Raw genomic sequence first — 72,089 nt, forward strand, 5'->3', positions numbered from 1 at the left:
TCTTATGAAAATAGTCTCTGACATAGCAGAGTGGATGCAAGTAAGAGCTCTGAACTTTCTACTTTTTTCTTCTCTATGATTCTTAATATGTACCAGTGATGGATCATCAGGCAATTGAGGAGGGTCCTGGCTTTTCTCCATTGCATCCCAAAGATCAAAAGCTTTGAGATAAGCTTGCATCTTTACAGACCATAATTAATAATTCTCACCTGTGAAAGGAGGAGGTGCTGGAAATGAAGCTGAAGACATCCTGAAATTTTCTAGATTATCTCTCTTACTCTCACTAATTTTCTTCTCTCTTTTTTTAGGTATTTTCTCTCTCACCTCACAAGTCCCTCAAAAATGTGAAAAGGCTCTGATACCATTTGTAGGAAAAATAAAATCAAAGTGGAAAATGAAAAATCTTATTCATTACTAAAATAGAGCTCCTTTTATAGGAGAGTTACTTTTTACTGTTCAAGCCCATACCATTAACTATTACATTACTTTTCCTAAATTTCTTCCTAAATACATGGAGCATCACATATTTTTTACCAAACTAGATTTGGCTCTCTGATTGGAGATTACAAAATACATAATATCAAAATATTAAACTGTCTGCTTCTATAAACAAGATGAAATTGATGGGAAAAGACATTTCATATCAGAAAGTAGCTGTGAAAGTTTTAATTAGTTTTCCAGAAAAGTTTGAATCTAAAATTTCCTCTCTTGAAGACTCCAAAGATCTCAGTACTATTTCCTTAGCTGAGGTAATTGGAGCTTTTAAAGCTCAAGAACATAGGAGAAATATTAGAAGTGAAGGAAGTGTTGAGGCTACCTTTCAAGCAAAGATGAAGCTCAAGCTATCTACTTCCAAAGATGGTAAGAAGTTTACAGATGATCAATCAGAAAAAAAAAAAAAAAAAAAAAAAAAAAAAAAAAAAAACCTGAATTTAGAAGGCAAATAAGGAGGAAAAGCAATTTCCCACCTTGTGGAATTGTAAGAGAACAAGTCATCATGAGAATGATATTGGTACAAGGGAAAGACTCTACCTCCTTTGCAATGTAGATTTTGCAAAAGGATTGGTCATATTGAAAAAAATTGCAGACAAAAGCAGTTGGGGCAGTAAGCTCAACTTGGGCAACAAACTCAACTAGTCAATTTCATTAAAATAGAAGTTAAGGAGGAGCAATTATTCATGGCTATGATGATGGGTGGATAAAGCATCTTGGTTTCTTGATAGTGCTTGCACTCAACACATGACCAGCAATGCAGAATTTTTTAGCAATCTAGAGCCTGTTAGTGGATCAGTCAAGATGGGTAATGGAAAGAAAATTTCTATCACAGGAAAAGGTACTGTGGCCATTCATACTTCTTCAGGTGCAAAGTTCATTTTACATGTTTTGTTAGTACCTAATTTAGATCAAAATTTGTTGAGTGTGGGTTAAATGATGCAAAAAGGCTATTCTTTGACATTCAAAAATAATCATTGTGTAATTGTGGATCCAAGTGGTAATGAGCTAGCTGATGTGTCTATGGAAAATAGAAGTTTCCTTTTGAATTGGAATTCAATTTTCTTACGTGCTTGTAGGACTAGTAGAAAAATTGATGAATCTTTTTTATGGCATAAGAGACTTGGTCACTATAATTTAACATCAGTCAAATTTGCTTAAAGGAAGGGACTTGTTAGAGATTTGCTTGTTATTGAAGTTCTATCTAATGTATGTGAGAGTTGTCAGTTAGGAAAGCAACATAGATTGCCATTTCCCATTTCTAGTGCTTGAAGAGCCAATGAAAAATTAGAGTTGGTCCATTCAGATATTTGTAGGCCAATGAGCACTCCTTCACTCAATAATAAGTATTTTATCCTTTTTATTGATGATTTCACAAGAATGACTTGGGTTTATTTTCTCAAGCAAAAGTCAGAAGTTTTTTTTCTGTTTTTAAAAAATTTAAAGCACTTGTTAAAGCTCAAAGTGGCTACAAATTAAAGACTTTAAGAACAGATAATGGAAAGGAATACATATTTGGTGATTTCAATCAGTTTTGTGAAGACTTCGGAATTCAACACCAATTAATAGTTAGTTATTCTCCACAACAGAACGGGATGTTAGAAAGGAAGAACATGTCAGTACTTGAGATGGCCAAGTGCATGATCTTTGAGAAGAAATTGCCGAAGTATTTTTGGGCAGAGGCTGTGAATACTACTGTTTACTTGCAAAATAGACTTCCTATAAGGGTTGTGCATGGTATAACTCCTCTAGAAGCTTGGGGTGGATTTAAGCCTTTAGTCAAACCTCTGAAAATCTTTGGTTCCATTTGTTATGCTCATATACTAGATGTAAAAAGGGACAAACTTGATGAAAAGGGTGAAAAGTGTATTTTGATTGGCTATAGCTATCAATCTAAGGGTTATAGAGTTTTCAACATCAAAACAAGGAAGGTTTTTGTCAACAGAGATGTAAGGGTCGATGAAGATACTTATTAGGATTGGAATGATTCTCAGGTTCAAAAGAGGTCTGTAAAAACTATTAAAGATAAAAGTTTAAACTCAGATTTGGCACCCAAATCTGAAAGTGATGATGAGTATGCTATTAGAGGTACTAGACCAATTTCTAAAATTTATCATAGATGCAGCAGAACAATTGTTGTGCCTTCCACGTTTGAAGATGTTTGTGATGTTGAAAAATGGAAGTTAGCAGTGAAGGAAGAAATAGCAATGATTAAGAAGAACAAAACCTAGAAATTAGTTGATAAACTAGAAAATAAGCAAGTCATTGGGGTTAAATGGGTGTATAGGCTAAAATTAAATTCCAATGGTTCAGTCAACAAATATAAAGTAAGACTAGTAGTGAAGGGATACTCTCAGCAGCCATGAGTTGAATTCGAGACTTTTGCACTGGTAGTAAGAATGGACAACATTCAAATTTTGATTAGTCTAGTGGCTCAATTGAAGTGGAAAATCTGCCATTTAGATGTTAAATCAGCATTTTTAAATGGCTATCTTGAGGAGGAGATTTATGTTGCTCAACCTGAAGGCCTCATTGTCCAAGGAAGCGAAGATAAAGTATATAAACTAGAAAAGCACTATATGGTTTAAAACAGGTGCCTAGGGCCTGGTACAGCAGGATAGACTCCTATTTGTGCAACAAAAATTTCAGGAGCAGTGTAATGCCCCAGACTTCTATGCTCTGAATAGTGTCATATTCCGTCAATGAATAGTACTATTCAAAGCTAGTCTGAAGACTAAAATAAGATGAAAATAAAATGAAATAGGCAGAATAAAAAAAGTGAGACAAGCAATATAAAAATCAAAGGAACCATCGGGTTATAAATTTAATCGGTATTACTGAAAAAGATTGACTATAACCCGATGAGGGGCATTTTGGTCATTTGGCATCTAAAGCTGACTTTTGACCTAAAAGTCTATTAAAATGAGTGGTAATGAAATTTTGAAAATCTATTGAAAACGTGAAGTTATATGGAAATTAAATAAAAGGACATAGATGGAATTAGTGTAAAAGATAAAAATCATCATTTTTATAATTAATAATTAAATCATTTTATGGATATATATTAGTATGAGAAGACAAATTACATTAATTGAAAAGCTCATCTTCCTCCTTGAATTCCCTCTTGGCCGAACCTCCATGGAAGTATTCTTCCATGTTCTTTCAATCTTCCAAGCTTGATTTTCCCTTGCATCTCACCATAAAACCCCTGAGTCCCTTCATTAAAAATTAATTCTACACCTTGGAGAAGTGATTGGCTACCAAGAAAGTGAAGGAAAATTGAAGTTTAGAAAGTCAAAGAATTGGTCCATCAAGGTTAGTGCAAGATTCTCACTTCCTCTCTTCTTTAATTGTTATAAGTATATTGAACTGAGTTTGTATAACATGAAATTGAAAGAAAATGATAAGTAATTGAGAGATCAAATTTTTGGCAGCCATGAGGAGAGTTGGGATTTGATGATTTTTTATTGAATTAAATTATCTATTAGAGTTGTTGATGAGCATATGTGATAGATAAGTTGAATTGGTATGAGTTTGGTATGTGTTTGCATGAAAGATGATTATAGAAGTTAGGGTTTTGACCCAAATTGGAGATTTTGTGTTGTGGCTTGAAATTGATGTTGTTGAGGTTGATTGTTGATTATTTGAAGTGCCATGAATGTAGTTGAAGTTTGAGAGTTGGGTGGAATTGAGAAATTGGGAGTGTTATTTTCATGCAAGAATTCTGGACCTTGAGTCCAGTGTACTTTCATGGCCATAAGTAGAGTTACGTTGCTCCAATTGGTGTGATGCCAATTAGACATGAAACCTAGGACAATTTTCCACACTTTTCATGCAGAGACCCTACTCAGAAATTGAACCTAACTTAGCCTAAAATTTGCTTGAATCCGAGTGACCATATGCTAGACCTGAAAAAAATAACTAAATGAACAGTAAATGTTCAAATGGCCATAACTTACTCTAAGAAGGTCAGATTGACCTCATTCTTGAACCATTGGAAATGTTAGACATAGGACCACATTTTTCATGAAGGACATAAAGTCCAATTTTGCCTCTAACCCAACCAAATTGCTAGAAAAATTTAAGTCAACAATTTTGACTAGAACCAAAAATTGACCTGAAATTCTGGACTTGGACCTACCGGACCAGTTTTGGCAAAAATGTCATAACTTAGCTGAAAAAACTGAAAATTCAGTGAAACCAAAGCCAAAATCTCTATAAAACTTAAAACTACAATTTGGGTGTTACCAAAACTCAGAACCTAATGGAACTTGGCCAAATTGTTAGAACAAGTCATCCACCCAAATCCTGAAATTGAACTAAATAGTCACTTGACCCCAGAACGGTATTTATAACATATCTCCCACTAGGAAACTCTAATTGGGATGACCCAAACTATTCTGAAAACCTAAGAAACAGAACTCCAATTTTAATTTAGGAACTTTTCTCAAATTTTGAGTGTAAGGACCCTAAAATAGGAATCAAAGACACTGACCTGAACCTGAAATCCTAAAGGTATAAGATTCGTGAGTCCAGGTCAGTTAACTAGCCATAATTCGCCCTACATAATTTGAAAAATTGTGATTCTTGAACATGAGGGACCCTAAGGCATAGGGTAACAACTCATATGAAGGATATTAGGCCTAAAAATGACTGTAGCATGCCCAAATGGCTAGATAAAATTTAATTCCAGAATCTGCCTGGTACTGGAACTAGAAAAGGTCAATGAACCAATTTTGGTAATTTGACCATAACTTGAGTTCTAAAACTCCAAATGACATGATTCAAAAAGGACAACAAAGATAAGACATAGAGGAACAACTTCCATGAAGGAAGTGTGGCCAAACAGTAGCTACATCTTGACCAATTTGCTAAGTGAAATTAAGACACTAATTCCAAACCTAAAGAAAGGTTCATAAAATAACTTGTTATATGGTAAGGAATTAACCTAAATGATTTGCTAAATATAAAAGTGACATGAATATACATGTAAAACCTATATTTCCCTTACAAATGTAATCAATTGTACCAATGAATGGTACTAATGAATAGTAACCTTGAATAGTGCATAAATAACATAATGATACTAAATTGCCCAATATATACCTAGACTTATGTATATAGTTTAGATCGATTGGTATATTAATTAGGGACTACAGATAGCAGTACTGCCTACATGAGCGATCATTGAAAGGCAAAATATGTTTAATATGATTGCTCTATAGGCTTTATGCCTGCCCGTTGGCCAATGTGCCTATTATGATTTTTGGCCTTGTGTCTGCCCACTAGCTTAGTGCTTGACATGACAAATGTATACATGATAGACGTATACATGATAGACATACAGATTTCTAACTAATATACTCTCATGTATCCAATCTTTATAGTTTGTTATAGGTTACTTGGGTACTGATATAAATTTAATAAGACTGAATATGAGATAAATAAGCAGAAAAGATCCTGACAATTATAATTGCTCCCAAAGTTCATTAAATGTGTAAATGACTCAAAATTTATGAAATTATACAAAGAATCATTATCTTTAATTATTTAGTCATTTTTATTTTAAATTATGTACCACTAAGCAATTCGCTTAGCGCGTTGGTTTTACCACGCGTAGGTACTGGAGAGCACCAGCAGCAACATTAGTGCTCACATAGAGGTTGATCAGATCTGCTAGCACGAGAGTCACCTCAGCAGTTTTTTTTTTTTTTTTTGGTCAGCCCATGTATATTTAGTTTTGTACTTTTGCTCATTGTACATAAATAGAATGTAATTAAATTTTGAGATTGTAAATAAATTGTAAATTATTGTATATGAATTTTATATGAATAAATGAAATATATTTTCTTGAAAATTTTATGTGCAATGATGTGATGAGAATTATGATGATATGATATGACTTAAGGAAATATGAAATGGATATAGATTGTTTTCACAGGTGAATAGTTAAACCTGCCATACGCTCATAAAACAAAGGAGACTCTGTCCGGGTCTCCATAAAAAATAAAATGAGATAAAAAAAATTCTACACATGGAATAATATAAATAAATTGACATTAAATTAATAAGTACATGACAAGACAAGATAGGGTACTCCGGCACATAATATGGCACACCTTGCTCAGCTGCACTGTAGACGGGTAAGGGGCGTCACAAGGAGTAAGAATGATGCTACTCTATATGTGAAGAGATTCTCTAATGATGATGTGCTTGTTGTGTCACTCTATGTAGATGATTTACTGGTGATAGGAAACAATATGGAAGAGTTGATGAATTTCAAGAATGAAATGCAGAAGCAATTTGAGATGACTAATCTTGGTGATATGAAATATTTCCTAGGACTTGAAGTTCATCAGTCCATGGATGGAATTTTCATTTGTCAACAGAAGTATGCTCAGGAAATATTGAAGAAATTCAAGATGCAAGATAGCAAACCAATTCCAACTCCACTAGTTTTAAATGCCAAGCTTTCTAAGCAAGATAGTGATGAAATGGCAGATGTAAGAAGCTATAGAAATTTGATTGGAAGTCTCTTATATCTGACTACCATAAGACCAGATTTAATATATTTAGCTAGTCTTCTTTTTAGATTTATGCAACAGCCATCACAAACTCATTTTGCAGCAGCAAAAAGAGTGTTGAGGTATTTAAAAGGCACAACTCAACTTGGAATCTGGTTTAGATCGATAAAGAATGGAAGCTTGAATGGATTTGTGGATAGTGATTGGGCTGGAAGTATTGATAACATGAAGAGCACAACTATTTGTTGTTTTTCATAGGGGTCAGGCATGGTTTCAAGGGTTTCAAGAAAACAAAAGATTGTAGCTCAATCTACTACAGAAGCTGAGTATGTAGCAGCAGCCGCAACAGCAAACCAAGCTATTTGGTTGAGAAAGATTCTTAAAGACCTTGTAATAGAGCAATATGAAGCCATAGAGATCAGATGTGACAACAAATCTACAATTTCCATTACTGAAAATCCAGTTCAGCATGGAAAGACAAAGCATATCAATGTTAAGTTTCATTCAATTAGAGAAGCTAAGAAGAACAAAGAAGTTAAACTTGTTTATTGCAGCTCAGAAGTTCAGATTGTTATATACTGACCAAAGCTCTTCCCAAGGCAAGATTTCATAAGCTTAGAAGTATGCTTGGAGTATCTAGCAAAAATTTCAAGGAGGGTTCAAGTTAATGGTACTTTTTGCTAGGAACTCTGTAGCAACAGACATTTTAATATTTTGATATTATATATTTTGTAATCTCCAATCAGAGAGCTAATTTGGTTAGGTAAAAAATATGTGATACTCCATGTATTTGGAAAGAAATTTGGGAAAAGTAACGTAATAGTTGATGGTATAGGCTTGAACAGTAAAAAGTACGTAACCCCCCTATAAAAGGAGCTCTATTTCACTAATAAATAAAATTTTTCATTTTCCACTCTGATTTTATTTTTGCTCCAAAGTCAAAGGTTTGGCATGGATTTCAAAACCATTGGCTTCCGGTTCTAGCTACTTGTTTGGTTTTGATCCTTCTATCTAAATCTTGTTATTTTTCAATAATAGTGAAAAAACACATTCTTCGCTTGGATTTACAATATAGAAATGTAAAGTTTCAAGTCTGTGCATCTTCGCCCATCCGTAGAATTTAGAAATGGAACAGATGTGACACGGCAAATACCTGATTCAGCCAAAGCAGTTCAACTTATTCGAAACAGAGGGGAAAAGAAAATGGACTTCAATGGTTGTTGGGTTTTGATGGAAAAGAAGGGGAGTAAGAAAATGGCTACAAGGCACTAGATGGGAGGAAGAAGGAGCTGTCTTTAAGATTAAGGAGTAATAAGAAAAAGAGATGGTTTAATCGTAATTATTAGATTTGCCAAGCAGATTTTATTTTACCACTTCACTTGCTCTTATGCGAGTGATTTCACCTTCTCTGTTAATAGTGCATTTTTGTGTTTAATTGTAATTTTCTTTTTTAAGTTCAAGTGTTTAATTGGTCACAAAATTACTACAGCTGTGCAATAGACAAAAAAATCCAACAAAAGTACTCGTGCTCCTGGGTTCGCTAAGGAGTCTCTGGGCCAAGAAATTGGAAGTCCAGTTTAGGAAATCCTACAAGCACTCGAGAGCTACAACCCACAAGTGGTTGCTCAATCAAGCAGCATCTCAGAAAGAGGAAAAACTCGAGCCATGAAGAAACAGATATTGGATGAAACATACCTTTGTCAAAATATCATTTTTCAGAAGATTTTCTTGTTTTCTTGCCAAATCTTTGAACACCTGCTCAATGAAAAAGCAACCCTAAAATTTATTTCAAACACATCAAACATATTAGTTAGATTAATTTAATGACTAAATACAACTAGTAAAAAATTTTCCTGTTCAACAGCTCCAAGCATTATGTTACAGGTCATGGAGGGGAGTATTTTTTGCATTAATTAATATCCCACAAAGCACTAGCAGTAATTTGCAATCTATTTGCCCAAAAAATTATAATCTGGAAAATGAAATATAATCCTGACCGCTAAAAACATTAAATTCACTCGTTGGAAGCTTTGCAGTTGGAATAAGGAGCTTACACTTTGGATGGAGCAAAGAAAGAAAATAAAGTAGTTACTTCAATATAATCAAGGCCTTAAAAGAAAATTCAAGATTTGAGTCCAAACAAAATACTGATTGAATAAATACTATAAGATACAAGGTTACATGATACATGATTGTTTGCACAACCCCAATCTCAGTCCCTTGTGAAACAAGAAACTGAATTCATGATTGTCTATTAGTTACAAACCTTGAAGAATAATGACATGGAAAAACTTCTAATAATCAAATCACTGTCAAAATCCATTGAACAACAATCTGAGGAAATCACACAAAAACCTGTCAACTGGAGGAAAGAAAAAAAAAATCCAGAGCCAAAAAGAATAAGAATTGGAAGCTTGAATGAGATAATTATTGGCCATCCTAGCACCAGACATAAATAAGAAAAATGCTCAAAAAAGCTTGGAAGTTGCACCCCTGCCCACCATTTCTACATCCCATTTCTTCATTTTTCTTAAACCACATGAAGTGCAAACAACAAATCTGATGAATGTTTTGAAGAGGTGCACATAGCTACAAGCTTCATCGAATTACGGCAATACCAATGCTTTTCATGATAAAAAATCGTGACGAAATCCTGGTCTATGCCCAAACGACTTGTGGCCAATCACATAGGACAAAGCACAAAACAATTGTCATGGCTGAAGCAAATACCCAGCACAGAAGACCCAAATACCATGCAAGAATTCCAGCAAGTGAAACTGGAATTCTATTATACTTGATATTTTGACAGCTTTTCCTTTACTGGAGGCTCCAGAGCAGACATATACTCGTCCCATGTTCCATTTCTAAGCATCTGCAACAATAATACAGACTAGTAAACAAACTCATTGATAAATGATCCAGTTTTTCAATAATACTGTTAGCCACAGATTCTCATATGAAAGTAATATTTACATAAAAGAGGAATCCCAAGGGCTACAGAGCTGAATGATAGAAAACAAAAACTAGACAGACAACACAGCTTACTGAAGTACACCCCAGAAGACACCAACAAATTCAAAAAAGTACTCATTGAGTCTGTGTGTAATAAATTTTACAATATGAAAATTATCACATTACAATAACATGTTCAGGATTTGAGGAGCCACTTGACCCAACCTACCAAAATACCTAGCTTGGACAATATTATTTTCTTCCAACCCAACCCAATTCGATGAATACTCGAGCATATTTGTGAATTTACTTCTCCGAAGGCCTAACCTGACCTAATCCACCCATTCATAAAATGAGGAAAGTATTAAAAAATACCCTAAGGTTTCTCATTTTGACAATTCAGCACGTGGTACAATTTTTGACAAAATGGTACGTTGAGCTATATTTCGTTAAAACTTCAAGGAAAAATGTTGTAATGCTGTTAATTTTGCTGATATGGCAATGGGAATAAAATATCTTAGGTCACACAGAATATGAAAATTTAAAAACAATTTTTAATGAAAAGAAAAAATTGTTTTATGATTGTACACTGCCATATCAGCATAACTTCCTGCATTAGAGAAGTTGCTCTTAACGTGCTAACAAAGTAAAGCTCAAGGTCCATTTTGTCAAAATTCAACCACTGGCCCCTAAGTGTTGATGAGCGAAACCTGAGGATACTATTTTGTACTTTTCCCAATAATAAAATACATACGATTTCATAAATTTTATTTTTATGGGACAGGCTTAGTCAAAAGAAGCACTCAAACTATACCAAGATTGAGCCTATGCAATATAATGTTAGTAGTATGCCCTAGAGCATATCATTTAGTATGTATCTTGTATATATTTTATTAATAAAAGGCAATTTTACTTTTCCGTTTACATAATATATTTATGTGTAATAGAAAAGGTCTATCGATATTTTGTTAGAAATTCTATTCTTAAGTTGTTAAGAATATGAGTGACAGTATTTCTAGCACAAAATATCATAAATTTGTTCACAATCGAGGATACTTCACAATAAGGACATGACTTATCCAGAAAGATTGTAATCATGTTTGTTCCCAAAGTAATTATATGAGATATTAATAAGATGGAATGGTGAGTCTCATGCCATATAACAAACATGATAGGCACTTATATATGATAAGTAGGCCGAACCAGTGATGCATATGACAAGCACATGGAGTTTACTCTTGTTAATGCATTGTCATATATCATATCAGAGCATATAATCTTTAAACCTGAGATAACACAATTATCTTGTATATAGGTGGTTTGAGTTTGATATTGCTTTCATACTTGTACTGTGTATGGATATATGGGCATGTGTTGGCTCCTACTAGTTATATATGGAGGTAGGTGTTGATCAAGATGGAATCTGTTACCCTAAGTAAATAGGGATAAAGTCCTATGTTCATTTAATTGTTCTTTATGTTTCAAGTTACTGGCCAAGACAGACAGATTTAGTCAGAAAAGAGTTTCTGACAAGAAACTCTAATTAATCAAGAACTGGAATTAAAAGAGAATATAATATTCATAGCAAATGGGGTTTGACATAAACCATGAATCCAGCTCGAATTGGGATTTTGTAACAGAGAAATTCTAGTGCATAGTAACATATGATTATAGGTTCATTTAACGTATTCCTTATTACTGATTGAGTGGCCATGGCATGCTATGCTAGGTGTTAACCATGGTTTATGAGGTGCCTAAAATGATTTAGAGAAATCATTTATGGTAAAAAAGAGTTCTGATTATATTAAAAGTTAATATCATATCTCATTGCCAATTAGTGATGAGCCTGGTGAGTCACACACATACACAAGTTAATCACCAAGTTAAACGTAATTTAATTGATTAATTAAAGATTTTGATTGATTAATTAAATAGGTTTGATTTGCAATAAGATTGCAAAGTCGCTAACATGGCTTGAAACCAAATATAGGTTATTGGATGTATAGTACAAGTTAAATTTATATTTAAAGTGTTTAAATATGAATTTAATTCTGATAAATTAATTAATGGAGATTAATTAATTTATATTTGATATAAATTGATTGGAAGAGAAGAAATGATGATTTTGGGTTGAGAACTCAAAATTAAAACATAAAGGTGATTTGGTCATTTCACAATGTGATATGTGGCACCATAAGATGGTGACACATGACACCATATAAGCTTGTCATTTGTCTTCCTGTCATATAAGATGATAAAAATCAAGATTAAGTCTAGCTTTAACACTTGGCTTAATGTGATTAAGTCAATTAAAATTTAGATGCAATGTGGTGATGACATGTGGCAAGAGTTTTAAGTGATGCCCTAATTATAAAAGGGAAAAGAAAGAAAAATAAACACTCACTCTTATTTTTCTCTAAAGGTGCCGCCACATATCTCTTCTCTCCTCTTCTTCTTTCCCATCAATTCAAAGAGAAATCAATTGTTTTCTTTGAATTAAAATTGCTAGAAATTATTTCTAGTGTCCTATACACACATACAACCTTTCTAAAGGCAAAAACCCAATTTATAATTGGTTGGCAAGGCTTGAGAAGCAAGATTGGAGGCTACCCATTGGTGATCTTGGTGTGGACAAGCTAGAGGGACAATATTTGGGGTCCTAGGTGCTTCCTAAAGGTGCCAATTACATCAATAGTGCATCAAAAGATTAGTGCACATATTCTTCTTTTAAACTAGGGTTCAATTGAATTAATTTGTTAATTCAAAAATCTTAAATGGCAAATGTAGATCCTAATAAATATTAAAAGTGTTTTCATATACAATTGAGCATTGAAACTAATTAGGCACATAATGGATGTGAAATGATGCATGAAACCCTAGAAGAAAATTTTTTAAATTCAATGCTTTTATCTAACAATTTACATGCTTCCGCTCCTTCATATAAACCCAACACAACAAGGCCTTCCTTAGCCCAATCAATAATCTAGTGTATGAGCATGCATTGAAAGAATAGTATAAATAAAAATTTTTGCAACTAGCCTTAGAAGTAGCAATTCAATTTTGTGTTATCATCCCACTCCACTCTTTCCCCTTCAAATTGGGAAAAGGGAGGATTGAAAAACTTCACAGTTGTTCTTCCCTAGTTGATGCACTTAATGACATGGAAATTCAACAACTATTTTGATTTAAATCTTAATTTTATTAACTTTGTATAATATTATTCGAGAATTTCATTCAATAGGAAGTTATTTATTCCACGAATTTATTTATTTCCTATTTAGCAATATTAGAATTTTTCCCATATAGAATAATAGAAGTCATAATCCTCTTGGAAGAATGGAAAACTAGTCTCTATACATGCCTAAGCTACTTAGTTATTTTCTATGCATTTTTTATGTTTCTGATGGCATGTTTGACTAATACCTAGTGTGATCTCTCTTTGCACTTGTGGATTTGATCCTACTCTTTCTATACATTCTTAGTCATTGTTATGGAAAGTCGATCACTATATTATTTCTCTGTATATTCTGTATTCTGTATTCCTATTTAGGATTTCTTCATAATTAGTAGAACACAATTATAGAAATCAATTGTATATATATACCCATGTACAGATTAATTGAAATTAAGGAGAATCATCTCTTTCTACATGGTATCAGAGCAGGTCATCTATCTAGGGTGACTATTTGTTCTCACCACCTAGCTCAGGAGAGACATTGGCCGCCGACCGGCCGTTTCGACTCCGTTCAACATCGCCGACGTCGCCTCAATCCCCTCGTTCCACCACTGTCTGCTGTTGCCAGATCCAGTACACCATTAAAGGACTTCTGAGGTTTGGCTCTCAGATCCTATTTCGGTATTTACTTGATTTGTGATTTTAGGTTATTTTACTGCTGTAAACACTTTGAATTAGCGTTTCGGTTAGTTTTCTTTGTCTCAACAAATGACAGACAATAAGAATGTTATTTCTGATGTGATTCCGGTGATGACTAAGATCACAGAACACAAACTTAATGGTTCGAATTACCTGGAGTGGAGTAAGACTGTTAAGGTCTATTTGCATAGCATTGATAAGGATGATCACCTTACTAAAGATCCACCTACTGATGATACACGACAAACTTAGCTAAGGGAGGATGCTCGGTTGTTTTCGCAGCTTCGTAACTCGATTCACAGTGAGGTAATTAGTTTAATTAATCACTGTGAATTTGTTACGGAATTGATTAATTAATTAGATTTTCTGTATTCTGGTAAAGGGAATATCTCCCGTATTTATGATGTTTGTAAGGCATTCTACCGTGCTAAAAAAGATGATAAGTCTCTCACGGCTTATTTTATGGATTTTAAACGGGTATATGAGGAACTTAATGTATTGTTGCCTTTTAGTCCTAATGTGAAAGTTCAGCAAGCCCAACGGGAGCAATTGGCTGTTATAAGTTTTCTTGCAGGCCTTCCTTCAGAGTATGAGACTGCTAAATCTCATATTCTCTCTAGTTCTGAGATTTCCTCTTTGCATGAAACATTCACACAGGTCCTTCGTACAGAGAGTACCCAATCTTCACAAACACAAGAGTGCTCTTATTAGCCGTAATCCAAATGGACAACAGGGTAATAGAAGAGGAAGTAGAGGAGGAATTACAGGCAACAGAAGTAATCATCGTAATGGAGAGGCTAGTTCTAATCATGACTCAAGAGGAGTCATTTATTATTATTACCATGAGCCTGACCATACAAAATATAATTGTCCGCAACTTCAGAAGAAAAATCAGCGATCACAGATAACAAATATGGCAGCAGAGGATTCTACAGTATCTTCCTCTGAGAAAACTGTTTTGGTATCTGCAGAGGATTTTACATAGTTTTCCCAGTATCAGGCATCTCTAAAGCCTACCAGTTCCCCTGTCACTGCGATCGCTGAGTCAGGTAAATCCACTACATACCTTGTGTCTTCCTCATCCAAATGGGTTATTAATTCTGGTGCAACAGATCACATGACAGGTAATTCTAGTCTTTTATCTGCTTTTCAGTCTAATCTCACTTCCTCTACTATTACTTTAGCTGATGGTTCTACTTCTTGTGTCATGAGTTCTGGAACTGCGAACCCGACTTCGTCAATTTCTTTGTCATCTGTTTTGCGTCTACCAAAATTCTCTTTTAATCTACTTTCTATTAGTAAATTTACTCGTACCTTAAATTGTTCTGTTTCCTTTTTTCCTGACCAGTGTTTATTTCAGGTTCTTACGACGAAACAGATTATTGGTAGAGGACGTGAGTTGAGTGATCTCTACATTCTGGAAAATCATGTACCGCGGTCGCTTGTTTGCTCCAGTACCTTAACACCTCTTGAAGCTCATTGTAGATTGGGCCATCCTTCTTTGTCTACCATGAAGAAGCTGTGTCATCAGTTTCAGTCTTTATCAATACTAGAATGTGAGTCGTGTCAGTTTGCAAAACATCATCATTTTCCTTCTGTGTCTAGAGTCGATAAACGGGCTTCATCCCCGTTTGAGTTGGTTCATTCTGATGTTAGGGGTCCTTGTTCTGTTACTTCTAAAACTGGATTTTGTTATTTTGTTACTTTTGTTGATGATTACTCTCGTGTTACCTGGTTATATTTAATGAAGAATCGTTCTGAGTTGTTTTCTATCTTTTGTGCCTTTTGTAATGAAATCAAAACTCAATTTAATATTTCTGTGCGTATATTAAAAAGTGACAATGCCAAAAAATACTTTTCAGCACAATTTCAGTCTTATATGACACAAAATGGCATTTTTCATCAGTCTTCCTGTGTGGATATCCCATCCCAAAATGGCGTGGCCGAAAGAAAAAATCGGCATCTTCTTGAGGTAACTCGTGCTCTTCTTTTTCATATGAAAGTTCCTAAACACTTTTGGGCAGATGCAGTTTCTACGGCATTTTTTTTTATCAATCGTATGCCATCTTCTATCCTTAATGGGGATATTTCTTATACTGTTTTGTTTCCTACAAAATCTTTGTTCTCTGTTGAAACCCGTATTTTTTGTTGTACCTGTTTTGTGCGTGATGTTAGTTCACAGGTTACTAAATTGGATCCAAAGTCTCTCAAATGTGTCTTCCTTGAGTACTCCCGGCTCCAAAAAGGGTACCGCTGTTTCTCTCCTACTCTTAATCGTTATCTTGTTTTTACAGATGTCACAATTTTTTTAGTCCACTTCATTTTTTCCTCAATCATCTGTGTATAAGAGTCAAGGGTAGGAGGATGATCTCTTAATATATACTATCCAACCAATGTCTTGTCCTTTCCCACAGCTTGTTCCTTCTGTCTCTAGACCTACTCGACCTCCCGTTGTTCCTGTTTATTCCGGGAGATTGGAGATTCCTAACTCAGATCCTCCACCAGCTATTTCGTTGGGAGATCATGTACCTCTCACTGATCATGATTCTGATCTAGACTTACCCATTGCTCTCCGTAAAGGTAAACGTTCATGTACTTACCCTATCTCTTCTTTTGTTTCTTATAATCAATTGTCTTCTTGTTCTCGGTGTTTTGTTACTTCTTTAGACTCTGTTCCTATCCCTAATACTGTTGGTGAGGCACTATCTCATCCTGGCTGGTGTACTGCTATGAAAGAGGAAATGGAGACTTTAGATGCTAATGGTACATGGGAACTGTTGCCTTTGCCCACTGGTAAGAAAGCTATTGGTTGCAAATGGGTATTTACAGTAAAGGTAAATCCTGATGGTTCTGTGGCTAAGTTAAAAGCACGATTTGTAGCAAAAAGATATGCTCAGGCATTGGGGTTGATTACTCTGACATTTTTTCTCATGTAGCTAAACTCACTTCTGTTCGCTTGTTTATCTCTTTAGCAGCTACATATGATTGGCCCCTGCACCAATTGGATATCAAGAATGCTTTCCTTCATGGTGATCTTCAGGAGGAGGTGTATATGAAGCAACCACCTGGGTTTGTTGCTCAGGGGGAGTTGGGTAAAGTTTATAGGCTTCGGAAGTCTCTTTATGGCTTGAAACAAAGTCCTAGGGCCTGGTTTGGGAGATTCAGTGAAGCAGTACAGGAATTTGGTATGCAAAAGAGTAAGTGTGATCACTCAGTATTTTATAGGCAATCTGAGGCTGGTCTAATTCTCCTAGTAGTCTATGTGGATGACATTGTCATTATTAGGAGTGACTCTGCAGGTATTTCATCTCTTAAAACCTTCCTCCAAATCCAGTTTCAGACCAAAGACTTGGGATTGTTGAAGTATTTATTGGGTATTGAAATTATGAGAAGTAAGAAGGGTATTTTCTTGTCTCAAAGAAAATGTCATCGATCTATTGATAGAGACAGAAAAATTAGGTGCTAAGCCTTGTAGTGCACCAATGACTCCAAATTTACAACTGTTAGCAGGGTATAGTGAGTTGTTTGATGATCCAGAGAGATACAGGAGATTGATAGGAAAATTGAACTACCTTACAGTCACTCGTCCTGACATTGCTTATGCTGTTAGTGTGGTAAGTCAGTTTATGTCTTCCCCAACTATTGCTCATTGGAAAGCCTTGGGACAAATCTTGTGTTATCTAAAGGGCGCTCCAGAAAGAGATTTGTTATATGATAATCATGGGCATTTGAATGTTGAATGTTTTTCAGATGCCGACTGGGCTGGATCTAAGGTTAACAGCAGGTCAACTACTGGATATTGCGTTTTTGTTGGAGGAAATTTGGTGTCTTGGAGAAGCGAGAAGCAAGAAGCAGAGTGTAGTTTCTCGATCTAGTGCTGAATCCGAATACAGAGCCATGACACAATCAGTATGTGAGGTAATGTGGATACTTCAATCACTAGATGAGACAGGTTTTAAGACCTCCCTGCCTGCAAAATTGTGGTGTGATAATCAAGCTGCTCTCCATATTGCTTCTAATCCGGCGTTTCATGAGCGGACCAAACATATTGAGATTGATTGTCACTTTGTCCGTGAAAAAATTCAATAACAAATCATCTCAACAGGACATATCAAAACTGGAGAGCAGTTAGGAGATATTTTCACAAAAGCTCTGAATGGAGCTAGGATTGACTATATTTGTAACAAGTTGGGCAAGTTGGGCATGATTAACATCTATGCTCCAACTTGAGGGGGAGTGTTATGGAAAGTCAATCACTATATTATTTCTCTGTATATTCTGTATTCTGTATTTCTATTTAGGATTTCTTATTTAGGATTTCTTCTTAATTAGTAGAACACAATTATAGAATCAATTGTATATATATACCCATGTACATATTAATTGAAATTAAGGAGAATCATCTCTTTCTACAGTCATTAAAGAAGCAAGGCACACCAAGGAAAAAAGGGCTCCTGGAGCCTAGGCGCAAGGTGATGTGACTGCTGAATGACAAGCAGTGCACAAAAATTAAAATTAAGATCAAATATTCATGAGATCAATATGTTAGCTTTATTTAACCTAATTGACTAAAGTCAACAATTTTCAAAGTATCGATTCAAAGTTAATTAAAATACACAAAATAAATACAGACTTCGCCACCTAGGCTTGTGCCTAGAAGAAGGCACACACTGAGGCTCCTAAGGAAAGCACCTGAGAGGCACCGCCTGCCTTTCACAATTAGAGGCGCTATGTTGGGAATGTGGAGTGGAACAGAAGGACTTGGTTGACATATTCCAGAATAAAAGGCCAGGATTCAATTGTCCAGCAGAGCAATATTCTGTTAGAGGGTTACTCGGGAGAGCATGTGGAAGAGGCAGCTGAGGGCAAAGTATATAAGGGATGGTAAAGGAGTGAGTGGGGGCATGAAAAGAAGTTTTTTGTAATCCAGCTAGCTGTTAGCATGGGACAGAGGGTGTTTTCTGCTGGGGAGAGTTATTTCATTCTGAAATTCTCCGTAACTGATACTTGATTTCTGAGAAATAAAGCCGGGCTATTATCTTCATCTTTTCATCTTTCTTTTCTGTATTACATTTGACTTTCTCTGCTCGTGTGTTTGTGGATTCCTAACTCTATCAATTGGTCCAACCTGCCGGATTTGAACCAGCAACCCGTGGCATGCCTTTAATTATTTATGTTGACATTTCTTCCTCTTTTCTTTTTTTTTTTTAATTTTATCAAATATTCAAATATATGACTAAACTATTCAATTATAGAACTGCAAATTCCTCTCAAAATCCCTAATAATCAAATCCTAACCCACTACAATGTTCACAGGCAAATTAGTTGAATTCATCCTAAATCACTATTCATCCATTTTGTGGACTAAAATGCACTAGCAAGCTCTGAGAGCCATTATTTGCAGAAAACATGATCCAAAAGGAATATTTAGTAGAAATTTCTAAAACTAATTAATACATAATTTTATTTTTAATAGAAAAACTAAGTTAAACCATGAAAATTCACCAAGGTATTAATTTCTAAAATTTGACTTGACTTGCATAAAAATGTAGTTACAATGCTTTCAGGAAAATACATCAAAGTACAAGTATGAAATCAAAGTACTGCTGACCTGTTTATAACCATGCAACACCTGACAAACTTCATTGTGCAGCTCTTTGCTCCTTATTTCCTATGGGCATGTATTATGTCAAATATCATACTTTTAATTAAAAAAAAAATATATGAACTATTTTTGAAGGAAAGCAATTTTATGCTTACATGCCAACTTGCTATAGCTTTGCACATGAAAACTAGTGAACTTAGAGCTCCTGAAGGATTTGCTCGAGCCTGAGAACATATGAGAGCACTCAAAGGTTCAATTGTTGTTCAACCTGAAGAAGAACAATGAAAGCAGATTCATACCATTGCACATAGACCTCGGAAAGCATCCTCCTTTTCAATATCATCACGAATTCTGCATAGATCAATCCAAATAATTTTTGTGATTACACCATAGACCATCAAATCAATAAAATATTCTCACATTGACATAGATGAACCAATACTTACGTAGACAAAGCAATGCACCATGATTGCATGAAATGCTCCATGTGTGGTGATACAAGTTCAGGACAAACCCATGCAAGCCTCCCAAGAGTGATTGCACTATTTTCAATGAGGGATTTGTTCAGCTCCTGCTCATCAGCCAGATATGCAATTATAAATATCATAAAGCCTCTAGTACATGCACAATCGCACACTCATGAGTGTGCTAAAACACAAATAATTATAGTAGTGACAAAGACGACTACCTCTGAATGTTGAAGGATTGGAACTAAGCATGAAATGACAGTCATAACAACAGGAGAAATTTCTTGATGAACCTGAAATTAATTGTAATTATATCCAATCAATAAAATTAAATCTGGAAGAAATTCATGCACTGATATCTTTATCAGTAAAAACTAAAAAAAACATTAAAAGAAGAAGAAGAAGAAGAAGAAATAGAAAGCTGAACAACATATACCTTAACTGCTAATTCTCCAATAGCCCAACAAGCATTATTTGCTACTGACACAGTTTCCTTAAGCTTGGTAGTGTTCTGTGTGGAGAGAACAAGATCATAATGTATAACCAACAAAACACAATGCTCAAAATCATTAAAGAAGTTTCACTGACCAGTTGTTTGGCTGCAACATCAAGAAATTCAGGCAGTCGAGGGTGCAAATGAACAGCACACACCTGACCAAAATCACAATAAGATAAAATGGAAAAGGTACCTGTGAGCACAATTAAGTTTCCATCTACCACTAGATGTAGTCCAGTACGAACTAGCTGTTTTTTTCCCAAGGAGTCACAAGATTCACATCCCATAGGCAGAGCTAGGCCTTTGACTTTGGGGGGACCAAACTAAAACTATTTCATAGTTATAAATAATGGTAGATTTTGAAAAAAAAAATTAAAATAAGATGAATTCATTAATTTTTAATACATTAATTCTTAATTTAAATGAAATGAAAAATGCTTTTAGTTTTCTATTTTGCTTTATTCATATGTAAATTATTTTTTATTTATAAAAATATTTTCAGTATTAATTAATCATAAAATTAAAAATAATCTAAAATCAAAATCACACAAGTAATTATAATTTATTAAATATTTACTTGACAATCAATATTTTTAATTTAAATTACTAATTTATTAAAATTATTGATTATAATAATTATCAATGTAATTTATTTTATGAAATTTACTATGTCAAAATTAATATAAATAAGAAATTAATAATAAATATATAAATTAATCAAGTAAAAGAGATAGAGCTACGAAAATCATGCATTTCCCCTTTGTACAAGCTGAAATATTGTAGTACAGATAAAGTTAGTATTTTGATATCTCAATCCTCACTTTCTCAATTTAATTTTTATAAATTATTATTACTATGAAATTTGTTACAAATGCATTAAAAGGAGATTTTGTTGGAATCTCAATCCTTACATTAAAGAGATTATTATTTCTTTCTTCTTATGTATATCTTGTTTTCTATTTGTATTAGTTTTCATTAAATTAAGTTTCCTAATAAAGTTAGGAATCTTATATATAGATAGGCATATGTACAAAGTCATTGATACACATGAAACATATAAAAATTTCTCTCAAATATATTAGTTTGATCATGATATCAGAACTTTTGATTCGTTAGGATAGGCTTTAGTACTATTGATCCGTACTTTACATGTATTGTTCATGTGCACTATTCATTGGTACTGTTCACACACTGCTTATGGGTACCGTTCACGAGTACTATTTATCGGCATTGTTCACAGCACGTGGACCTCTGTGTTGCGCTTCTACTCAGCTGTTGTCCTTAATCTAATCACAAGCGAATATATCTAAAACAGTGGATTACTTTGAAAGAACAAGTGATATTGGCATTTTTTCTAATAAAGAAGTTCAATCACTAAGGCATTTATTATCTCGGCTTGAATCTCAATCTTCTACGATTGGCTTTTCTAATTTTATCAAATCAGGTAATGTTTTTATTGCCAATAGTGACAAATCATGTTAAGTTATAGATTCTGAAACAAACAAATATATGATGGACTCTTCAAATAAAAATAATCCATATAGCGGATGGTACCTTAACAACAATTTATGAACGGTTCTTAACAACAATTTCTAGTACAAATTTTGTTACATGCATTCCCAATATAAATCTCACTTCAGTTCTTAATATTCCTAACTTTCCTATTAATCTTTTATCTGTTAGTTTCATTATCCAAGCTCTTAATTGCAAAATTGAATTTTTTCCGACTCATTGCATATTTTAGGATTTGAAAATAGGGAAAATGATTGACAGTGGTAGATTGCAAAATGGTCTGTATTTTTTAGATGACGGTTGTAGTTCCTCAAATCTCAAAGCAAACCAAACTTTGTTAGGATAGTTTTTGAGTGCTAATGAGGAGATTATCCAGTGACATAGAAGATTAGAACATCCATCTTTTCCTGCTTTAAAAATGTTATATCCTAATTTATTTAGAAGTTACAACTCAAAATTACTAATTTGTGATGCTTGTGAATTTGCTAAACACACAAGACATTGTTATCCTTCAATAGATAATAGAAGTTTAGTCCCTTTTATGACTATTTATTTTGATGTATAGGAATCTACCCAAACTACTTCTTTGTCTAGATATAGATGATTTGTCACTTTTATTAATTGTTACACTATGCTGGCATGGGTTTATTTGATGAGAGCAAAAAGTAAAGTGTTTTCTTACTTTCAATAGTTTCACAAAATGATTTACACATAGTTTGATGCATGGTGTTTTTGGTGCTCATTTAGATTCAAATGGTATAGCACATCAAACTAGTTGTGTCAAGACTAGTGAACAAAATGAGTTTTTGAACAAAAATATAGACATTTATTAGAGGTGGCTCGATCTCTGATGTTTACATGAATCACCTTATTGGGGGAATGCAGTTATTGCTGCAACATATCTTATCAATAGAATGCATCTAAGGACATTTTAATAGCCCTTTAGAGGTTTTACAAGGCCATAATTCTTATACTATTTCTCAAAAAATTTTTAAAAATTTTTGCATGTTTGTTTTGTCCACAAAATAAATATTGGGAAGTTAGAATCTAAAGCTCTTAAATGTGTTTTTGTGGGTTGTTCTAGTACTCAAAAAGGTTATAAAAGTTATCATCCTCCTATTAAAAAATATTTTTTCAGTATGGATATTACCCTTGGAGAATCTGAGCCTTGTTTCTCAGTCAAGTTATCTCTCCAAGAGAAGCATAAGGAGGAAAAGGAAGAGGTTTTTTTCTAATCAGATTATCAGACTTGGGTCACACCTTGGTAATAAGCCATTTAACCAGGACCAACCACCTCATGGAGAGACTATTAGGCTTAGGTCACACCTTAGTAATGAGTCATCTAATCTGAACCAACTACCTCCTCAAACCTCAGGAAGATTGAATAGATTGGATTTCAGAACCTACATGCACCGGAATAAGACATATATAGCCATTGAGCTTGATACACCTAATCAACCAGCATCCCTGGAATCAATTCTTGAAGAATGTGGTGAGTCTCCTTTACTTTCTGATAATCCTAGTTCTATTTCTGAGTTGAATTCAACCATTGATGATCTTAATGTTCCTATTGCTCATAGAAAAGGAGTTAGGACTTGTACTAAGCATCCTATTTCTAATTTTATTTCCTATGACTTCTTGTCTCCTTATAGAGCCTTTGTCTTATCTGTTTCTTCTGTTTCTATACCACAAGGTTAGAAGGAAGCATGTCTTGATCCAAAATGAAAGATTGATATGGTTGATGAGATGAAAGCTTTGGCCAAGAATGGGACAAAGGATCTTATTAGTTTCCTTGATGGAAAAAAATCAGTTGTCCTATGTAGCAATTCTTGATTGGAATTTACATCAATTTGATATCAAGAATGCTTTTTTGCATGGAGACCTAGAGGAAAAAATGTATATCAAAATACCTTCAAGATTTGATGATGAAAAAATCAAAGGGAAGGTTTGCAAATTAAAAAAGGCTTTGTATAGCTTAAAGCAGTCTCCTAGAGCATGATTTGACAGATTCAGCAAGGTTGTGATCTTTTTTTACTTCTGTCAATAATGTTGATCACACTTTATTTATAAAACATTATAAAGGTAAGATCATGTTACTTATTGTTTATGTGAATGATATAGTAGTGACAGGAGATGATGTTAGAGAAATTGCAAATCCGAAGCAATGTCTAGCATAGGAGTTTGAGATTAAGGACTTAGGAAATTTGAGTTACTTTCTTGGAGCAGAGGTTGCCAGATCAAATAAAGGGATCTTTATTTCTTAGAGGAAGTACATATTGGATCTTTTGGAAGAAACAGGTATGTTGAGCTGTAAACCAGCAAAGCCTCCCATTAAGGCAAATTATAGATTGCAAGCTGGAATTGGAGAGTCAATGGATTTGGGGAGATATCAGAGATTAGTTAGTAGATTGATCCATCTTTCACACACTATACCAGATATAGCCTTTTCAGTAAGTCTGGTGAGTCAATATATGCATGATCCTTATGAATCTCATTTAGAAGTTGTTTTTCGCATTCTAAGATATCTTAAATTTGCCCCTGGGAGAGGACTTCTTTTCTCAAAGCATGGACATCTTCAAATAAAGGACTTTACAAATGCAGATTAGGTTGAATCTTTTGTTGATAGAAGGTCAACAACAGGTTATTGTACTTTTATTGGTAGTAACCTAGTCACCTAGAGAAATAAAAAATAAAGTGTGACTGCTAAATCCAGTGCACAGACTGAATATAGAGCCATGACTCAAGGTGTCTGTGAATCGTTATGGTTATGAAAATTAATGGAAGAACTGAAACTATCAGAAACAAATAGTTTATACTTGTTTTGTGATAATACTGCTCCAGTACAGCATGATCGAATCAAACGTATAGAAATTGACCAACACTTCATAAAGGAGAAAACTGTAGATGGTTCGTTGAGCGTCTCTCATGTGACTTCTAAAGATACAATTAACCGATGAGTTCACCAAGAGACTCAGTAACAAAATGTTTTATCTTCTAATTTGTAAGTTGAGCATGTGTAATATAGATAAATCAACTTGAGAGGGATTGTTGGAATCTCAATCCCTACATTAAAGGGATTATTATTTCTTTTTCCTTATGTATATCTTGTTTCCTATTTGTATTAGTTTCCATTAAATTAGCTTTCGTAAAGCTAGGAATCTTGTTTATAAATAGGCATACATACAAAGTCATTGATACACATAAAAAATATAGAAATTTCTTTCAAGTACATTAGTTTCATCATATTTCAATTAAATATGGAAGTTACTTTTGTTTTGAAATAATTTATGGAAATTACTTATTATTCTATTTTCTTGTACTTAGGAAGAAAACTATACAAATTTTAAATTGGGAGAAAGGAAAGTTAAATTTAATGATTGATTAAGGTTTTGTTTGAGAAGTGGCCAATTTACATTCTTAGACATCATAATTTTTTTTTTATTAACAAAGCCCCATAAAAAAAATTTGAAAAAGAAAAACTTGGGGGTAGCCATGGCCCCTCTAGCCAACCTTGAGCTCCGCCATTGATTCCATAAACAAATGATACCAAAGGGAGTTGACGGAATTTAAATAAGGTCAGCTAGAGATAATAATTACTACTTACTCTTGCAAGGTCTCCAAGGAGTGCAAAGGCACTTTGTCGAACATCAGAGGCATCATCCATGCAACATTGCAGAAGCAGGTCCCTCAAACTACTTTGTGAAACCTTCAAGCAAAATTAAAGAAGCTCATTTGGCAAGCATATCATATAAGCACCTACTTGCAAAGCCTAGGACATCCACACCATGCAGGGATAACTCCAATCTATGATCAGGTAATAACTACATGAAATCCATTCCAAAAGGAACAACAATCCAAACAAATAAGCAACTCATTAAACTAAAATTTCATTACCAGAGTCCAAAGCAAAAATTGGAATCAAATACGTATCCGTTAAACATAAGAATTTTTTGCATCAGTTAAAGGAATTACACAACAGATGAAACCCAAACAAGTACTTTGCAAAATTCTTTCAGCAAGCAGCAATGTTCAGCAAAAATCCACTTCATAGTTCTTAGAAGAATAAAATAAGTAATTTAAGAACAGAACGGAAGTATGAGAAAAAGGAGTACCAAACTCTGTATCCCACTACCAAGACCCTCAGCAAGCCCAGAGAGGAGATCCAGAGAGCAGACAATAAACTCTTTATCGTATGGTACTCCAATTGAAATGGGATCAACCTGCAATTAAGTTCCAATTGATGTCTTAAATAGTAAGATTTTGCCATTAGCACAAACAAATGGTTTTAAAAAGCAACAAAGGCAATGCAATATAGCCAGTCAGAAGTTCAGACTTCAGACATATCAACAGTTACACTATGCTGGATTATTAACTCTGTTGAGAATGACACCAAGCAACCATTGAAGCAAGCAAACTTTTCATTGTCTTTGCTACACATTTGAAGGAAGGCATAATTCAGCAATGTAAACTATGCGTTCAACATTCATGTAAAAAATCGGCTTGTAGTAAACGTGAATGAATACTGCTTAGGCATCTCAATAATGAGATACTATAGCACACATTATTTTGTCACTACCAAAATGGTCAGTAGGGACATAACATAACAATATGACATGGCATATAATTGAAAATATAAAAATGGTTAGCAGTGCATATGGTGTTATATACACAAAGTGCAAATTCCAATGGAAAAGCAGGCATAAAGAAAAAAAAATTAAATTTATAAGCAGGAAAAAGAAAAGTAATATTAGCCTTAAATGGATCATTCCTGCTGAACTATGAACACGGTATCAAATTCAATCAAACCTTGGCCACAAGTTGGCTCTGGATGATATTTATACACCTCTGAAACACAGGCTCAGCAAATTGAGAGAACCCTGGACCCAGTGCCTGAAACAAATTAAGAAATTATTCTCCATGTAGCAACTGCTAATTGTAATTCATTCGTACTTGCATCCACAAACAGAAAAACCAAAATGCATGCAGTGATAGCTGTATAAAACAAGGAAAAATAGAGAATAACTTTTAAGCACAGTATTGTGTCAAATTGAATTCAGTAGCTTATAGAATCAACCACAGAATCCAAGAATTTGTACTAACTACATTTAAGATTAGACCTACAATTTTTTTAATTTGGAAGCCATGATTACTTTAGTGTTATAAGTTATTTTAGAGGCTCCACTTATAATGTTATCTCAAGTCATAACTTGAGTGACCATAAAGGAATTTAAAATGAGAGATTTGCAATTGTCTTTTTAGTTTCAATTACTTGAACAAGGCTTAAAACATCTTTTTTATCTCAGTTGATTAGTGAATGGAGATTAAAGTGTATAGAGCTTTAGATGATAACTCTCCTCCTTTCCAAGTCCAAATCATTATTTATACAGTTTGAACTAAAAAAAATAAAGATCAAATCCTTAGATTTTGGATTCACTATCCAAATGCAAATAAAAAGCAGTTCCATGAGCATCATATTTGAGATTAATGGTGATATTGAAACTGAATTTGAAACATTATTGGAACTCTCGTTGCGTGTCTTCAATGGCTATTAATTGAGAGGGAAAGAAAAAAAAAAGGAAATCAGAATTGGATTTGCAAAGTATATAGAACATCATCAAGAGATTTTTTTTTTTTTTTCTCATAAAAGAAAATAATACATTCGAAAATCTTAAAGTTTCCAGGTCTAAGGAAGAACAATTATAACACAGTGGCAAGGAGAGAACAAAAGGAAGAGTATGATCAGAACAAAAAGGAATATGCCTAGCATTGGCTAAATGGTGCCCAGCTGCAGAACGCTGAACAGTGTTGGCAACACAGAGCTTTAAAATTAGATAGAGCCTTCTCTCTCTTAAAGTACACATACTCCATAATCATTACAATACATGCTGGAAGCTTATTAAAGTATTGGAGGAAAAAGGGAGGGGGAAATCATATTTTGTTGTTTCTGAAATTGATCTCTTTTATCATGATGTACCAACCAGCCTGTTAAAAAAACAGACAAAGAATAGAGTGTTTATATTAGTGGGAAGATTATCAATTGACACAAAAACCCATTATTATTTAAGCTGTTATCCATACACTCCAAAATATCACTAGAAGATACACTTACTTTACGTCACATTGACATTAGATCATAGTTGTCAAATCGAGATTAGAATCAGGAATCGAAATCTTCATTTTGTGAATCAAGAGTCGAATTGAATCGTAAGATTCAATAAAAATTCTCAAAACTAATTAAAAATGATATATGTTATAAAAAAATAAGTAAAAAAAAAGGTATCACTATAACATATTTTGATAAATATAGAATTATTATTTAGCTAATTAGAAGTATGCTTTATAATAAAACAATATATTCTTATTATGTTATATAGTCTTATGTTATAAATTATGAACTCTTGAATTGTAGACAATGATTATCATTATGCATGTGTTGAAACTCTCATTTAAATTTGATCAAATAATTAAATAGTAAAAAAGGATAGCGGGTTAAAGTAAACTGTTAGAATATATTAATATAAAATGTTGTGATTTGATAACCATAATTATAGGAGTAAAAAAAATTAAAAAAAAAAAAAAGAAAAAGAAAGAAAAGGGAGAGGGAAAAGAATGGTTGGTGGAAGAAAAATAGCTAGGGGAATGTTTTATGTGCACTTCTCACAATAAAAAAGAATTGAAATCTTAAATTTTGAAGCTATAGGGTCTAACAACCCTTTAGAAAAGAATCAACCGAATCGGTCAATTCGTATTGATTCACCCAATTCACTATTGAATCGTAAGATTCAAGTACATTTGCAATTCACCCCATAGATTCGAATTGCTGGGATGGAGAATCAAATCGAATCGTACGAATCGAATCGAGAATCGTAAGATTCTAGCAACAATGCATAAGATGACAAAACCAAGATGATCTACGCCAAATAAAACACTAATTAATACCTGTGCTATGGATGTAAAGCACTCAAGCAATGGAAAAAGATCTTTATCTGAATTTGAAAGCTGCTGCCACTTTCCGATCAATGGTGGCATCAGATTTTCAAGATAAGTTGGCTGCAAATCATTAACAAACCCGTTGACAAGAGAAGAGAAGAGAGAGCAAGGGAACAGAAAGGAAGAGAGCAATGCAAGATATTGAGACCTGATCCAGTTCTGCTCCAACAGCATCTGCAAGAGTTCCAATAGCATCATATACAATTCTGAGATTCCGTCTCTAGATCAAATAATAAAGATATAAGCAATTGATACAACATAAAATTTGCAGAAAGAGGTCAGAATGTGCAAAAGCACACATAGTAATTTATGAAATTAACAATGAAATCAGCAGATATGACATCTAATAATTTAGGATTGTAAGAAGCTTATTAATGTTAAAGGCAGGAAGGAACCTGATATTTTCCAAAAGCACACATGAGGTGCTGTAGAATAATCTCTAAGCGTGGTGCCAACTCTTCAGCAGCCTCCTGCAAAGATAACAGAACCATTAAATTATATAAACATTTGAAACCAGGAAAAATTAAAACAACTAAAATTCATTTCTTGGAAAGACCTCTTCCAGTGTTGCAAAAGCCGAACAAGCAGCCTCTTGGACCCGCTTGTTAGTATCTAATATTCTCCGTAAAAGACCCATAAGAACCTTGTCAAACAGTTCATATCCTTTTTTGTGGCCACTTTCCTAAGATAAAAAGAGAGATGTCAACTACAAAGTCCACAAAGAGAGTGAAACTGAAAGAATGCAGTACCAGATTATTATTGAAGAAGAATAAGTCAGCCTAAGAAAGAGACTAATGTATTTATTATACACACACACACTCACGGTGCATCAAACAGAGGCTAATACACTTGTTGCAGAGAAGCAGCTAATTGGAGAGGGGAGGAAGAAAAAAAAAAAAAACCTTGACCATACCTGAACAATGTATTTGCTGAATCTAGAAAGCGTCCAGCAAGAAATACTCCGTATGAGGGGAAACTTATCATCCAACAAGGGAATAAGAAATTCCACGATCTGCACATATACATAAATATAGAAATTGCATGTAGTCTAATTTAAATTCAAAATCAGCAAGGTAAGAAAAATAAACTATCATTTTATTCCTCACAAGCTTGAAGTACAAACTACAAATGTGAAATTACTTTTATTATATTGCACATACGAGGAAATAAAACACCCTGAAACATACATAGTGGCATGCTATACCCCCACTCCAAGAACCCAGCCCCCCCAAAAAAAAAAAAAAAAAAAAATCAAATGATAAGTTGGCTCCATGAAAAAGGACAAGGGACAAAAAGAAGTCAGAGAAATTTAAGGATCCACTTTCACAACTAAAAATACAACAAAAATAATGTGAAGGCCTTCCTTATAGATAAATTTTTAAAGGGGAGAAATAAGACAAAAAAAATGTGGCTCAAGTATATGCAGAAAGAAAGAAGAAACGAAAAGAACATTCAGGGAAAGAAAACTTAAATTCAAGCTGATTACTAACTCCAAAAGGCACCAAAAGAAAGACATCAATGATGAACAGGTGAATTTAAAATTCCAGACCTTCTGATCAAAGTGCAATGCCATCAAAGCTCCATTATTTATCTTATTCCATATTAAACCTTTTTCTTTTCACCAATGAAGTGGACAAATTTATCCCCACAGAAAAAGGAAAATAGAAAAAGAAAGATATTGTGACCATTTGTTTAAGTCATGCCACAAATTATTACGACTAAATGGAACAACCGTTCAAATGAAAAACACATAAAACCTTAACTTGCGCAACTTTATATAAAATAAAACGTTACAACTAAATACTCACATTCAAAATGAAGAGCAGACAGAAGTTTACCTTTGAACTTATCCATTGAAGATTTCTAAATAAGGCATAAGATCATCTGCTTTTTTGCTTTAAATTCAGCTAATAAAAAATTGGAAAAGATATAAATGGTTTACCTGAGAGAGATGAGGATAAAGACCATTAATACAACCCTCAGCTACAGCACCAAGAGCCAAGACAGCTGCTTCCCTGTCTTTCCAGCCTTCATCACCAGTGGCAGACAACTTGCCCTGCAGAAATTTGAGAATGGGAAAATTAGGCGATTGAAACAGAAGCATATAGCTTGCAAGGAAAACTTTCATAACCATATTAATAGTGAGGCAAATAAGAAACCTTTATTGGGCCCAAGAATTCTAGTCAACCCCTACAAGGTTCAATAGGACAAAGCCTGCTGCATTCTTAGCAGAACATTATTACTCACCAACATGGTTAAACCATCAGCACTAGAACTATGATAGAAAAACTTTCCAATCACCATAATAAGTTGTTTTAGACACACAACCAAACAGAAAATACATGCAATAACTGAAGAGGAGAATGATGGAGATTATGCCACCAGTAGCCATTCCCATTAGGAGTACCCTTATGTAACCATTAGTTACTATCCTTTGTCTTTTCCCATCATGTCCTTCACCAAACACAGCTTGAAGTTTGACTTTAATACCAAAGACTCTTATTCATTTTTCAAGACTTCTTCCAAACTCACATGCAGTCAGGCCCATAGTTATTATCCTTTATTTCCTTTTCCTTTCTTTTTTTTTTTTTGTCTCTTGATCTTGCAATTATAAATAAGATTTTGTGGTAAAAAATTTAAGATCATCAAACTCCAACTGTAATCAAATTTTTGACAATGTTGCATAGAGGAGCAACAAAACCTGGCATGTACTCCAGTTTCAAAGACTCAACTAAACCTTAAACACAATCTTATTGGAATGAGCTATACATTCTCCAATTTCAAATAAATAAATAAATAAATAAATATATATATATATATATATATATATATATATATATATATATATATATATATATATATATATATAAAACTTTGGCATATTTCTTGATCAAAGTTAGAAGGCGTAACACTGTAAATATACAGATCACATTCATTGTTCCCTTTAGATGCACAAACCCTAACAGTTAAATGCACAGCTACTTTTGGACAATAATCAGGGAAAGACAGGTAAAAAAAGGGGGGAGATGAAATAAGTAAATGGGACTCTGGGGATTTCCCAACTAACTAATGCACAAAGAACATTTAAAAGAAAAGGCAAAATTAGGTTAATTTATTATTAGAGAAAGGTAGGAGTGGTGCCAATTGAGGATAAGTTGAGAGAAGGAAGATTGAGGTGGTTTGGTCATGTGAAGCGTAGACATACGAAGGCTCCAGTTAGACAAGAAGAGCACATTAGGTTAGAGAGGATAGAAAGAAAAGAAGGGATAGACCTAAATTGACTTGGAGAAGAGTAGTACATGATCTAGAAGTATTACACATTTCTGAGGATTTAACCCAAAATCGTTTAGAATGGAGAAAAAGAATCCATTTAGCCAACCCCAAATTCTTGGGATAAAGGCTTAGTTGAGTTGAGTTGAGTTGTATTTAACACCAAATACTTAATCACCTGAACAACAGGCAGCAGAGTTGGAAGAATCTCATCTCCAAACACATTTGATAGAACATCAAGAGCAGCTGCACTGCATTTCCTTAAATTCCATACATTAACTATGTCATCATCCTGTAATTATCCCAAAATAATAATTCAGAGAAAGTTCAATAAATTGACCAAATCTTTACTTCTATAGCACAGCAATATTTAGTCATGTCTACTGAATCATAAAACTTCCCAAGGATAATAAACATACAGAAACTTACATCATCATCCAAGCTATCTGATCCATGAATTCGTGATGCATGAAAACGTGGTTTCAGATCCTGTAATGCAAAAATTTATAAGAAAAGAACTCAGCAGATCAAGAATGAAATGATAGTTGGATGAAACAACTAGAATCTGAAGCACCCAGGAGTTGAAAAAGAATAAAAAAAAAAAAAAAAAGATTGAACCTGATCACGATCTGGAAGAGACTCATCCTCCTGCAACAATTAATTTATGAATTAAACAAATGCCCATTTAGAATCATACAAAAACCAGAAATATTAACCTCAGCATCAACAAGTGACTCGTCATCATCAGCATAAACCATGTTTGACAACAAAACCTGCAAAAGTGGGAACTGATGCTTAAAAAAAAAAAAATCCACAAGACGTTGAAAAGATAAATGAACAATGGAAAAAATCAAATTAAGAAAGTCAAAAGGGGGAAATTGTACTGGAATTAGACGGGGCAAGAATTCTCTCAAGTTCTCAGGTGGTAACTGAGCATCACAGTATGCAGACCTGCCAATTACAACTAGGATAAATTTTGAAAACCGTCCCTGAACTTATATAGTTATAACATTACAGTCTCTCAACTTAAAAATGTAACATAAAACCCCATCAACTTTCAAATTTTACACAATAAAATCCCTCTAACCTCCAATTTCCAGTTTTTCAGTTAGACACTAACCTGAACAATTCTAATATGGAGATTAGTTAATATTTCTCTTTTCTTTCTCAAGCCATGTGTAAATTGGATCATTCTCCTCTCTATAAACAGAATAATTTTTCACGTACAGAGAAAATAATTTTACACTTTGCACAAGAGAGGAGAGAGAAATATTGACTGAGTGCCATGCGATAGCTGTTCACGTCAATTTTTAACTAGAAAATCAGTAATTGAAAGTAAGAGGGATTTTACTGTGCAAAATTTAAAAGTTTAAGGCGTTTTATGTTACATTTTAAAATCAAAGGACTGTAGTGTTACAACCGTATAAGTTTAAGGATAGTTGTTGAAATTTATCCATTACAACTAACATTAAGAGGGAAGAAGAACAGAAACGATAAATAGAAGAAAACATAAAGCTGCAAACAGAGACCAAAAAAAATAAATTTATCATTCTGCAACTTAAAAATTTAATGAAATATATATAAATGTCTTCTATTTATTTCATGGAAAGCATGAAGCACACAATTATTGTGTTCACGACCTCAACACAGACAATCGTCAATATAAACCAAAAACCTAACTATACTAATCCTGCTTCTTTCTCTGTTAAAATTATTGTCTTAAGTTTTGCATTAGTATTATGTCACCATTATAACAACTTTCCAATCTGATGCAACATGATTAAAAGCTAAGCAAACTAATAAATCGAACATGACCTATGTAAAAGTAGGTGCAAAACCTATTTTGGACACTAAAGCTCTTAATTATCTATAATCAAAGAATCATCCATCAAGATGTTAATTGATAAATAATATCCAAACCTAAAATATGAATTCAAATTATCTTCTATTTGTGAAAATAGGTTAAGGTTTTTACCCTATCTCGAATTACCTACTGTTTTGGTATACGAATGCAATTTATTATCAACTTAATACATGAGATGATAAAACCACTTATACACAGGTTCTCAATTTTTAAGCCAAATTACTTTACATTGTTTGAGGATAAAGTGAAAATAATTCTTTCATAGGATAAAACATCTTACTGGTGATGCATGTAAATAGTCCAGTAGTAAAGTTTATCATGCAGCTCCTGTGCAAAATCTTCTTTTGTTATATAAATCATGGGAGTTGTATCTTTGAAGCAGAGGCAAGCGGAAGGGGGGCAAAGGGTATTAATCTGCTTCATATTGCCAAAAAGGTTTTAAATGGAAAACCTATATATTGTAACCACAAACACAAAACTGCAGAATCAAAAGACAGCCAAGTCAATATTAATCTCCATTCCCATCTTATCCTGGTACCCAGGTCTATGCAACCAAATCTCTAACGCAATAATGGCATGTTAGGACATTACGCTCAACATATGTAGTTTACAAACTGGAGTATTACCAGAATTCACATGCTTCAAGAGCTACTTCATGATCACCGTCCTTGTTGACTTGTAAAATATAGTCAATAACATCTCTAAAATGTGGCTGAAATTGGGCAAAACTCACATCAAAAAAAAAGGGTGGCAGATTAAAAGCCCATGCAGCTAACAATTGCTTGACCTGCTTTCAGCCAAGGCTATTGCATGGCCAAACAGGATGTAAAGCACACCAAGCTAGAGACTAACATATTGAACTAGAGTGACAGACCCAGTGAAAATAAACAGTTCATGAAAATATATGAAAGGTAATTTAGAAAGCAATCAGAAAGCACATGCATGAGACTAAAATTTAACAAGATGCCCACCTCTAAGAAAAATGGACGGACTTCAATTAACTGAACAAATGCTGCACAAACCTGTTCAACAAAAATGCAAACGACACAATTGAGTAACCCAAGCTTGTGAGAGAGAATAGTATCTGCAAGTGATCAATATATTTGTTGGAATTGATGAGATTTTACTTTAATTTATGAGATATGCTTATGAGAAAATAATGTAATTGATTAGCTTAATTAGCGCTTGTATTAAGGAGTGATTTAAGAAATGCCATATATCTTGTGTCTTCCATTATAAATATAGACTCTTATGTATTACACCAAATACAAGTAAATAAAAGTGTAATCCTTTGAGGTTCATTCCAATTTTCTCCCTTTTCTTCTTTCTTTTTAAAAACTCAACAGTATCAAAATCCTACAAAGTGCAAACATGGTGATGAATATGAGAAAATTAATTTTGTAAAACAAAATAAGATTCAGAAATCGGAACAAAAAATTTCTGCAGTTGATAAAGATATTCTCCAAAACAACATCAAGCACAACAATAAAGCCTAATGCATTTCAATTTGACAAGAAGATCTTAAAGTTTGCCTACCAATAATGGGCTCCTGATTTTAATATTTAATTCTTAAATTTATCTCTTTAATTCATCAGATTAGAAAAACACAACAAATCATGGAAACATAATGTTAGAATCCCTTAATTAGTCTAAATCCCTTAATTAGTGTAAATTGGCTGTAAATTAGAATATAATTAGGATTCATTGTATTTATTGGCTATTATTAGTTCCTATTTAGTCCTAACCTTTGTATATAAATTAGAATGCTTGTAAATCATTTTTGTATGAAGAAATATAAAAGAAATTCTCCAAATTCTCTGTCTTCTACATAGTATCAGAGCTATGCCAAAATTTTTTAGCATGAACAGTGTAGTTATGGATAGTTTTTGGGGGTTAAGCTTCTACGTCCTTCTAGGAAGGGAGGTGACTGTCACCACCCACCTGAGGAGGAATGACACTAGTCGATCGGCTTACGCTCGAAGTCCCACTACCGTCTGGTGAAGCGTGTGAACTCACATGCCCCTAGAAGTCTCGTATCATTCTTCATGCAACTCTTGCCAACGACCTTCCCTGTCCGGCAAGCCTCTGACCAACGTGTTTTCACACCTGGTTTGCACATTTATTTTTTTTGGTACCATCCGTTGCCTAGTTTCTTGCTTTCTACCTCAGTACCTATTCCTTTAATTGAAAAATGACTGATGGAAAGAAGGAAGCCTCTAAAACAAAAGCTGAATTTGTTGGTTATAATCTCTCTTTACAAATTAGTCCTGTAAAGTTGGATGGAACTAATTATTTGGCATAGTCTAAATCCTGTCTATTGTTCATTCAGGCTACAGGACTGCAGGGGTATATCACTGGAGATAGGAAAAAAGCCAGAAAGTACTAGTTCTATCTATAGTCATTGGCAGTCGGAGAACTCTCTTGTTATGTCATGGCTCATCAATTCTATGCAACCTCATATAGCTTGTGGGTATTTACTATTGAACAGTGCAACTACCATTTGGAGTGTTGTTTCTAAGACTTATTCTCAAGTTGGGAATGATGCACAAATTTATGAGTTTAGGAACAAGGTTCATGGAATGAAACAAGGTGAGTTGACTGTTGCTCAATATTATGCAAAATTGAGTGGTCTATGGCAAGAGTTGAATTTCTATCAGGACTTTCAGGCTTCATGTCCGGCTGATGCAGTTGAGTTCCAGAAATTGATTGAGAATGAGCACATATATATGATTTTCTTGTTGGGCTAAATGTAGAGTATGATCAGATTAGGGTCTAAGTGTTTGGTTAGGATCCTTTACCCACCTTAAGTTAGACATACTCTTATATTCAGCATAAGGAGAGCAGAAGGAGTGCCATGATCAATTCTACAGCTGTTGATAAGGCTGGGCTGACTGCTAATTCCTTACAAGAACAATCACATGGTCCATCATATAAGGATTACTTGCATTGTGACTACTGTGAGAGATCCCGGCACACCAAAGAATAATGTTGAAAGCTGCATGGCCGTCCAACTAAAGGGCGTGGAGGAAAAAGGATGGGCTCTACTAGACCACAAGCAAATGTATCTAAGGCTGTAAGTGTTTCTGAAGATACTGCTATCACTGAGATGTTTTCCAATGAAGAGGTACAGACTTTGAGGCGATTCCCATCAAAACTTGAATCATAATCCACTACAGTTGCCTCTTTCAACTTCGTTAACTCAGGTAATGCTTTTCTTGCCAATCATAATAATTTATTTTGGGTTATAGATTCTGGAGCAAACAAACATATGACAGGCTCTTTAAATAAATTCATATCCTATTCTGCATGTTCAGACAAAGAAAAATCCCGCACTGTAGATGGATCCTTATCTAATGTTTCTAGAACAAGTTATGCTAAATGCACTCCTACTACAAGTCTTAGTTATGTCTTACATGTGCCTAACTTTCCTATTAACCTTCTGTCTGTCAGTTCTATCACAAAAGCTCTCAACTGCAAAATTGAAATTTTTTCCACTCACTGTGTATTTCAGGAGTTGATAACAGGGAGAACAATTGACAGTGATAGACTGCAAGATGGGCTGTATCTATTGAATGATTGTGTTCATCAGGCCATGTTGAGACAGTCTATGGGTGCTGAGGAAGAAATTATCCAATGGCATAGGAGACTTGGACATCATTTACTGTTTTAGAAAAACTTTATCCTCTTTTGTTTAAGCAATGCAAAACTGAATTGTTAGTATGTGATGCTTGTAAGTTTGCCAAACATACTAGACAATCTTATCCTGTAATAAATAATAAGGCTTCAATTCCTTTTATAACTATCCATTCTGATGTGTAAGGGCCTACTCAAACTGTGTCACAAAATGAAGTATATCTGATGAAAAAGAAAAATGAAGTATTTTTATGTTTTCAGCAATTTCACAAAATGATTAGCACCCAATTTGATACTCATGTTAAAATACTGAGAACTGATAATGGCACAGAGTATATGAATTTTTCAAGAATTTTTCAAGAATATTTTAAGTCACACGAAATTTTGCATCAAACTAATTGTGTTAACACTAGTGCTCAAAATGGACTGTTCGAGAGGAAAAATAGACGTTTACTTGAGGTTGCTAAATCTCTCATGTTTACAATGAATATTCTCAAATCTTACTGGGGGGATGCAATTCTTTCTACTACATATCTTATTAACAGGATGTCACTCCGGACTTTGGAGTTTAAGAGTCTTTTAGAGGTTTTACAAGGTAAAAATTCATATACTATTCCTCCAAAGGTCTTTGGTTGTGTTTACTTTGTTCATCAGCCTAACAAGGGGAAGTTAGAGCCTCGAGCCCTCGAGTGTGTCTTTATTGGTTATTCCAGTACTCAGAAGGGGTAAGCATGGATGTTACCACCCTCCTGTACGAAAATATTTTGTAAGCATAGATATTACCTTTAGGGAATCTGAATCTTATTTCCATCCACCTCTTCAGGGGAAGCATAGGAAGGAAGAAGAGGTTTCTTTCCCTTCTTTTTTGTCCTCTCCCAACTTTCAACTTCAAAGGGAAAATCTGGGTTTAAAGCCTATATCTAGTAATGATACTCAGAGAGAGTCACCTAAATCTCAAGGGAGACTGAATAGACCAGATTTGAGAATATATACTCGGCGAAACAAGACAAATATAGCCATTGAGCAGGAGACTATTGATCAATTGGAATCTCTGGATTCAATTTTCAAACATCCTAAGGTATGTGATGAGTCTTCTTTGATTTCTGAAGAGTCTAATTTTAATTCTCAGTTTACTCTTCCTTCTTCTGATAATGATCTTGATATTCCTATTACTCTCAGAAAAGGTGTGAGAACCTATACTAAACATCTCATCTCTAACTTCATTTCCTATGATTTTCTGTCGCCATCCTATAGAGCCTTTCTATTGTTTGTTTCCTTTGTTTCTATCCCACAGATTGGAAAAAAACATGTCTTGATCCAAAATGGAAGGCAGCCATGGTGGAGGAGATGAAAGCTCTGGCAAAGATCCATTGGAAAAAAAATCAGTTGGATGCAAGTGGGTGTTCACTGTGAAACATAGAGCAGATGGTTCAATTGAAAGGTATAAGACTAGGCTGGTAGCATTACACAGACGTATGGGGTAAATTATCAGGAAACGTTTGCTCCTGTTGCTAAAATGAATACCATCAGAATTTTACTATCATGTGCAGTAAATCTTGAGTGGGATTTGCAGCAGTTTGATGTAAAAAATGCCTTTCTACATGGTGATTTGGAAAAAGAAGTGTATATAGAAATTCCTCCAGAATTTGAAGATGGGAAGACCAGAGGAAAAGCTTGCAGATTGAAGAAAGCACTGCATGGTTTAAAACAATCACCTAGGGCATGATTTGACAGGTTCAGTAAGGCTATGGTTTCCTTTGGATACTGCCAAAGCAATGCTGATCACACATTGTTTATAAAACACTATAGAGGTAAAATCACTCTGCTTATTGTCTATGTGGATGATATTGTGGTAACCTGTGATGATAGGGAAGAAATGGCTCATCTAAAGGAGCGACTAGCACAGGAGTTTGAAATCAAAGATTTTGAAAGAATAAAGTACTTTCTTGGAATAGAGGTTGCTAGATCAGATAAAGGAATCTTTATTTCTCAAAGGAAGTACATACTAGATCTGTTGGAGGAAACAGGAATGCTAGGTTGTAAACCAGCAGAATCTCCTATTGAGACAAATCACAAATTGCAAGCTTAAGTTAGGGAATCAGTGAATATAGGGAGATATCAGAAGTTGATTGGCAGACTGATTTACCTTTCGCATACCAGACCAGATATAGCATATGTAGTGAGTCTAGTAAGTCAGTATATGCATGATCCTCGTGAACCTCATTTGGAGGTTGTTTTCCGCATCTTGCGATACTTAAAATCTGCACCTGGGAAAGAACTTCTTTTCTCAAAGCATGGCCATCTTCAGATTAAGGCCTTTACAAATGCAAATTGGGCTGGATCTCTTGATGATAGGAGATCGACATCTGGTAATACTTTTGTTGGTGGTAATCTAGTTACTTGGAAAAACAAGAAGTAAAATGTGACAGCTAAATCCAGTGCAGAGGCTGAGTTTAGAACAATGACTCAAGGTATTTGTGAACCATTGTGGATACAAAAGTTGATGGAGGAATTAAAATTGCTAAAAGCTAGTGGTTTGTCCTTGTTTTGTGATAACAAAGCTGCCATCAGTACAGTTCACAATCTAATTCAGCATAATCGGACCAAGCATATAAAGATTGGCAGACACTTCATAAAAGAAAAAGTTGTCAATGGTTCCTTAAGTATCTCTTACGTAGGGTCGAAAGACCAGTTAATTGATGTGTTTACTAAGAGATTAAGTTGTAAGGGGTTTCATACCCTAGTTTGCAAGTTGGGCATATGCAACATACATGAACCAACTTGAGAGAGAGTGTTAGAATCTCTTAATTAGTGTAAATTAGCTGTAAATTAGAATATAAGTAGGAATCATTGTATTTATTGGCTATTATTAATTTCCTATTTAGTCCTAGCCTTTGTATATAAATTAGAATGCTTGTAAATCATTTTTGTATGAAGAAATATAACAAAAATTCTCCAAATTCTCTGTCTTCTACACGTAAGCTATTATCAATGAACATAGAAAGTCTCTGTAAGGCATCAGGTTCAAATTTTTTTTTTTTTCTGTTGCTAGAGAGAGAGAGACTAATATGATAATGCAGCCAAACTAAAAACCATAAATAACCAAGACAAGACACCATTAATAAACCAAGTTTATGGTCAGATTACAAATAATTGATACTAAAAGCAAATGACTAAAAGGCTACATTTAATGGCGTGAATTGCTAATTAAATATGATGATATTGAGACGATTTGAAGGTATTCACCAATTTCCGCACTTCTGAAGCAGGATCAGGAGCAAGTATGAACAAACCCTGAAGATATTGATTCATAGATGCATATAAAGCCTGCAAACAATTAACATATAATATTACCTATTTCCTCCAAATTCAGAATAAAAAATTGGGTGGGAACTGGAAAAATAGACAGATGGATGTATCAAGTATATTCTTACAGCAGGCATTAACATAATGTACTGATTAACAGAAACCAAGGCAAGCTTTCTCAACGAACTGTGTGGTGACTGGAAAAACTGTAAATAGAAAAACCAAGTTAAATACTCCTCCCCAGGAAAAAAAGAATAAAAAAAAAAAGAATTAAAAGTTTTTATTTCAAATAAATATAAAATCATACACATGATTAGTTAGACAGAAAAAACTAACAAGCAGAACCTTTATTATGAACTCTACTAAAATATAATACTCGTCTCACATGGTAAAATCGAGGGAGGAAAATCTTGATGGGGCGATCAGATAACCCAGGTACATCCGAATCCAAAACTTGAGGGATATCCTCACAAATCTGCATCATGTAGCATCATCCTGATGTGGTAAATATTAAAAAGTAGGAAAAGCATATAGATTCTACAATGTGGAATAGCTGTGAAAACCACACTGGAAAAACCACCACAACACCAGAGAGCAGATACTGTATCCATAGTAGATAATACAACTTAGAAATTTCAGAAAAGATATAAAGGGCCTTTATAGTTGGTAGATAATACATAGTAAATACTGTATCCGTGGTTGGTAGATAATACACCACAACAACAGATAGCAGAAACTGTATCCGTAGTCGGTAGACAATACAACACAGAAATTTCAGAAAAGATATAAAGGGCCTCTATGAAATTGAAAACTAGTTTATTGGGATCACCTGGATGAACCTGAGATGAAATTGAGACAACCAGAAGCATTCACAGGTAAGTCATTAGAATACAAAAATTATTTAACCTATAACAATCACCAAAATGCTTTGTTATTCCATAAATGATATTATCGACAACAGTAACATCAACGCCACAAGGCCAACAAAACCTTCCATATCCTCCTAAACATACCACTATAGAATAAATTTATACATAAATACATATACACATGCATTATATATATATGAGAACAAGAGCTCCATAACCAACTATGCAAAGTTGATTTGAATAACAAAAAGCATATTGATGATGACGACAACATTCAAGTACACAGTTAACATAAAAATCAATGGTAACAATCTATTCATGTACTTTTCTTTTTAGCATGCAAACAAAATCAATGCCATTTTTCTATCCTTGCAACAAGTGGCCCACTCATCATCATGTACTGGAAAACTAATACTAGTAAGCTACAAGTCATTGGATGTAATGCATACCTTAGACAGAGCATCCATGGCACCTTCCATGTGATTTAGATCATTACTGTCCAAACAAGTTACAAGAGCCTGCAACAGCTCAGGCCACTCTGAAATTCCCCCTATTTGAACAATAACACTTATAATGGTCCCAACTGTTGACCTTATATGCCTATCTGCTGCTCCTATACAAGGCAACAACTCCGACTTAATAAATTGTTGGTAAGCCATAGTCATTGATTTATATGCATTTCTGAGGTTGTTTTTCAGCAGCAGGCCAGCAGCTTGTCGAATTTCCACGGATTTACCCTGTTAGAAGTTCCAACAATCAGTATTCAAAGTTCAGCATCATATTATAGTTAACTTGTTCATGGAATATCCAAAGCTAGAAAGCTCTGCCAACCCTATTTTGCTCCCTTATCTGTTTTTGAAGATGTGTCCTCTTATATACTTTGGACACCACGTCTAAGGCATGTCACAGTAATTTAAAAAATTTGAAGAGAGAGAGAGAGAGAGAGAGATGTGGGATGACAAAGCAAGGACACTTGTGTCTCCACATGATGAGCTGCAGTTGAATACGTTATTCGAATTGCCAATTGATATTTTGTAGTGGAAACTTTTTGTTTTGTTGGTGGGATAATATATTGAATATTGATAGACTTTTGTTTTTGGGAGATGCATCATAGAAATACCTTGCAAACAGATCTGTTTTTTTTTTTTATTTAAAAAAAATTGAATGGACAGTACAACTTGTGATGCTTGACTTAGAGAATCATATCAACAGATGGTTAACTTGGTCAGTACTTTTGCAGTTTGAACAATATTAATTCAAACTTCTGATTATCATGCATGTTGAGTTTCTTACATATATGAATGTGTACATATATAATTATAGGAATCATGTATTTTGCAGAATGTGCACCTGCATTTTCATGTCCTTTTTATAGCATTTGTTGGCTCATGTCATGTCTTAGTCTGTACTTCCAAATTCCAAAGGCAAGAAAATCAATTTCTATGTACTTAAGCACACTCAGAATAATAGTATAAAGCTGTAAGCTTCAAAATTGATGAAAACACTGCTCCACAGAGAACAATAGGCGCAAAAGATGGTTCACATCAGAAATTTTAAATTTCATTCTCAGGTCCGTTTACAAAACAGCATCTGACACTGAAGTATTGCAGCTGGAAATGATTTTCCTGTTCTCATTTTCAAAGAAACATTTGAGTGATTAAAAAATGGATGCTTTGTCAATCTATGTTTGCTCATCTTGTTGAGAATACATAATAATTAACATCTTTAAGTCAATCACCTAATCACTTTGTTTAAGTCAATCACCTACCACCTGACAACTTCGTAAAACCCTACTCAGACAGAGAACAAGCTTCAAACACCAAACTTTCCAATTACAAAATTCACCATGTAAACACCCCTTTTCTCAGCAAGCAAGAAATCCAATCAAAATCCACAAACAAAAACACCATCAAACACTCCCAATTGAACCTTTCTCGAGAAGCAAACGATCAAAACACAAGGTACCTTAGTGCGAGTTAGAATGAAAACAAGATAATTGTTGAAATCGGGGATTTGAGAGTAGTGCTGAAGTTGCTGCCAAATCTGGGACTTATCAGCAGAAGAAGAATGAGAAATCTGGTGCTCCAGCAACCCACAGATCTCCTTCAATCCCTCTTCCTGAGGTTGCCAAGAGGCACTCGCCGGTGCCGCCATTTTAATGCAATTTCTGAGCTCTTATATGGATACAGATTTTGGTGGGCATGTAGGATTTGCCGCTGCTGCAGAGGCGAAGGAGAAGGAGACGAGTGCTGTCGTTTTATTTTTATTGTTTTTTTTTCCAGTGTCGTATGTTGCTACTTCGAAGTAAGTGCGTGTCTGCCTGGAAAACTTGTAGGCATGTACTAGTTACTGCAAGGTATATGCACGGTTTTGTGATCTTGAATCGAACTTAAGAATTATGTAGAATGTTATTACAATAGTATTGGATTAAAATTATTTTATTATTTTAATTTAGTTCTAATTATTTATTAAGCGTAAATTTGGCCATGGTTCGATTCCAAGCTAGAACAGGTGGTTCAGCCATCTTCAGAGGTTCAGCTTGGAAACAAATCGGATTTTTCCAATCAAACTAGTTCTGATTCGTTAACGATTATGGTCTTATTTTAATGCGGTTTTGAGGTAACTTTTTAACGGCTATGATTCCAATTAAATTTCAATTCAATACGGTTTATCCTAATGCTAGTCAGATTCTAATTTGCCTCACTTTTTTTTAAATATAATAATACGTTGATTTTTTTTTTTCGAAAGATAAGATAGAATTTTCATTGCTTTAGAATTTTCATTGCTTAAAAAAGTTAAAGGCCCAATACATGATTAAAGTTCAAAACAAAGTTAAGCCATCAACAAAAGGCTCGACTCATATAAATAAACCCTAATCTATATTAAGTATATAATTCGAAACCTAGACCTGAGAAACAACACTCAGACCTGAGAGAAAGAAGTAGCCATTGTTGCACCGATAATCAAGCTTGACTGATCGGTCACCGGAGATGTCATTTATACTCCATATTGATGAAGAAGCAGCAGATATCCCCACTATTGTCACCATTCATCGCTTAAATACCCAACTGAAGATCAAGGATAGTCTCAACCATTTGACTTCGCCTGGCGCATCAAGGATCTAGGAATCAAGTGGTACCCTAGGCCAAGGGAAGAAGGATCTCTAAAGCAACATAAACTCGATGAAGGAAGAAGGTGATGGAGCCCTCAGTGACCCATTCACGCCTTATAAGACTAGAAGAACCCAAAGAGATGTCAACAATACCTCCTCATGCCATCATAGCCAAAAGAGATATGTGTTGCTTGATCTGCCATATGCCTACACAAACACAACTAGCAAGTAAAACAAGAAAAAACCAACACAAGTAGCTCAAAAAACCCTCCACTTTATCACCCAGCTGCTGAAGAACCAACCAAAACCCATATTTACAACCTAACACCGGGAGTGGGGAGGAAAATCATGGCCGGGTCAGGGGAAGGGAAGCCCCCCCTACCTAGAAGGGCAGCGGAGACCGACTAAGCGGCAAGGGGCAAGGGCTGAACCCTAAAAGGAAAAGGAGAAAAAAATAAAGAAAAACCTCTCTCTATCAAAGAAGAGAGAAAAGAGTTTTACCGACCTGTCATTCAATCACTATATCCAAACAAAAGCAATATTGACCTCAATTTTATATGTTAATATTTGAAACATTATTAGATTTAAATAATTAAATAATTCATTAATTTATTTGTGAATGATTAAATTTTAATTCAAATAAAAAATAATAAATTAAAAAAAATAAATTTTACACAAATAAAAATGAACAAGAATTTTGTTGACATTTAAATTTGTTATAAAGAGTTGCAATAGTAATTGAAGAAAAATAAAATTATACATATGGATAAAATAAGATAACGCTAAACATAAGTAATATTGTGACAAACTAAGGTAAAAAATAAATATATAATTTTACAACTTGAAAAGAGAAGAAAGGGATTTAATAATTAAATTGTCCACATATTCTCTTAGGGTACAAAAATTAAAAACCTCATTGTTCCCTTACCTTAAAAATAATTGCACAACATGAATTGTTTCTGCTCTCAAATGTGCCAATGCATTGATTTGTGAAGTCCTTATCAGTGATAACAATTACATTTTCTTGTTGATCATTATCAGCTCTTGCGTAATAATCTAAAAATAAGTTTGTGCTTATAAAGATTCGAGAGTCATATTAGAACATTGTTCATCTACTATGAAAATATCAACACTAAATGCTTGTTCAACCGATATGGTTGATATTGAAACTATCAATAATTTTTTAGTTATCTTTAATAAAATTGAAAATTTTGATTCTTATTGTCTTCACTAATTACTTATAGAAGAATAAATCAATATTGTCACTAAATTCAAAATTAGTCGATAAATATAAATCAATTTTGGTTGACGTACTCATATCTCATTCTCTTATTTATCGTTGTATCAAACATTGTGAACCTCTCTTAAAATGTAATAATCCTTATTCACTTGTAATTAATGCCATAAAAGAACCTCAAACTCCAATAAATGATTAAACTATCAAAGGAGACTCATATATACCTAAAACATTTTGCTTTACATTGTAGTGCATTAAATTTTACTTCAATAGTGGCATAATAATCAATTAATAAATCACAAACGCTAACTAATTTAATCTTAAGGTCACAAAATGCAGCAACAAGAAACACTGTAAGTATACATTACAAATAACTTAGTCATTTATCTTTCATTATTTCAATGCAATCCTTAATATTAGAATTTTTAGCATGTTCTTTTAAAGTAAAAACAACATTAACACATTCAATTAAAAGTATATGAGGTTGGTTCATATACACATGTGAAAAGAAATTCAGTTGCATCATTAAAACTTGTAAATCACATTTTTTTTTTACAAGTATTCCAGTGATTTGCATCATATGAAAAGGATGAAAATCTACATTAAAAAAAATGAAATTAAAATATTCACAAGTGAATAAGTTTGATTTAACATTTTTTGGGTGGGATTTCAGTTTGTGGAAACGTCCTTAGAATTCTTGGTCTCATATTATTTTCTACGCAAAAAGGTCCCTACTCTTTTATCACATTTAATCGTAACAACAAATTTAATATGAAAATATCTATCACCAAAAATTAGTTGACAAATATTTTTTAATACAGTAATGGATGCAGTATTAGTAAAACCAATAGCAAAAAATACTATATGCAAAAGAATATTCATTTAAAATATTTTTAGTTAATTATGCATTATTTTGTGCAGTGTGTCTACCATTAAATATTTTGAAATATAATAACCTTTTTTTCATAAATCATCATTAACTTAATGGCAAGTAATTCTCATATAAAATTAACTTGTCAATGATCACTCTAAATATCGAAATAAATTGAAACCTTAGATTTCAAGTTAACCAAACAATTTAATCCAATCATTTTTCCTTCTAATAAAATAAAAAATTAGTGATATTTTCAAAGTAATAATCCTTTTATATTAAGGACTAAATGAATTTTGAATTGTTGACCTTGTAATTTTTCACCAAAAGAACAAAAAAAATTGTTTGACATTTACTAATTTTATCAATTTTTCTTTAATTTTTTTGTCAAAATATTTAAAAATAGCCAATGGTTGTGAGCTTTCAAATTCGCAATTTGAGTCTAGTACTGCGTATCTATACTTGTGAGCAGTCTTTTTGAACTCTAATCTCCCATAACACTATTATAGCATTTGAAACTACACTACAAAGACACCTTATTGAGAAGAGTCACCACCTGAAAAATAATTGAGACAAAATAAAGGGACTTAATAGATGACTACTTATATTTTACGGATATCCACTACCCATTATTACTATAGCTATCATAGCCAAAAGAGATATGTGTTACTTGATCTGCCATATACCTACACAAACACAACCAGCAAGCAAAACAAGAAAAAACCATCACAAGTAGCTCAAAAAGCCCCCCACTCTATCACCCAGTTGCTGAATAACCAACCAAAACCCATATCTACAACCTAACACCAGGAGTGGGGAGGAAAATCACGGCCAGGTCAGGGGAAGGGAGGCCCCCCCTACCTAGAAGGGCAACGGAGACCGACTAAGCAGCAAGGGGCAAGGGCTGAACCCTAAAACAAAAAAGAGAAAAAAATAGAGAAAAACCTCTCTCTATCAAAGAAGAGAGAGAAGAGTTTTACCGACCTATCATTCAATCACTACATCTAAATAAAAGCAATATTAACCTCAATTTTATATGTTAATATTTGAAACATTATTAGATTTAAATAATTAAATAATTCATTAATTTATTTGTGAATGATTAAATTTTTAATTCAAATAAAAAATAATAAATTAAAAAAAATAAATTTTACACAAATAAAAATGAACAAGAATTTTGTTGACATATAAATTTGTTATAAAGAGTTACAATAGTAATTGAAGAAAAATAAAATTATACATATGGATAAAATAAGATAACGTTAAACATAACTAATATTGTAACAAATTAAGGTAAACAATAAATATATAATTTTACAACTTGAAGAAGAAAAGAGAGGGATTTAATAATTAAACTGTCCACATATTCTCTTAGGGTACAAAAATCAAAAACCTCATTGTTCCCTTACTTTAAAAATAATTGCACAACATCAATTGTTTTTGCTCTCAAATATGCCAATGCTTTGATTTGTGAAGTCCTTATCAATGATAATCATTACATTTTCTTGTTAATCATTATCAGCTCTTGTGTAATAATCTAGAAATAAGTTTGTGCTTATAAAGATTCGAGAATCATATTAGAACATTGTTAATCTAATATGAAAATATTAGACTAAATGCTTGTTCAACCAATATGGTTGATACTGAAACTATCAATAATTTTTTAGTTATCTTATGGAATGTGTTAGAACAAAAGAGGGTATTTATTAGGTACATACAAGTATTGAAAGATATGTATGAAGGAGCAACTATTATTGTGCGCACAGTGGGAGGGGATACAAGAGATTTTCCGATCTCAATTGGATTACACCAAGGATCAGCCATAAGCCCTTACCTTTTTACATTAGTTTTAGATGACCTGACGAAACATATACAAGAGAGTATTCCTTGGTGCATGATGTTTGCGGATGATATTGTTTTGATAGATGAGGCACGAGAAGGAGCCAATAGAAAGCTAGAACTTTGGAGAAGTACTCTAGAGTCAAAGGGTTTTAAGTTAAGTAGAACGAAAACAGAATACATGCATTGCAAGTTTAGTGAAGGCCAAACTGGTGATAGGGAAGGAGTTAGTTTTAATGGAGTGATACTGTCCCAAAGTAATCACTTTAAATATCTAGGCTCAGTCCTTCAAGTAGATGGAGAATGTGAGGAGGATGTTAGTCATAGGATTAAAGTCGGATGGTTGAAGTGGAGACGTGCTACGGGAGTTTTATGTGATCGTAAGATTCCCAATAAATTGAAATGAAAATTTTACCATACAACCATATGATTGACTATGTTATATGGTAGTGAGTGTTGAGCACTGAAGGAGTTGTATGCATCTAAGATAAGAGTTGCAGAGATGAGAATGTTAAGGTGGATGAGTGGCCATACTAGACTAGATAAAGTCCGTAATGAGAGTATTAGAGAAAATGTAGGAGTGGTGCCAATTGAAGATAAGTTGAGAGAAGGGAGATTGAGGTGGTTTGGTCATGTGAAGCGTAGACATGCGGAGGCTCCAGTTAGACAAGTAGAGCATATTAGGTTAGAGGATAGAAAGAAAAAAAAAGGGGTAAACCTAAATTGACTTGGAGTAGAGTAGTACAGCATGACCTACAAGCATTACACATTTCTGAGGATTTAACCCAAAATCATTCAAAGTGGAGAAAGCGAATCCATATAGCCGACCCTAAATTTTTGGGATAAAGGTTTAGTTGAGTTAAGTTAAGTATTGTTTTCACTAATTACTTATGGAAGGATAAATCAATATTGTCACTAAATTCAAAATTAGTCGATAAATATAAATCAATTTTGATTGAAGTACTCATATCTCATTCTCTTATTTATCGTAATATTAAACACTGTGAACCTCTCTTAGAATGTGATAATCCTCCTTATTCACTTGTAATTAATGCCGTAAAAAAACCTCAAACTCCAATAAATGCTTAAACTATCAAAGGAGACTCATATATACCTAAAACATTTTGCTTTACATTGTAGTGCATTAAATTTTACTTCAGTAGTAGCATAATAATTATAGTTATTAAAGGTTCAAGGCGCACTAAGGTGCCAAGGGGTCCTGGAGCCTAGGCGCAAGGCGCAAGGCGAAGGCGCACGCCTGAGCAAGATGAGGCGTAAGAAAAAAAAAAGTAAAATAAATATAAATATTACATCAAACTTCAAATAACATAAAACTAAAAATAATAATAACCAATAAGCATTCAAATACTAAATTATTAAAACTTATAGTCTTTTAATCTTTTGTAACTAAAGTTATTGTAAAATAACTATATTTTCTTCATCTTTTTCTGCAGCTTCATCCTCTTAATATTCATCTTCAAAATCAATTTTTTCATCATTTCCCTTACCTTTAAGAACTAAAGGAGTATTAACTTTTTTTTTTTTTTGAAAAAGATAATGAGTGGTAGTGTTGATAATGAAAATATGAGAGGTTTGTAATCCTGAGTACGTTAGTTTGAAGAGATTTTGGTTACTAGTTATCACCAACGATACTAATTTTGAAAACTTCTAAATCAATAAATTTCGAGTTGGGTGGTAGTACTTTTTGTCAATGGAAGTACTTGCTGAATATAGAAATAAAAAAGGCACGCCTTTCTAGCCTTGCGCCTGGAACAAGACACACGCCTAGGCGCATAAGGCGAGGGCCTGATGAATATTGCCCGCCTTTCTCCTGTAGAGGCGCTAGGACTAGAGCCTTGTGAGCCTGGAGCCTGAGGCACGCATTTAATAACTATGATAATAATCAATCAATAAATCACAAACGCCAACTAATTTAATCTTTTCGCCAAAAAATGCAGCAACAAAAAACACTATAAGTATATATTACAAATAACTTAGTCATTTATCTTTCATTATTTAAATGCAATCCTTAATATTATAATTTTTAGCATGTTCTTTTAAAGCAAAAACAACATTAACACATTCAATTAAAAGTACATGAGGTTGGTTCATATACACATGTGAAAAGAAATTCAGTTGCATCATTAAAACTTGTAAATCACATTTTTTTACAAGTATTCCAGTGATTTGCATCATATAAAAAGGATGAAAATCTATACTAAAAAAATGAAATTAAAATATTCACAGGTGAATAAGTTTGATTTAACATTTTTTGGGTGGGATTTCAGTTTGTGGAAACGTCCTTAGAATTCTTGGTCTCATATTATTTTCTACACAAAAAGGTCCCTACTCTTTTATCACATTTAATCATAACAACAAATTTAATATGAAAATATCTATCACCAAAAATTAGTTGACAAATATTTTTTAATGCAATAATGGATGCAGTATTAGTAAAACCAATAGCAAAAATACTATATGCAAGAGAATATTCATTTAAAATATTTTTAATTAATCATGCATTATTTTGTGCAGTGTATCTACCATTAAAAATTTTGAAACATAATAACCTTTTTCTTCATAATAAAATCATCAGTAACCTAATGGCAATTAATTCCCTTGTAAATGATCGCTCTAAATATCAAAGTAAATTGAAACCTTAGATTTCAATTTAACCCATCAATTTAATCCAATCATTTTTCCTTCTAATAAAATAAAAAATAGTGATATTTTCAAAGTACTATAATGAATCCTTTTATATTAAGGACTAAATGAATTTTGAATTGTTGACCTTGCAATTTTTCACCAAAAGGAAAAAAATTGTATTTGACATTTACTAATTTTATCAAATTTTCTTTAATTTTTTTCATCAAAATATTTAAAAATAGCCAATGGTTGTGAGCTTTCAAATTCGCAATTTGGGTCTAGCACTACGTGTCTATACTTGTGAGCTGTCTTTTTGAACTCTAATATCTCATAACACTATTATAGCATTTAAAACTATACTACAAAGACACATTATTGAGAAGAATCAACACCTGAAAAGTAATTGAGATAAAATAAAGGGCTTAATAGATGACTACTTATATTTTATGGATATCCACTACCCTTTATTACTATAGCTATCATAGCCCAAAGTATATAAATTTAAGATAATAATTACAAGAAAGGGAAATTATTAGATGCTCTTTCTATATGGATTTATCCAATATAAGTTATTGGACCAATCTCCACTTGATAGAAAGAAACACACAAAACATATAATATTTTATCCAAATTTCAAAGGAAGTTCTGGTGGTGCTTATTTCAACCGTTGCAATTGAACAAGTATTTAGCACATGAGAGAAATGCTTAATGACACTATACTTTGTTTAGACTTAGACACCTTGCAGGCACAAGCTTGTGTGGATGATTGAAGCAAGGCCGAGAATAGGCAACAGAAGAATGTCATCCAAAATATCAATAATGACTCCATAATATGGCACAATAAATATAAATTAAGATAAGTTGAAGATTACAATAGAAGTAAGATGACTCTGTGGGCTTTCATTGCTCTACCCTAAAAAGATACGTAAACATACCCTTGGCCACCTTATACCATTAATATATTTTTATTTATTTATCTTATTTATTTTAATATAATTAATTTTAAATTTAGGTCTAACAAATGAGTCCAGTAGCTTGTATGAATAGTGCGCTAATCGTAATGACCCTTTGCCAATCAATTATATTTATTTTTTGTTTAGTATTTTTGATATATTCTTTTTTGTTGCTTATCATTCTTAATATTTATTTTTTGGTTATTTTTATTTTCCCTGACAATCAATCGGATTTCCTAAAGCTAAACCCTTCTCAAATTCCACAGCTTTAGAAATTAAAACCTTTATATTTCACATTTTGAGGATAAAATTCTTGGATTCCAAACTTCAAGAATTCAAACCCTTCAGATCAGTCATCATTCTAAAGATTAGATAAGATCAAGGGTTGACAAAGAACCAAAAGGAAAAGAAAAAAAAAGTACAAGCTTGAAATTATCCATAACCAATTAATTAATAGTTTATTTGAAATAAATCATTTATAAAAAAAAGAATTCTTTTGATATTAAAAATAATTATCACAAAATTATATATAAATTTTATTTCTTTTAAAATAAAAAATGTTTTAAATTAAAAAAAATTGAATTATTTCATTCCAAACATAAAATAAAAGATTAATCTCAAAATAAAAATATTCACCTTGCACTTTACACTTTCCCCCAGTTCGAAATCTAAAATTTTATAAAAATTCAATTTAATTAATTTTTTTAATCACTTCTTATATTTGAAATAAAAGGATTTAACTCCTTTTAACTTAAAAAAATTTTCATTTTTAAAGAAATAAAAATCAAGAATAATTGTGTGCAAATTTAATTGAATTCTTCTCTTAAAAATGATTTATTCTAAACAAACCTTTTACTTCCAAAAAAAAAAAATTCACTTAGCAAATATATCTTTAAAACTCTCCTTGCTAATGATTATCAGCTCACTATTGTCAAGATTCTTGGCAGCAGCTTCATGAGAAGTGCAACAATAACAGTAAGTCTGAATTTCAAACTAGTTAGAGATTAACTTAATGGATCTTTTTTGCCATTCTTAACAACAGCTTCATGGGAAGGGCTTGAAACTTAAAATAGAGCAATGTTGAGATCAAATGCAGAGTAAAAACGAAGGATTGCTTGTTGATATTGCGGAAGCTCAAGCAATTTTGTTTGGCTTATAACTTGTGCTAGAAACAAACAATTAACGAAGGATTGCTTGTTGATATTGCGGAAGCTCAAGCAATTTTGTTTGGCTTATAACTTGTGCTAGAAACAAACAATTTTCATTGGTTTGCTATTTGTGATTGTATATTGAAATTTGCATGAATATGAGCAGATTTATTGTTGACAAAACTGAACGATCTAACAAATTCTGAACTAACTAATCATGAGCTACAATAAATCATCCTGTTCATCTTCCATCCATTACACAAATTACAGACAAACAGAGAAGGATCTTACTCTCTTGATGGGGTACTAGTCACCGTTGTTTCCTGCAAATACTTTCATTTCAGAACAACTGCTGCATTTCTCAGTGCCAGATACCTCTGCACATACTCATTTGGAAGTGATCTTACAAGCTTGAAGACATCGGCACTGGCATATCGTAGGTTGGTTCTTGGATCAAAGTATGGTGCCTGCAAAATAATAATATAATGACAATCTGAAAAAGATGAAAAAGAAAATTAAGAAAGAGGTTTCACAAGCAAATAAAAAGTTCAACAATCACACACTGATTCATATAGCATCCAAAACTAGACTAGCTCTAGCTCCTCATAGCACCAATAATGTGTCTATTTTCATGGCACTAAAAAACCAAGAAGAGTTAGAACTAGGCTGATTACTTTCAATTTCATGTAACTACACAAGATGAACACAAGCTCAGTTACCAACTACCAAGCTCAATCTACAACGACTAAAGCTCATCCTGACTCAGGACCTGAATCTATTTTTTGTCTTGAATCCTTCAAATATGAGAAAGTGAACAATGAGCTGTAGGATGCCCTAGGTCAACATTAAAATCGACATCAATGTCTCCTTGAAGGATTTGGAAGTTAAATCATGTCATACATTTCAAGCCTTCAATTCCTTTCCCTATCCCAGTTATTGAACCTCAAACCAAAAATGAGTCACCATGGCAACATAAAAAAAAAAAAAAAAAAAAATGCCATTGTCAATTAAGTAAAAAAGAAAGCACATTAAAATATGTAGAATAATCATCAACAGACCAATAATATACTAATTGACCACCATAACCCAAAAGTTGATAGTGGAACACAACAATAGTTCATCCCCAAGCCGAGCAGACTAGAAAAATAGTTTGAACTCACTCATGAATTTTTCTAAATTTGAATGATAATCATTGAATTCCCATCAGTGGCTCAACTTAATTCACCCACGGAAAATGTCAAAACCAATGAAAAAAAAAAGATTGGTTCTATCATTCATTAACGCGCCAGATATAATCCTAGAATGAATCTGACTTCCAATACAGCTCCTCAATAGACACATCCACATACCTCAAATCCAGTTAAATCACAGATTCTCTTGCATGGATGCATTGAGGGTGGGGATTCAATATTAACATCTGCAGTGTATAGATTAAAAAAAAAAAACCAAATTAAAGCAGAAATTGAACTCAATACCAAATACCAATGAAGAAAATAGAGAAGAAAACTATCAAAGGCTTAGATGTTAAAGCATTTTTTCCCTAGTTTTCATATGCTTAAAATCTTAAAAATTATGACCTTGTGTAAAAAGTAAAGAACTAAAAAAGAAAAAGAATTGGATTGGATCGGTTTTACTAAGATTACAATTAGGTTCATCAGGAGGGTAGTTTTGGAAATTCTCAGCCTGAAGAATCTGCTTGAGATGTTTCCAATGGCGACCTCTTGCTTGGCCTTTTGGGTACTTCTCATACATTTGCATCCTCTTGAAGCTCAAATGTGTTGGCAACACAAGCTCTGCTTTTATAACCTCGGGTTCCATCTTCCTCCCTTTATAGATGTAAGAAAAAAGGCAGATTTGAACACATAATCGAAGCAAAATTTATCAAATTTACAATTAAAATAAAAATATTCAATATTTTTTTCAAATAAAAAAAGCAAGAAAATTTGAAGTTGAAGCTACTTATTTCTTAGGGCAAAGGATTCTCCCTTCCTCCCAATTCCCCCTTATTCTCCTAGTGGCAGGGACTATGGCTTGAGCAGTTCACTAAATCTACCCAAATAAATTTTGAAATTCAAACATAAAATTCTTTGGAGTAAACAAACAAAGGAGGGGATATTAAAAAAAAAATTGCACTATATTAACAAGTTGAAAAAGCAATCTCATTTAATAAGATGTCATATTAGATAGGATATTTCATGTGCTGAAAGTGTCATATAGATATATAGATGGCTCAACAAGTGACATAATTTCCATTTGCTACTTTGATGCTATCACTACACTTTTTCATGCTCAAATAATATTAAAGGAGTTTTTGGAGCTATTAATATAACCAACTAAGCTAATAAAAAAAATTACGAACTATGCTATTGCTTGCAATATCATCTTTTGATAATATTTCTTTTCTCAAACCTCAAATGCATTTAACATTTTGGCATTCATTCCATTTAATTCTGTTTATGCGTATGTAATATAGATTGGATTATAAAGAAGCTACGAAATTCTGCTAGAAGCCAGCCTTACATCATGGAGTTCTATCTCCAGGAATAATGCTTATGAAATACCATATCAAAGGTGAGAGTGAGACACCTTCACAAGAGGATGCTATGAGTTATAGCCTATGACTTTAAAAATATGGAAGCTTAAAGTGAAAAGTGATGTTTGCAGATTATACTTAGGCTCCATATTTGTCTTGCAGAAAATAAATTCTTTGCCTATGAAAAACTTTTTTTTTTTTTTTTTGAGGAAACGGTTAACTTTCAAATATATGGTTGATATCTCATGAAGTAATGATTGGCATAGGGTTTTTCCAAGTCTCTCTGTCTCAGATCCTTTTTGTTTTGGGTTAAAGACAATAGTAGTTACATAAACTGCATTTCTCCAAAGTAACCATTGCCTCACCCTCTAAGTTTCATTTTGCTCCCAACAATCACCAGCCAATCACCCATATATATTTAGCCTCAAATCATAACCCTAACTACTAATCCAAAGCTCACACTACTAGAATTTAGAGGCCCTTTACTATTCTTATACGATTAGATTCCAAGATCCAACAGTGCATGAAAATTACAAAGGGAAAAACCATCAATTTTGATGCCTCAAACATCAATCACAGCAAGTAACTCATCTATTACTCATGCCTCGACAAATCATGATCATAAAAAAATACTGCAAAATCAAAACGAATAAAAAATTGATTCGAGGGATAAAAGGAGTCATCTTCTGATTATATACGAAAAAATAAAATAAAATCTTTGTAATACTATTTCTTCACTAATTCCGGCTAATCGGCCTATGGGTGAGAATGTCCTAGTGCTAATCTCTCTAAGATAATAGAGGAAGAGCCGATTCGTAATAGCCCCTTTATACTTTCCAAAGGAAAAAAGAAACAAAAGAAGTAGCACCTTAAATAGCCGGAGAATCAATTTCTGACCGTTGTCTTCGCCGGAGCTTGGGGGATGAGAACTGGGTGAAAAAGGAAAATGGGTTTTTCGTATTGTGTATGTCACCTGTGCTACTATAGCTCGAAGGACAGAGGAAGGAGAATCAAATTCAAAAACCCAAATTGGGAAGTAAACTGCCGGTAATTCAATGCGCGACAATCGCCTTCGTCGGAGCTTGTGCGAGCATGAGCCGGGAAGTGTAAAGGGAATTGGGATTTGGTAAAGGACTAATGGGCTCATTGCTCGTCGGCTTTTTTTTGTTTTTTTTTTAAACTCATTGTTTTTTTTTTTAATGAAAAAGGCTTATTGTTCGTATTATTGTCTTTGCCATTAATAATTTTAATTTTATCTTATTGTTGTTCGTACTTGCCTTTATTATAAATTATTAACAAATTATCTACAATATAAAATGCCCGGATCTAAGTTTAATTTTTTTATTTATTATTTAAATTAATTTAAAATTTATAAAAATTTAAAATATTTAATTGTATTTCTATTTAACTTCTACAACTTAACTTAACTCAACTCAACTCAACTTTTACATGTTGTACTACTCTCCTCTAAATTAATTTAGGTCTATTGTAACACCCCTAAGTTTGGTAGTGCGTTCTACTGTTCCGGTGACCAGTGTTGTCCCGACAGCTAGGATGCCTAGAACTACACTTCGTTATGAGTGAGGAGACATAAAATAATGAAATACAAGAAAAGAAAATACAAGAAAAACAAAGGAAAAATAATAGCAAAGAAAGGTAACCAAGTTAAGCGAGCCGAGAACCCTAGCGATAGGTGACCGCACTGGGAAGTCACGGCGTGGACCGTTGAGTAGCCCTAGACTGCGGGGAACCCTGGAAAATATTTTTAGGACTCAAATAAATATTTATTGAAGTATAAATATCATTAGAAATATCAAAAAAAAATTAATTAATTAGTGCAAAGAAAAGTGAGAAATCGAAAAACGGATAAAACCCGGTGCTACCGAAAAATCGGGAATGCAACCCGAACAGGGGCATTGTGGTCATTTGACATCCCGAGTTGTCTTTTGACCTAAATGTCCATTAAAAATAAATAATATTACACTTGAAAAATGTCAAAGAAAAATTAGTAAGTCAATATAAATAAAAACGAAAATTTAGAAATCGATGGGTCAAGGATTTAATCGGTAACACTAAAAATTTCGAAATACAAACCAAATAAGGGCATTTTGGTCAATTGATACCCCGAGTTGACTTTTGACTTAAATGTCCATGAAAAATTACTAGTGTTAAAAATTTAATAATGCAAAAAAAAAAATTGAAGTCAAATGTGTGGAGTAATTAAGAGGAATTAAGGGTAAAATGTGGAATAATTAAAAATTTAGATTATTTAAATGTTAATTATGTTAGTGGAGCACTATGGATTATTTAAACTCATTAAGTTGACATAATTTCCACTAACCAAGTCACCTTCTTCAACCTTTGAAACCCATTGCCGAATTCAAATCTCTCTCTCCAAACTTCCATAGCCAACTTTCATGCAAAGCTTAATTTCTCCCATTTCATGCCATAAATCCAACAAGTCCCTTCATGAAAGTTTATCCTCACATCAAGAACAATCCTTAGGCAGCCATTAGGAGAGGAAACAGTGGAGTTGTCAAGGGCAACAAGGGTCACACATATGAGGTAAGTGCAAAGAACCCCCACCTTTCCTTCTTTAAAGTTGATGAGCTTCATGAGGTGAGTTGAATTCTCTTGAAATTTAAGAGAAATGATAAGTCTACACTCCTTCTAATTTCTGGTAGCCTTGAGGAGAGCTAGGTTTAGATGATTTTGAATGATTAAACTTGCTGAATGATGCTTGAGAGTGAATATAGACATGTATATAGGTTGAATTGTATGTATAATTGAAATTGAAAAATTATTAGGGTTTTAATGTTAAATTGGGGCTGTTTAATTATGATGAAATTTTGATGATGACTTGATGAAATTGAGACTATTTAATGAGTATTAGAAGTGCCATGTATGCTTATTTGGAGTTTGGAAGAAGGAGGATTGCCAAATTGGAAGTGCAAATTGTGTGCAGGTTGTGTGATTGATGAATGCAGTGTATAAATTAGGTTATAAGTGTAAAGTTGTGACTCCAATTGGTATGAGACCAATTGGAGGTGAAACTAGGCACAAAATGTGCCAACTTTCATGAAGGAAGCTTGCCAAAATTCTGCTTGTAAGGTAGCTTGAAAAATGACCAATTCGGATTAAGTGCAATTGAAACCTGAAAACTGACCAATTAGGCAGCAGTTAGTGTTTAGGCCATAACTCACTCAAAACAGGTCCAATTGACCTGAAATTTTAACCATGAATAGTTAAGACCCATACCTACAAGTCTTATGAAGACACCAAAGCCCAGAAATGACCATAAGCAAGTCAAACAGCTTGCACAAGTTCGGGTCCAAAAACTGGCCGAACCAAAGTTGACCAAATTGACCTAAAATGACCTAATTTGATGCCATTTGACCAGCAATAGTAAAATGACCATAACTTGGTCTACATAACTCGGATTGACCTGAAATTTTGCCCCGCGTGCAATAAGACATAGATCTACAAGTTTGTAGTTTTGACTGAAACCCGAAAACCGAGGGAACTAGGTCGTCCGACTAAGTCAAACTAGTATCCCGGAATCTAGCAAGTTGCATTAAAATGCACTAAACAAGGAAATGAGTTTGGTAAAACGTACCAACCCTAAAACCCTATCGAATGTGACATATTAATGACACAAAAACCTAATTTACCTAAAACGCATCGAAGGTCGGTATATTAGGTGATTAAACAAATAATAGCCTTCAGTGAATTACTTATCGAACATTATCGTTAGAGACAATTTAATTTAGTACTGAAACACTTCAAATTGTGTTTCTCAGTTACCAAAGACTCAGGAAAAGGGAAGGAAACACTGAGTCCAGACCAGGAGACAGTCATAAAAGGTTTGTGCACAACTAGTTTTCAACTGATTTTACTCTGAATAAGATTTCATATGATTAATTGTATGTTATTGATTTAAATTGTGTTTGTGCACAACAATATTTCTTTTTAATTTTTCACTTGAAATGAATTATGACTATTTGTACATTATTGTTTTAAATTGTGGAAATGTGTTTGAATGGATATTTATTGCTTGAAAAGCATTGTAAATGATTTGATGGATACTATTGATTGAAAAGCACTGTAAATGGTTTTTGTGGAAATTAAAGATAATTATGAATTGTGTTGCCATTTTGTGAATGAAATTATAACTTTGGAAATTTATTGGATTCTCACGAATCATTTGAATAAAATGTTTGGAATTGATTTTGTGTTCACACTTAGCATGACAGTATGATATCATTCCTTCTCCATTTATGGGGTTGTGATCGTTTATTTTCCTTCTCCATTTATGGAGTCGTGATCGTTTATTTTTCTCCATCTCTGGTTTACCAGTTGAGGAGCTCGGATGATAACTCATTATATAGATAGCTCCTTCCTCATTGATTTCGATTAGTGGGCCTGTGATTGCTTTGTCGTGTACATGTACAACGCGCATTGATCGGAAATTGTGTCATGGCTTAATGTTGAATGAATTGGCAACACTGTATTCTTAAATTATTCGACTAAATTGTGTTGTTATGCGATTTGATAATTTGTGAAATGAAGTTTAAATTCTTATTGACATTTACTGTCTTTTGAATTTAACTATGTTTTGATTACTGAGATTTATTGTGATATTGTGTTAAATTCCTTATGACAGTATTGTCTTGAATTTAACTATGGTTTTTAAATATCCACTATTTATTTGAATTATGAATTTGATTTAAATTTGTATTTGGTTAATATTGTGCACCACTGAGACATTGTCTCAGCGATAGCTTTTTATTGCTGTCGCAGGTAGACAGACAGACAGGGCAGCAGACTAGGCTGCTATTACCTCCAGCGAGAGATTTTCGGGTATAAAGAGTATACCACATTTTGTATTTTGTGCGGTAATGTATGATCACTGTATGTACATATTGTTTTGGTTTTGAGCAGTTGTAAATTAAAATTGTACATTGACATTGTGAAGTAAATTATGAGTTATTTTGGCTTGTAAAAATTGTATTATATTTCTTTTATCTCAGTCTTTGAAAAATCACTGCAGATTTGAGTTGAGAAATATGTTGTGTTGAGAAAAATGTTGGATTTGAGATTTGGAAAATATATTGAAGTGCTTTTTACAGGTTTTCTGAAGAACTGTTTTATCCAAATTACAGATGGCACTCTGCCAAAATTTTTACAGAAATTCCAAATAATCCAAACGAGTTGGCAGTTTCACTTCAGTTCACAAAAGTTTTTAACACCTGTAAATAGTGCTCACCACTATAAAAGAAGTAAGAAAAGTTTTTAAAATCCCTTGTAGTGTATTTAATGGGTTATCAGTAGACGGAGTTGGTAATTCATTAGGTATACTATGGGATCATGTGATGCCCTACAGAGGGGTAGGGTGTGACATCTACCCCTTTTTTTCTTTCTATCCTCTAACCTAATGTGCTCTACTTGTCTAACTGGAGTCTCCGTATATCTACGCTTCACATGACCAAACCACCTCAATCTCCCTTCTCTCAACTTATCTTCAATTGGCACCACTCCTACCTTTTCTCTAATACTCTCATTACGGACTTTATCTAGTCTAGTATGATCACTCATCCATCTTAACATTCTCATCTCTGTAACTCTTATCTTAGATGCATATGACTCTTTCAGTGCCTAACACTCACTACCATATAACATAGCCGGTCGTATGGCTGTATGGTAAAATTTTCCTTTCAATTTATTAAGAATCTTACGATCACATAAAACTCCCGTGGCACGTCTACATTTCAACCATCCGGCTTTAATCTTATGACTAACATCCTCTTTACATCCCCTATCTACTTGAAGAACTGAGCCTAGATATTTAAAGTGATTATTTTGGGACAGTACCACTCTATTCAAACTAACTACTTCCCTATCACCAGTTTGGCCTTCACTGAACTTGCAATGCATGTATTCTGTCTTCGTTCTACTTAACTTAAAACCCTTTGACTCTATAGTACTTCTCCAAAGTTCTAGCTTTCTATTAACTCATTCTCGTGTCTCATCTATCAGAATAATATTATCCGCAAACATCATGCAATAAGGAATACTCTCTTGTATATATTTCGTTAGTTCATCTAAAACTAATGTAAAAAGGTAAGGGCTTATGGCTAATCTTTAGTGTAATCCAATTAAGATTGAAAAATCTCTCATATTTTCAAAAAAAAAATCAATTTTTAATAAAAAATGAACTAAAAAAATCAAAAAATTACATTTTTCTAAAAATCAGTATTTTTTATGTTTCAAACCATTATCAATTAATATTCTATTGAAACTCAAAATACTTTTAATTTTAGTTTTTATATTTTTCTTCTAAAGCAAATTTTAATTAATTATTAAAGTTTATTACTTTATTATAATTGTAATTCAAATATTATTTCACAACATTTTTATAAAGGTAAAATATTATATATTTTATAATTTTGCTTATATAGATAAAAATTAATTGTCTTCATAAGTTGAATTGAAAAAATACTGAACAATAATTATATATAAAAAATTATTATATATAAAAAATTAAAAATTATTGCAGAACTGTAAATGAAAATTAAAAAAATCTCAAATTAAAATTAAAAAAAAATCATTTTCTATTATAGTAATATAATCCTTGATAAATATCAGTCATATAAATATATTATAATTACATTATTGTGCTAAAAATATAACTAAATTAAAAGTTAAAAAAGTTATATATTGTACGTTAAAAAAGGCAAATAATTTCTTTTCCATAATACAATCCTATCTTAACAAATAATACTCATATAATTCAATTATATTAACATGTTAGGAATAAATTATGAGAAAATAAAAGAATTTGTACTAATTAACATATATAAATAATTCCTATTTTATAGTTTTCATAATTAATATAATAAATTAGAATTAAATAAATATTTAATTAAATATAAAATTATTTTAATTTTAAATTCCTTATTAATTTTAATATTATTTTATTTTGAATTTGTTAATAAATTTTTTAAACATGAAATATTATTCTATGATTATAAAATATTATTGTTACTGCAACACCCATAATTTTTAAATTTATCATTTTTGGGCAAATATTGATGTTTTAATTTTATTTAAATTTTAGGAAATTATTTGAAATTTTTCGGATTTTCGAAATCGGGTTTGATTTTCCTAAAATATAAAACCTTGATATTTTTAAAAATTAATTTAAAGACCACGTGGCAAAACTAAAAATATATTTGAAGTCTACAAATTTTTCTGAGTTTTCTGAAATTTTTTTGAAATTTTTGGACCTCGTTTTCAGTCCCAAGGCAGAGTAAAAATTTAAAATTTTGTATTCTGAATCGAACTGGCCGAATCGAACCGGACCGGATCGGACCAGTCGAATCGGACCGGCTTCTACCTTTTTCTTCCTCCCCGCGCGTGTCCCGACCCCTCTTTCTTTCTCTCCCATTTTCTCTCTCCTCCCTCCTCCCCTTGCCGCTCCGCCGCCTCCCCTGCCACCCCAGCTTGCCGGCGTGCCTCCCCAGCCACCTCTCCTCGCCGGTCGCCTCCTAGAACGCTAGCAAAAGGCACTCGAAGTGACGCGTGGTGCAAGCGCGCCACTTTGTCTTCCTAACCAAAATCCGGCCGATCCGGCCACCAATCGGACCGGGTCTTGTGTCTAAATCCATCTACTCGTCGAGAGCTTTCCATAGACACTAAGAATACCGAAATCCATTGAGCGGTTTGTCCAATTTTTGTCCGGAAAGTTTTAGCCCATTTTGACTTTTGGGCTAGATTTCTCACAAACCGTAAACCCCACGAGAAAACCGAGAGTACCAGAGCGCTCCACTCGTCGAGAACTTCGCGGCAATATAAATTTCGAAATTTTCTGACATCGTTTTTCAGTGGGCCCCACGGAACTTCGCAGTGTTTTTCCGAGCATTAAATGAGCTTAGAAAATTTCGTAAAAATTTTATACTAACCCCCATGTTGTGGGCTTTGTGTAGGTATCTTCAATTTGCGGAAATTCGACAGTTATCCGGGTCTGTGAATTTCCGGCCAGATAGATCGGCCACCGAAAAGGTCTCTGAATTGGATCGAGGTTTTGGCTACCGCACTATTCTCAGATGTCCCGAGCGCATCACTAGAGTCAGAATCGGCAAAGGTAAAGCCGAACCTTGCTTTTTCATAAATTTCTACTGCTTAAATGAGATTAAAAATACATAAAATATTCATGATAGCTCAGAAAATTATGATTCTTTTTGCAATAGCCTAGTAATATCGCTAAGGACCCCGGGGCAAAGTTTTAGAATTTTTAGAGTTTATTTGGGCAGTTTTTGGAAAAATAATGAATGATAAGGACTAAATTGGAATTTGACATATTGTGATGGATGACTGATTTGATGGGCTCAGGAGGGGCTGTGTGATGTGATTGAGTTGTGGATATATGGATTGTGAATATAGAAGTGTGTTTTGAGCCCTTTTTGCAGGTTGGGTAGGTCCTAGGTATAAGGGAGACTCTGCCGGATTTTCGGCACGACTTAGGACGTATTTGGTCTTTTCTTGTATTGAGTCAATTTATTAAATAATTGTAATAAAATTATCAGGTGAGCCGGGACAGCCTTCTTCCTCCGCCCAGCCGCCACAGTGACCGCTGTCAAGTCTGTGAGTAAAATATTAATTTTAATTGTAATTTCGATATTATTATATGTTCAAGCATGCCCATGCATCACTTATATGTAACATGCTGTTTTCAATATTGTGGGCTAATCTCGCTAAATTTCGTAAAATTTCAGAGAAGGTGGAGAGCCGCCATCGCACTGTAACTGCATGTGCCTGACGAGGTGTCAGCACAGGATGAGGTGCCTGCCCCGAGGAGGCGGGGTAGGAGGCCTAGAGCTACTCAAGTAGAAGAGCAGCTGCCACCAGTTCAGGATCAGTCTTTTGTGGCACAGGGTCCCATGGACCCAATGGCAACTACTCTAGCTGGGTTGCAGAGAACCATTAATATGATGGCGCAGTATATGGTCCACCCTCCCCAGCAGCAGCAATCCACCGCACCAAGAGGGGAACCTTACAAAAAGATAATCAATTTTAAGAAGTTGGTGCCTGGTACTTATGATGTGTCAGATGATGCTTATCGGTTTTTGAATTCCTGCAGACAGGCAGGAACAGAATTGTAGTTGACTGATAGAAGACTTATAGAGTGTATGCAGCATGTCATGGGGCTTATGCCTAGACAATAGATGAATGACTACATATTACCTCGGATGGAGGGTTTTTCGTGGACTCAGTTTGTGGAACTGTTTATCAACCGATTTGTACTAGAGAGTTTCAGAGATCAAAAGCACTGGGCTTTTGAGGCCTTAAGACAGAATGGCAGGTCTGTAGATGAATATGCTACAGAATTTCTGGAATTGAGCAGGTATGCCCCTACAGCAGTAGCTACAGAAATTATAAAGGTGAAGAGGTTCCTAAAGGAGCTTGACAGGAGGTATGCAAACTTGGCTATGATGTCTGATCAGTCTTTTGATGTGGTAGTTGATCGAGCCAGACAGATTGAGATTAGCTATGCTGTGGATGACAGCGGAAGGGCAAAGAAAAATAGAGCAGAGGGTTCTTCAGGTGTTCCCCACATGGGTACTCCGGTTAGTGGTGGCCAGAGTAATTACAGAGGAAGGAGTAGGAACAAGAAGAGTGGTTTTAGACACAAACCTTGAGGGTTCAGACCAGGGTACGGATCCTGTAACACCCCTCGCCCGACTACAATGTAGCCGAGTAAAGCGTGCTACATTTGGTGCCGGAGCACCCTAACTTATCTTACTTTATTTCTTTAAAAATTTTGTTCTCGTTATATTTAATATCGATTATTTTTCAACGGAGAAACTAATGGAGTTTCCCCTATTTTATTTTCATTTGACGTGTTTCACTATTCACCTGTTTGAAAATTCACCAATATTTTCTAAGTATAATCTCATCCACTCATATCATCATTTAAAAAATCATTATGTAATTCAAATCTATACTCATTTGTACAAATTCATTCATGCTCCATTCTTATAGCAAAATTCTCAAATTTGCATTAATTTACATCATTTGCAATAATTAAATAAATCCTTAATTTACATGATATACAAATTAATTACAATTTGCTAATTTATATTACAATATAAGAAATAAATAAGATACACAAAATATATGATATGCTTAATGTGAGCCCTATCTACATGCATTGCTGAGGAGGTGACAACCTTGAACGCTCTGCAGATCAGAACTCCAAAATCTCTGTTTAGTATTCGCTGGGCTTTAACTTCAGACTGCGAGGAAACAATTCCATCGCACTAAGCATTGCTGCTTAGTGGTACAATAATATAACAAGGAAATAATATACAAATAAAGATAGAAATAAAACATAATTTAAATAATTAAGATTTATTTATACTTCACATGCGATTCTAAAATTTAATATGTTTTATCGTAATTTAGTCTTCTTTGGAAGTGTTTATTTCGCCAATGTACAGTAATAATGTACAAAGAAAAATGATCTAAAAATAATAAATTTATGCTTATATTATTATATAAGTCACATTTGCAATATTTATTTATGTTATAATTTTCTTTGCTAATCTTTTAGCATTTTCTCTATACTTGCTAGGTTGTCTCAGATTATCTCATAATAAGTAAATTTTAATATCGGTCCAGTTCATTTCGATTCTTTCTAATAAATAACTATTCTAATTTATTTTAGGTCATCTTACTCATTTATTTTATTTAATTTTTAATATTTTTAATTGCTAGTATTCTTAACTTATTTCCATAAATTTCACTGCCCAAGTAACCTATGACAGGCTGACTAAACTGGATAACGGGTCGTTGGCACTGGACACCGCGGTGCTCAGGCCGTCATACCTTGGGACGCAGAACGTCAACCACGTATGCAGTCAGTATGGCTAAAAAGCCATGATAACACATAATCAGGCATAAAAGCCATGAATGTTGGCATAAAGCCATGAATGCAGGCATAAAGCCATGAATACGGGCATAAAGCCATGAATACCGGCATAAAGCCTTTCGCAGTACTGCTAAAACAATACCCTATTGGCATGCCAAACTATTCAATCTGACACACATGTCTAGGCAATACAAGGGCACATAATATCATTAAATATTAATATATTGTGTTTTATGACTTCATTATTTCATGATAAATTTCAATTATAATTCATACATTCATTTGATCATTTATATGATCACAATTCACATCAATTATCCTTTTATACCATTGTACTCAAAATACTTCTCCTCTCTACAATAATGAGAACTAATGTCTCATTCATACATTAATATGGTTCATTTATTCATTCATTATGTTATTCATATTGATCACATTTCTAAACAATGGTTCACATGTACCATTGTATTCAAAACATTTTTCCTTTCTCATTTATACATTCAAGAATCTACTTATGTAATTACAAATTTTATATTTTAAGTTGAGTTACTAATATTTTATGAATTCCATTTGTGATGGGCATATAAGCCCTAACTATCTATTCACATCAATTAGGTGACTTATTTTTCATGTTTCAAGTAATCAATGAATATTTCATGGATTTCAAATTTATGGTCTTAATTTTCTTTTTACAATTTTGACTGAGATGCATAGTTCACATTTGTCATACAATTCTAAGCATTTAAGCTTAGAATTGGTTCTAAGTCTTTATCTTAGTTTGCTAATCATTTTGATTACTATTCACCTTACTAGTCAACCAAAATGTTGACTTTTTAATACATAATAATTTTATCGAACCTAAGTTCTCCAAGATACCACATTTTGCATTTAAAATTTGTTGGTATTGGTTGCCAATACCATTTCCAAGCTTAATATTAATTGGGCAGAATTTTCAGTTTTCATGCCTTATTTTTACTGTTTCATTAGTCATTTTTGCAGTGTGAATTTGGAAAAATGTTCAACATGAAAGTTGTTCCTTATTTTGTCTAGTTGAATTTCTTTTTTTGAATCACTCTATTTGGAGTTTTGTAGCTCAAGTTATGGCCTAAAAACCATAACTGGCCGGATTGGACAGAACCCAAAATTCTGGATAGAATTGTTTCTGGCAGATTTGGTAACTCGAGTTTGGTTGGCAATTTGACTAGGTTATGGTCATAATTTGGGTCAGGTTTCTTCATGAAAGTTGTTGGTCTATATCTCAACTTGTTGCTGGTAAAATTTCAGGTCAATTGGACCTTGCTACATTGAGTTATGGGCAAATGACCAAATACTGTTCATTTAGTCATTTTGCCCAGGCAGATTGCAGGTCACCAGGATTAGGGCAAACTTTTGGTCCACTTGGTTTGGTTTTCTGGGCATGGTTTCTTCACAAAAGTTGTGCCATTATGTGTCTAGTTTCACCTCCAATTAGCCTCATACCAATTGGAGTCACACAACTTCAGTTATAGGTCAAACAATACCCTGGACTCATAGGTCCGAATTTCCTGCATAAGAGAAGCACTCCCAATTTTCAATTTTACCCAACTTCCAAACTTCAATTCACATTTATAACACTTCTAATAGTCAATAATCAACCTCAACATCATCAAATTCAAGTCACAACACAAAATTCCATATTTGAGCAAACCCTAAATCAACTTGCAATAATTTTAAATTCCAAGAGAATTTCTAGCACTAACCTTTGTGTGCTAGCTTCAATCAACTCCAAGCTACTCCAATTAATCTTCAATTCATTCAAAACACTTTGATCTTCTTCCTTGGGCTGCCCACTGAATTTCTTTCTTCTTTTTCTTCCTTCTTTTTCTTGGTTTTTCTTGCTTATTCTTGGAGTTCATGCCTTGATGAAGGTTTTTCTTTAAATTTCTAAGAATTTTGGTCAAGAAATTTGCATGGTTTGGAAGCTTAAGCAAGCTTCAATGGAGGAAATTTTGTTTTGAGAGAGAAATGGGAATGTGGGACGGCAAAGTAGTAGAGAAGAAGAGAAAAATCTGTTTTCTTTCATTATTATAAGATATTTATATAAATTTAAATATTAAATAATGTATTTGTCTTATTAGGCAAATTTGCTAATTATTTTTTTTTAAAATATGTAACTAATTTTTCCATTTTCCATCCACTTTCTTTTTATTTATTTTTAATTAATCTTTTATCAATATTTATTCATATTTTATCCATTTTTATTAGTTTGTCAAATGGTGATTGGGTGGAGGCATTGTTAATGACATCATGTGATGTCATAATTCCCAATTTCTTTCATTTTCTTTTTCTTTTCTTCTCTACTCATTTTAAATTTAATTTTTAGCAATATTTATTTATATTTTAGCTCATAATAATTATTTACTTAACTAGACAAGTCGGCCAAAAATCACCTCTGAAGGCAAAATAACCAAAATGCCCTCCGTTTGGCTTAACAGACCAAAATTGTCTGTACCGATCGAAAAATTTTTCCAAACCTTTTTTTTTTTTGCATTCTAATGTCATAGAAACCTCAATGACTCTTCTCTGGAGCCTCAAAAATTATTTTATGAATTTTCTCCTGGGTCTAGGGCTCCTAGTTGCGAGAACCGCAACTTCCCACTGGGTTACCCATCGCTAGGGCACCGGCTCATTTAACTTGGTTGTATTTTATTTCTAAAATTTTTCCTTAATTTTTCTTATACTTATTTGAGTTATTTATGACTCCTCACTCTAGTCTAATTATTTTTCCAGAAGTTCTAGCTGTTCGGACCAACACCGGTCACTGGAACAGTTGAATGTACGGAATTACTACAGTGAGCGTGTTACAGATCCAGCAGTGGTCATAGTTCGGGGTACAGCAGTTCTGGGTCTGGTTCAGGATTCTCCTTGGCACCTTGTGCACAGTGTGGAAGAGGACATTCAGGACCTTGTATGATGGGCTCAGGAGTATGCTTCAGGTGTGGCCAACCTGGTCACCTAGCTAGGGAATGCCCCGTGTTCAGTGAGCCACAGATGGGGTCACAGGGTTCTGTTGCAAATGTTCCTCGTCAGTTGTATCATGGTGCTTCCAGCATGGCGTGATCGATTCGATGGCCATGAGCCCGAGGACAAGGAGGACGTGGATTTGGAGGCGGTCGGAGGCGAAGTCGATGTCGAGTTCGGCCACTCAGGGTAGGGGTCAAGCTCAGGTTTTCACCCTGACCCACCAGGATGCTCAGGCTTCCAATGCAGTTGTGGCAGGTACTCTTCTAGTCTGTTTCTATGAGGCTCGTGTTTTAATAGATCCGGGTGCTACGCACTCATTTGTCTCCCCTGTGTTTGCCATGAGATTGGGTAGAAACCGTACAACTTTAGAATATCCTTTGTCTGTAGCTACCTCGCTTAGTGACAACATAGATGTAGACATGGTTTTTCTGGGTAGCCCAGTAGTACTGGATGGAAAGATCCTCCCAGTAGACTTGGTTCCTCTACCCGTAATGGATTTCGATGTAATCTTGGGAATGGATTGGTTAGCAACTCATTATGCCACTTTAGACTGCAAGAACAAAAAGGTGTATTTCCACATACCTGGTGTGGAAGAGTTTAGCTTTGATGGTGACAGGAGCGTGGCTCCATATAATTTGGTGTCAGCAATTAGAGCTAGAAAAATGTTGAGGCGTGGATGCCAAGGGTATTTGGCATTGGTGAGAGATACATCTGTAGAAGGTGTTAACATGGAAAATGTTCCTGTTGTTAGAGAATTCATGGATGTCTTCCCTGAGGAGCTTCCAGGGTTGCCACCAGAAAGGGGAATAGAGTTCTGCATTGATGTTGTTACGGGTACAAATCCCATATCAATGCCACCTTACAGGATGGCACCAGCAGAATTGAAAGAGCTAAAGGAGCAACTACAGGAGCTTTTAGACAAGCGTTTTATACGTCCGAGCACTTCACCTTGGGGTGATCCTGTTCTATTCGTGAGGAAGAAAGATGGGTCATTGAGGTTGTGTATTGACTACAGACAGTTGAACAAGGTGACTGTGAAGAACAAGTATCCACTTCCTCGGATCGATGATTTGTTTGATCAGCTCCAAGGGGCTAGATTCTTTTCCAAGATAGACCTGCGATCAGGCTACCATCAGTTGAGAATCAGGAATGAGGACGTGTCCAAAACGGCATTCAGGACAAGATATGGTCATTATGAGTTCTTGGTGATATCTTTTGGACTCACTAATGCACCAGCAGCCTTCATGGACTTGATGAACAGGGTGTTCAAGTCATTTTTGGACCGTTTTGTCATCGTATTCATAGATGACATTTTGGTATACTCTCGGACCGAGGAAGAACACGTGTGGCACTTGAGAATGGTGTTGCAGACTTTGAGGGAGCACCAACTATATGCCAAATTTTTAAAATGTGAATTTTGGCTAGAAAGCATCTCATTTTTGGGACACGTGGTTTCTAGTGAAGGCATTCAAGTGGATCCCAAGAAAATTGAAGCTGTAACTGATTGGCTTAGGCCTACAACAGTCACTGAGGTGCGAAGTTTTCTAGGTCTAGCTGGCTACTATAGGCATTTTGTGCAGGATTTTTTCAGGATAGCAGCTCCTCTAACTAAGTTAACTCGGAAGAATGTTCCATTCATTTGGACAGATGACTGTGAGAGGAGTTCCAGAAGCTTAAGGAGTGTCTAACCACCGCCCCTATGTTGACACTACCTATGAGTGGTGAAGGATACACCGTGTATTGTGACGCCTCCAGAGTTGGCTTAGGGTGTGTTTTGATGCAGAATGGAAAAGTAGTAGCTTATGCTTCAAGGCAGCTGAAGAGGCATGAGCAGAACTATCCCACCCATGATTTGGAAATGGCGGCTGTAGTCTTTGCACTAAAAATCTGGAAACACTACCTGTATGCTGAAGTGTGCGAGATATACACCGACCATAAGAGTTTGAAGTACATCTTCCAACAG

The 72,089-nt window shown here is 33.9% G+C and overlaps 2 protein-coding genes across 4 annotated transcripts; both read right to left on the reverse strand.

The window, feature by feature from the left end:
- Positions 1–9,144: 9,144 nt before the first annotated feature.
- Positions 9,145–44,229, reverse strand: LOC110666272 (transportin-1). The gene is made up of 29 exons (XM_021826700.2): positions 43,820–44,229; positions 42,304–42,591; positions 41,371–41,460; positions 41,114–41,191; positions 40,926–41,006; positions 35,018–35,068; positions 34,673–34,758; positions 33,067–33,133; positions 32,899–32,955; positions 32,801–32,830; positions 32,612–32,671; positions 32,361–32,474; positions 30,855–30,968; positions 29,826–29,924; positions 29,469–29,594; positions 29,308–29,382; positions 29,061–29,132; positions 28,862–28,972; positions 26,729–26,812; positions 26,035–26,142; positions 25,527–25,628; positions 20,503–20,565; positions 20,351–20,425; positions 20,136–20,207; positions 19,894–20,018; positions 19,747–19,798; positions 19,603–19,671; positions 19,454–19,513; positions 9,145–9,888 (listed from the first exon to the last, which is right to left on the reverse strand). The coding sequence occupies exons 1-29, from the start codon at positions 44,006–44,008 to the stop codon at positions 9,805–9,807; spliced, it is 2,682 nt and encodes an 893-aa protein (XP_021682392.2). The 5' UTR covers positions 44,009–44,229; the 3' UTR covers positions 9,145–9,804.
- A 9,578-nt stretch (positions 44,230–53,807) lies between these two features.
- Positions 53,808–57,390, reverse strand: LOC110666273 (protein EIN6 ENHANCER). Of its 3 annotated transcripts, XM_058148601.1 has the most exons (5): positions 57,062–57,385; positions 56,755–56,825; positions 55,304–55,486; positions 55,010–55,077; positions 53,808–54,127 (listed from the first exon to the last, which is right to left on the reverse strand). In XM_058148601.1, the coding sequence occupies exons 3-5, from the start codon at positions 55,476–55,478 to the stop codon at positions 53,996–53,998; spliced, it is 375 nt and encodes a 124-aa protein (XP_058004584.1). In that variant the 5' UTR covers positions 55,479–55,486; positions 56,755–56,825; positions 57,062–57,385; the 3' UTR covers positions 53,808–53,995. The 3 variants fall into 3 exon arrangements, with proteins under 3 accessions (XP_058004584.1, XP_058004583.1, XP_021682393.2); XM_058148600.1 differs by lacking the exon at positions 56,755–56,825 and having other exon boundaries at positions 57,062–57,381; XM_021826701.2 differs by lacking the exons at positions 55,010–55,077; positions 55,304–55,486; positions 56,755–56,825 and having other exon boundaries at positions 57,062–57,390.
- Between the last annotated feature and the right edge of the window lie 14,699 nt (positions 57,391–72,089).

Source organism: Hevea brasiliensis, chromosome 6 (assembly GCF_030052815.1).
Source record: "Hevea brasiliensis isolate MT/VB/25A 57/8 chromosome 6, ASM3005281v1, whole genome shotgun sequence".
Lineage (NCBI taxonomy): Eukaryota > Viridiplantae > Streptophyta > Magnoliopsida > Malpighiales > Euphorbiaceae > Hevea > Hevea brasiliensis.

Excerpts from the sequence above, each read along its gene's own strand:
- LOC110666272 (XM_021826700.2), bottom strand. The coding sequence starts at position 44,008 with ATGGCGGCACCGGCGAGTGCCTCTTGGCAACCTCAGGAAGAGGGATTG. Across the intron at positions 32,475-32,611 it reads CAGATAGCTTGGATGATGAT|GATGATGACATAGTTAATGT; the intron begins GTAAGTTTCTGT and ends GGATAATTACAG. Across the intron at positions 9,889-19,453 it reads TGTTGCATGGTTATAAACAG|ATGCTTAGAAATGGAACATG; the intron begins GTCAGCAGTACT and ends TTATTGTTGCAG.
- LOC110666273 (XM_021826701.2), bottom strand. The coding sequence starts at position 57,340 with ATGAGCCCATTAGTCCTTTACCAAATCCCAATTCCCTTTACACTTCCC. Across the intron at positions 54,128-57,061 it reads TGATTCTCCGGCTATTTAAG|GCACCATACTTTGATCCAAG; the intron begins GTGCTACTTCTT and ends ATTATTTTGCAG.